This window comes from Crotalus tigris, unplaced genomic scaffold (assembly GCF_016545835.1).
Source record: "Crotalus tigris isolate CLP2741 ecotype Arizona unplaced genomic scaffold, ASM1654583v1 scf7180000019844.519500, whole genome shotgun sequence".
NCBI lineage: Eukaryota > Metazoa > Chordata > Lepidosauria > Squamata > Viperidae > Crotalus > Crotalus tigris.
The window spans coordinates 306778-377161 of record NW_024097737.1 but is presented as its reverse complement, the minus strand read 5'-3'; the positions used below and the strand labels follow the sequence as shown (position 1 = coordinate 377161).

Sequence of the window (70384 nt, the reverse complement as noted above, 5' to 3'; positions counted from 1 at the left end):
CAAGCGTGGAAAGTCAACAAAATTGGATCGAGTCGCAAATGAAGGGGGAAAACACCAGGAAATCCCACAGTTGTGGCCCAGTTTGGGAAATTTAAATTTTTTTTAAAAAAAAAAAATACACATGGATAAATTGCCATCGATGGAAACTCATCAAGGAGACAAGAACTAGAACTAAGGAGAAATTTCCTGAGAGTGAGGACCATTAATCAGGGGAATAACCTACCTCCAGAATCTGTGAATGCTCCAACACTGGAAGTTTTTAAGAAGAGACTGGAAAGTAATTTGTCCGAAATGGTATAGGGTTTCCTGCCTGAGCAGGGGGTTGGACTAGATGACCTCCGAGGTCCCTTCCAACTCTGTTATTCTGCATGGACGTGGGCAGGAATGGAGACTTCCCTTTTTGTTCTGTTTTTTACTGGGTTTAATATTATTTCGTCGTTGTTGTTGTTGTTGATTCTGTATTTGGGTTTTTTCATTTCAGTTTGTTAAATCACTGTTGCATCGTTGCACTTAACTTCAATATTTATTAGCTGTAACAGCCACGTTGCAGTTGGTTAATCTACTAGGCCTGGGGTAGGCAACCTTGGCTCTTTTATGACTTGTGGACTTCAACTCCCAGAATTCCTGAGCCAGCATGGGGGAACTATGCCCCCCTCATGACTGGTGGACTTCAACTCCCAGAATTCCTCAGCCAGCATGGGGGAACTATGGCCCCCTCATGACTTCAACTCCCAGAATTCCTCAGCCAGCATGGGGGAACTATGGCCCCTTCATGATTCGTGGACTTCAACTCCCAGAATTCCTGAGCCAGCATGGCTCAGCTTGGAAACCTCTCCCTTTCCCCTCAGCGTGGATGGCTCAGGAATTCTGGGAGTTGAAGTCCACAAGTCCTAAAAGAGCCAAGGTTGCCTACCCCTGTACTAGGCCTTTACACGATAGGCTGGTCAATCTGCATTTTAATTTTGTAAGCCCTGTTAATAAGATCTGCCAATAAGGTGGTGTCAACCTCTAATTATTTTAATTGTAAAAGCTTTGAACCCAAAACTCTTCTCTCTCGCCACCCCTTCTATAGTTTATCTTCAGTGGATGGAGTGGCCTGTATCTTTGCTGAAAAATTATTATTATTATTATTAAAAAAAATTGGAAGGGACCTTGGAGATCATCTAGTCCAACCCCCTGCTCAGGCAGGAAACCCTATACCATTTCGGATAAATGGCTGTCCAGTCTTTTCTTAAAAACCTCCAGTGTTGGAGCATTCACCGCTTCTGGAGGCAGGTAGTTCCACTGGCTAATTGTTCTAACTGTCAGGAAGTTTCTCCTTAGTTCTAGGTTGCTTCTCATTTCATTTACAGGTAGTGCTAAATTTACACGCACAAGTGAGAAATTTCGGCCGCCGAGGGAGACGATCGTTAAGTACGTTTTGCCCCATTTTATGACCTTAACTGCCACAGCTGCTAAGCGAATCACTGCAATCAGAGCTGAAGAAGCTTCCTTGGGTGAGAAGCGAAACGTCTTCAAAGACAAAAAAGGACAGTCCAGTTGCCTCCTGCAAAAAAGAAGCACCTCTGGGATAAAAATAATCAAGATTCAGAAAAAAATGGCATTTTCCCACCCATCCTTGGCAGAGATGTCCGCTATCTTCGCACGCCGCAATAAAATACAGGCGGTCCTCGACTTACGACCGCAACTGAATCCCAAATTTCTGTGGCTCTGGGAGTCAATGTGTGAAGTGAGCTTTGCCCCGTTTTACGACCTGTTAAGCGGATTGCTGCAGTCGTTAAATTAGCCACACGGTCGTTAAGCGGATCTGGCTTCCCCCACTGGCTTTGCTCGTCAGAAAGTCGCAAAAGGGGGTCACGTGACACACACACACACACACACACACACACACACACGGGACGCTGTGACCATCGAAAATACGAATCGGTTGCCGTGCGTCTGCATTTTGATCACGTGACCTTGGGAGATGCCGCAACGGTCGTTAAACGTGAAAAACAGTCCTAAGTCCCTTTTGACCTTGTCGTGGCAGCTTCAAACAGTCAGTAAGTGAACTGTTGTAAGTTGAGAACTTATCTTTACTTGCTAACTCCGGGTTCTGTCGCTTAAACAGGGACATTTGGGGTTATCCAGGATGCTTCTTCTCTGACCCGGTTCCTGCCTTCTGGAATGTCATAAACCTTGATTCACGATCGTCCGTGATCCCCGAGCATTTAATAAGATCTTGGAAAACTGGATGTTCCCTACAGTGTGGGTTTTGGAAGTTAAATCTGCTCCTTGATGAGATGTTGGGCTATTTGTTAATGGAGCTGGAATGATCCCAGGGACATAATTAATCCTTGTTTTATTCCTGCCTCTAGCATCCAGAGTTGCCATTAGGAGATAGGCGGCTGAATAAACTGATAAATAAATGAGGGCTGTTTATCTTCTCCACGCTAGTGCAAGGTTCACAGTCCTTGCTATTGTTAGTTGAGAAGTCGTGTCCGACCCATCGTGACCCCACGGACCACGTTCCTCCAGGCCTTCCTGTCCTCCACCATCTTCTGGAGTCCATTGAAGCTCACGCCTCCTGCTTCAGTGACTCCATCCAGCCACCTCCTTCTCTGTCGTCCCCTTCTTCTCTTGCCCTCCATCTTTCCCAGCATCAGGCTCTTCTCCAGGGAGTCCTTCCTTCTCATTAGGGGGCCAAAGTACTTGAGTTTCCACTTCAGGATCTGGCCTTCTAAAGAGCAGTCGGGTTGATCTCTTCTAGGACTGACCGGTTTGAACGCCTTGCAGTCCAAGGGACTCGCAGGAGTCTTCTCCAGCACCAGAGTTCAAAGGCCTCCATTCTTTGGCACTCAGCCTTTCTTATGGTCCAACTTTCACAGCCACACATTGCAACTGGGAAAACCATGGCCTTGACTATACGCACTTTTGTTGGCAGGGTGATGTCTCTGCTTTTTAGTATGCTGTCTGGATTTGCCATAGCTTTCCTCCCCAGGAGCAAGCGTCTTCTAATTTCTTGGCTGCAGTCCCCATCTGCGGTGTTCTTGGAGCCCAGGAAGATAAAATCTGTCACTACCTCCATTTCTTCCCCATCTATTTGCCAGGAATTGAGAGGGCCGGATGCCGTGATCTTGGTTTTCTTAATGTCACGGTCCTGGGACCTGCAAATGCACCAAGAACTTGTTTGGTCTAGCTGTGAAGGAAGGAGAGAGGGAGGGAGGGAGGGAGGGAAGGAGGGAAGGAAGGAAGGAAGGAAGGAAGGAAGGAAGGAAGGAAGGAAGGAAGGAAGGAAGGAAGGAAGGAAAAGGAAGAAGGGAGGGAGGGAGAGAAAAGGATGGAAGGGAGGGAGGGAGGGAATTAAATAAGTTGTTTCAAATCAGCATGAATTCTTTTCTTGTTTTCTTTCTGCAGCTAAGTCAAGAATGCCAGTTGCTTGACGAATGATGGGGTTTAATTTGCACAAACTATAAAAAAAAAAGTGGCTTGGAGTTACAACACAAGGGAAGACCTAAATTTGTCAGCAACAGGAATAACCAAAGGAAAATTCCATGTTAAGAATGATTGAGCAAGTAATTGACATTAAGGCAAGCTTGTAGCCAAATCTGCTTTTCAGAGCAAACTCACCCCATGTCACAGCGATGTCCCTTCCAAAGGATGGAAAGACTGAGGTTTTTTAAAAAAAAACATTGGCAGGGTGATTTCAGAATGACAGATTCGGGAGGGACCTTGGAGGTCATCTAGTGCAACCCCCTGCTCAGGCAGGAAACCCTGTATCAATTCAGACAAAGGGCTGTCCAGTCTCTTCTCAAAAGCCTCCAGTGATGGAGCACCCACAACTTTTAGTGGCAAGTAGTTCCACTGATTAATTGTTCTCACTGTCAGGAAATTTCTCCTTAGATCCAGGTTGCTTCTCTCCTTGGCTAGTTTCCATCTGTTGCTTCTTGTCCTGCCTTTAGGTTCTTTAGAGAACAGGTAGACACACACACACAGACACACACACACACACATACACGCACGCAGACTTCTTTGTGGCAGCCCCTCAAATATTGGAAAACTGCTATCATGTCACCCGTTTCTTCTTTTCACTAAAATAGACACATCCAATTCCAGCAACCGTTCTTTGGATGTTTTAGCCTCCAGCCTCTTAATTGTCTTTGTTGCTCTTCTCTGCACTCTTTCTAGAGTCTCAACATAATATAATAATAATAATAATAATAACCATCAAACATCCACATCTGCCTATCCAGGTCCTGGGTAAGGACTCGATAGGTAGACAAAATGCCAAATCCAGTCTGAACATCTGGCTGACTGTGCGATGATCCATAATAATAATAATAATAAAGTTGGAAGGGACCTTGGAGGTCATCTAGTCCAACCCCCTGCTCAGGCAGGAAACCCTATACCATTTCGGACCAATGGCTGTCCAGTCTCTTCTTAAAAACTTCCAGTGTTGGAGCATTCACCGCTTCTGGAGGCAGGTAGTTCCACTGGTTTAATTGTTCTGACTGTCAGGAAGTTTCTCCTCAGTTCTAGGTCTTTTTTTATCTTGTGATGCCCAAGACCGGTCACCACAAACATTCTTTTATCTGGACCAGGTGAGATTTCCATAAGGATTCTTTCTCAACCATTTCCTGAAGGCATCTTTTAAACAAATATATATATATATATATATATTTGCCTCCAGACCTTTTACCCTCTTTGTTACTCTCCTTTGGAACCTTTCCAGTTTTGCATCCCAAAACTCTTCATAAAACGGATGATGACTTGCAGAGGGAATCCAGCCCACCCCTTTCTCCCATAGGGAACAGATGACATTCATTAAAGCAGCCACTTCCTACTTGGTGAGTCAGTCTCACACCGAGGGCAACGTAACCCGGTGCCCTTCAGAGGAACACCGTCTGGGGAGCCGACGGGACATTTGCAACAAATTTGCACGCCAGATAATTCGAGGTTTGCAAACCGTGCCCTCTCTTGTCTCAGCCCGTGGCATTCTCCTCCCTTTTTTTCTCTTCCCTTTCTTTCTTTCTTTCTTTCGACATCCTTCTTTTGATCAAGAAAGCCTCCTTGGGAGATCAAAGAGCTCCTGCAGTCTTTTGTTGAGGAGGTTCAAACCCAGGACAAAACAGGGTGGAGGCCACGCCTGGCTCCCCATAAATGTGAGCAGGCCTTTTGAAGGAGTTATAAAAAGGGGCGGAAAGAGTTCCAGGAGAACTGTAAAAATCCAGCTTTGGTTTCACACCAGCCGTAACCGAAATTCCAGCGGGTTCTTTCGATTATGAATCATCCCGGGTCTTTTTCCAAGTTTTGAAGGAAAGCTGATCTCAGTCTAGCCTTCGTGGATCGCTCGGAGGGCTGTCCGATGGGAGGAGAGGTCAAAAAAGTCAAGATGGCGACCGTCGCCCTTCACATAAGCCCTGCCCCTTCGTCAGGTGCGATAAAACAGGGTGGGGCTAAATTGCGTGGACAGATGTGGCCGCCATTTTGATTTTGTTTTTTCCACCCTTGCGCTGATGACGTTCCCTAGTTAGGTCATAAAATGTCTGCCAAGCTCAGGGAGCAGCAAGGACTCTGTACAGTCTTTGACTTACAACTGTTCGTTTAGTGATTGTTCAGAGTTACAACATGATTGAAAAGAAGCGACGTAGGACGACAGTTTCCACAGTTACGACCGATGCAGCATCCTCATGTGCTCACGTGATTGACTGGCATGTACTTATGACAGTGGCAGCCTCCCAGGGTGACGGGATCCCCTTTGCCAATCTTTCCAATTGGCTTCCAACAAACAGAATCAATGGAGGAAGCCTGATTCCCTTCACAACAGCAGCAAAAAAAAAATATTGTAAAATGGAGCACAGCTGACTTCACAACCGTCCTGCTTAGCGACGGAAATTTTGGGCCGAGTTGCAGTTGTTAAGTCCAACGCTGCCTGTAATTAGGCTCGGGTGCACAACTGATAATAATAATAATAATAATAATAATAATAATAATAATAATAATAATAATAATAATAATAATAGACAAGCACCTGCAACATAACACCCCAGACTTAACAATTGTCGATAAGAAAGACAAAAAAGTCTGGATAGTGGACGTGGCAGTGCCTGGAGATAGCAGAATAGAAGAGAAAGAACTGGAGAAGATAACAAAATACAAAGACCTACAAATAGAAATAGAAAGACTGTGCAAAAGCAAGCAAGGGTAGTACCAATAGTCATAGGCTCCTTGGGTGCAATCCCAAAACAACTGGAGCACCACTTGAACACCATTGGCATTGACAAATTCGCTATTAGTCAATTGCAAAAGGCAGCCTTATTAGGACCTGCTTCCATCCTGCGACGATCTCTGTAATACCATCAAACATCCACATCTGCCTATCCCAGGTCCTGGGTAAGGACTCGATAGGTAGACAAAATGCCAAATCCAGTCTGAACATCTGGCTGACTGTGCGATGATCCATAATAATAAAGTTGGAAGGGACCTTGGAGGTCATCTAGTCCAACCCCCTCTTCTTAAAAACCTCCAGTGTTGGAGCATTCATAGCGTTGGAGGCAGGTTGTTCCACTGGTTAATTGTTCTCACTGTCAGGAAATTTCTCCTTAGTTCTAGGTTGCTTCTCTCCTTGATGAGTTTCCATCCATTGCTTCTTATCCTTCCTTCAGGCACTTTGGAGAACAGCTTGACTCCCTCTTCTTTGGGGCAGCCCCTGAGATATTGGAAGACTGCTATCCTGTCCCCCCTCGTCCTTCCCTTCATTAAACTAGACATTCCCAATTCCAGCAATCGTTCCTTATATGTTTTAGCCTCCAGTCTCCTGATCCTCTTTGTTGCTCTTCTCTGCACTCTTTCCGGAGTCTCAACATCTTTTTTACATGGTACAAAGTAGGCCGAGGATTCGGATAATAAATCAGGCGGGCCGATGGGATCAAAAGAGGTTCCTGGAATAACTTTGGAAGAATTGCAAATTAATCCTGGAGACAGTCCCAGAGGGCAAGCACTTATCCGTGCAGTCCCCCAAAATCCGGCGGGACTTGGTGGCACCAAGCTAACGAAATAATGTATAATATTTTGGTATGCAACTCCCTCTAACTTATGAATTTTTTACAAGCTTTGTAGCTTCTCCTAATGGGAAGCGTTTGAGGGTGAGGTGCATTCCTTCTTTGCAAAGGCGTGATCTGGGACAGATACTGGGAAATCGGAGTTTTGTTCCGTACAGTATTAACCTTGTGAACTCTCAAGCTTCCTCCTTCTGTTATGTGTTCGAGGTGGACAGTAATTGATATCAATATGCATTTAGAATAATAATAGGGCTGGAAGGGACCTTGGAGGTCATCTAGTCCAGTGGTTCTTAACCTTTCTAATGCCGCGACCCCATAATACAATTCCCCATGTTGTGGTGACCCCCAACCACTTATACATCACCGGGTGCCAGGGGCGTGGCCAAAGGGGGAAAAAATGGCGGACAGCCTTGTTTGGCGACCCCCGTGAAATGGTCGTTCGACCCCAAATGGGGTCCCGACTCAAAGGTTGAGAACCACTGATCTAGTCCAACCCCCTGTTCAAGCAGGAGACTCTTACACAGGGGTCTTCAAACTTGGCCCTTTTATGACCTGGGGACTTCAACTCCCAGAATTCCGAGCTGAAGTCCACAACTCATAAAAGGGCCACGTTTGAAGACCCCTGCCTTTTCAGAATAACAAGAGCTGGAAGGGACCTTGGAGGTCTTCTAGTCCAACCCCCAGCTCAAGCAGGAAACCCTATAGCATTTCAGACAAGTGGCTGTCCAGTCTTTTCTTAAAAGCCTTCAGTGATGGAGCATTCACCGCTTCTGAAGCCACTGATTGATTGTTCTCATTGTTAGGAAGTTTCTCCTTTTAAGAAACGGAAAAGACGTGCAGAGTTGTAGGATGATTAACAAATCGCTGTAGAAAAATTATATTATTGTCTATTCATTGCATACATCTAATACTTTGTGTGTATCATTTTTAGCCTACTTTTTTTTCCTGGTGAGATTTTATTTTCTGTTCAGAGTAGAATATATCTAACGTTTCACAAATCTACCTGTATACAAATAGAAATAGAAATAGAAATAGAAATAGAAAGGGATGGAATGGGATGGGATGGGATGGGATAGAATAAAATAGAATAGCATAGAATTACAGAATAGAATAGAATAGAATTACAGAATAGAGTAGAGTAGAGTAGAGTAGAGTAGAGTAGAGCAGAACAGAACAGAGTAGAATAGAATAGAATAGAATAGAACAGAACAGAACAGAGTAGAATAGGATAGAATAGAATAGAATAGAATAGAATAGAATAGAATAGAATAGAATAGAATAGAATTACAGAATAGAATAGAATAGAATAGAATTACAGAATAGAGTAGAATAGAATAGAACAGAACAGAACAGAACAGAATAGAATAGAATAGAATAGAATAGAATAAGGGATAGAATAAAGAAGAATAAGGGATAGAATAGAAATAAGGAATAAATAGAATAGAATAGAAAATATGGAATGGAATGGAATAGAACAGAATAGAACAGAACAGAGTAGAATGGAATGGAATGGAATGGAATGGAATGGAATGGAATAGAATAGAATAGAATAGAATAGAATAGAATAGAATAGAATAGAATAGAATAGAATAGAATAGAATAGAATAGAATTACAGAATAGAGTAGAGTAGAGTAGAGTAGAATAGAATAGAACAGAACAGAACAGAACAGAACAGAACAGAATAGAATAGAATAAGGGATAGAATAAAGAAGAATAAGGGATAGAATAGAAATAAGGAATAAATAGAATAGAATAGAAAATATGGAATGGAATAGAACAGAATAGAACAGAACAGAGTAGAATAGAATGGAATGGAATGGAATGGAATGGAATAGAATAGAATAGAATAGAATAGAATAGAATAGAATAGAATAGAATAAGGGATAGAATAAAGAAGAATAAGGGATAGAATAGAAATAAGGAATAAATAGAATAGAATAGAAAATATGGAATGGAATAGAACAGAATAGAACAGAACAGAGTAGAATAGAATGGAATGGAATGGAATGGAATAGAATAGAATAGAATAGAATAGAATAGAATAGAATAGAATAGAATAGAATAGAATAGAATAGAATAAGGGATAGTATAGAGAAGAATAAGGGATAGAATAGAAATAAGGAATAAATAGAATAGAATAGAAAATATGGAATGGAATGGAATAGAACAGAATAGAACAGAACAGAGTAGAATGGAATGGAATGGAATGGAATGGAATGGAATAGAATAGAATAGAATAGAATAGAATAGAATAGAATAGAACAGTGATGGTGAACCTTTTAGAGACCGAGTGCCCAAAAACTGGCCCTGCCCCCACTCCACCCCCTTCCCCGCCCCCACTCTGCCCCCCCATCCCCCACCCCACCTTCCCACAGGACCACTCACCGCCTCCAGGGACCGCCGCAGATCGCCCAGGCAGCCCACCAGTGCTATGGCGGCCACACCCTCTGCCCACACCCCGCAGCATCAACTATGCGTGATGGGGCGTGAGGACAGAATCTTGTCTACACTGCCTGGCTGCCATATCCTTGGCTGTGCTGCTCCGTGTGGGCTACGCTCGGGGGGCGACTCTCCTTCAGGGGGGCTGTTGGAGAGGAGGGGGTCACAGGGGGAGGCAAGTCTGGGGCAACGGCACGTGTGCCCACAGAGAGGACTCCGAGTGCCACCTCTGGCACCCATGCCATAGGTTCGCCACCACTGGAATAAACAGAGTTGAAAGGGACCTTGGAGGTCATCTAGTCCAACCCCCTGCCCAAGTAGGAGACCCTACACCATCTCTGACAGATGGCAGTGCGGTCTCTTCTTGAAAGCCTCCAGGGATGAAGCTCCCACACCTTCTGAAGACAACTTCTGTTCCACTGGTGGATTGTTCTCACTGTCAGAAAATCTCTTTATTTCTAGCTTGAATCTCTCCTTGATCGGTTTCCATCCGTTATTCATTGTCTGGCCTTCAGGTACTTTGGCAAATAGCTTGACCCCTCCCCCTCTCTGGGACAGCCCCTCAGATATTGGAAGATTGCTGTTATGCCTCCCTTGGTCCTTCTCTTCATTAGACTAGCCATGCCCAGTTCTTGTAACCGTTCTTCATATGTTTCAGCCTCCGGTCCCCTGATCATCTTTGTTGCTCTTCTCTGCACTTTCTCTAGAGCCTTAACATCTTTTTTGTAGTGTGGGGAGCAAAATCCATTGCACTACTCTAGGTGTGGCCTTACTAAGGCTTTATAGAGCGGTATTAGTGTCCTGTGTGATCAAAAATCTATGCTACAGAGTGTAAATCAGGTGTGGTTGCAGCAGCCTCTGTCTTGCATCCAACATAAATTTGGGGGGGGGGGTGTCCTGAAAAAGAAAAACTCCCCTTAAAAGCTACTTGTTGTTGTTGTTAGTTGCAAAGTCATGTCCGACCCATCGTGACCCCGTGGACCACGTTCCTCCAGGCCTTCCTGTCCTCCACCATCTTCTGGAGTCCATTGAAGCTTATGCCTGCTGCTTCAGGGACTCCATCCAGCCACCTCCTTCTCTGACATCCCCTTCTTCTCTTGCCCTCCATCTTTCCCAGCATCAGGCTCTTCTCCAGGGAGACCTTCCTTCTCATTAGGTGGCCAAAGTCCTTGAGTTTCTATTTCAGGATCTGGCCTTCTAAAGAGCAGTCGGGGTTGATCTCCTCTATGACTGACCGGTTGGATCGCCTTGCAGTCCAGGGGACTCGCAGGAGTCTTCTCCAGCACCATAGTTCAAAGGCCTCCATTCTTTGGCGCTCAGCCTTTCTTATGGTCCAACTTTCACAGCCATACATTGCAACTGGGAAAACCACGGCCTGGATGATACGCACTTTTGTTGGCAGGGTGATGTCTCTGCTTTTTAGTATGCTGTCTGGATTTGCCATAGCTTTCCTCCCCAGGAGCAAGAGTCTTCTAATTTCTTGGCTGCAGTCCCCCCAGCTACTTTTGTTGTTGTTAGTTGGGAAATTGTGTCTAACCCATCGCAACCCCATGGACAACGTTCCTCCAGGTCTTCCTGTCCTCTAACCATCATCTGCAAGGCTATTTAGAAAGGAGAGGGCGACCTCTAGTGGACGTTCTGAGAACACAAAGCCAACGGCCTTTTGGAAAATCGGAAGCGGATACGAGGAAGCATCTGGGGTCAAAAAAGTCAAGATGGCAGCTGTAATCTCCTTAACCCCCCCCCCCCATGGTAGAAGGTCTGTGGCTTTTTTATAGGAATACTATGCTATATGAGATATGACCGCTGGGACATGACCACTGAAGTGAAGACGAGGATAGAGAAAGATCGAACAGCATTCTTCAAAATGGAAAAGGTCTTCTGCAGTCACGACATAAGCCTAAGACTGAAAATCAGGCTTGTCAGAGGCTCTATTTTTTCTATCCTGCTGTATGGAGTAGAGAGCTGGTCTCTGACAGAAGGCCACCTGAAGAGACTAGAAGCATTTGAAATGGGGATTTACAGGCGGCTGTTACGTAGAAGCTGGGTTGACAAGATCGGAAATGAGGAGGTGATCAGCCGCCTGGGAAAGGCCAGGGAAATCATCAACACAATTTAAAAAACCCAAAATTAGAATATTTCAGACATGTGATGCGACACCCAGAAAAATACAGCATACTCCATTTAATCTTCCAGGGTAAGGATAGGCAACTTTGGCTCTTTTATGATTCATGGACTTCAACTCCCAGAATTCCTCAGCCAGTGTGGAGGAACTATGGCCCCCTCATGACTGGTGGACTTCAACTCCCAGAATTCCTGAGCCAGCATGGGGGAACTATGGCCCCCTCATGACTCGTGGATTTCAGCTCCCAGAATTCCTGAGCCAGCATGGGGGAACTATGGCCCCCTCATGACTGGTGGACTTCAACTCCCAGAATTCCTGAGCCAGCATGGGGGAACTATGGCCCCCTCATGACTCGTGGATTTCAGCTCCCAGAATTCCTGAGCCAGCCTGGCTCAGCTTGGAAACCTCTCCCTTTCCCTTCAGCATGGCTGGCTCAGGAATTCTGGGAGTTGAAGTCCACACGTCTTAAAGTTGCTGAGGTGGAGAAACAATGGACTAGGCCAGGGGTCGGCAACCTTGGCTCTTTTATGACTGGTGGACTTCAACTCCCAGAATTCCTGAGCCAGCATGGCTCAGCTTGGAAACCTCTCCTTCAGGAATTCTGGGAGTTGAAGTCCACGAGTCATGAGGGGACCATAGTTCCCCCGTGCTGGCTCAGGAATTCTGGGAGTTGAAGTCCACCAGTCATAAAAGAGCCAAGGTTGCCTACCCCTGCTCCAGGGAAAGATTGAAAGGCAAACGAGGTCCAGGCAGAAGAAGAACATCGTGGCTTCAAAATCTAAAGAACTGGTTTGGACAAAACTCAGCAGCACTTTTTCGTGCAGCTGCTGATAAAAACAGGGTCGCCAACATGATCGCCAACGTCCAATAACGGATATGGCACAAATAGAAGATATGAGACCATTGGCAAAATATCATGTGTTTGCCTAAATAGGCCAAGTGTAAACAAAAAGTTTGTTTTTTTTGTTTATTCATTATTTATTTATAGCCACCCCACCCTTTTATTATTTTTTACAAATCAATCAAGTTGGTGAACATATCCAACACGCTTTTCTCCTCTTATTTTCCCCACAAAAACAAGCCTGCAGGGGCCAAGAGAGAGGGATCGGCCAAAAGTCACCCAGCTGGTTTCCATGCCTAAATCGGGACTAAAACTCACCGTCTCCTGGTGATTGGCCGAAAGTCACCCAGCTGGCTTCCATGCCTAAATCGGGACTAGAACTCACCGTCTCCTGGTGATTGGCCGAAAGTCACCCAGCTGGCTTCCATGCCTAAATCGGGACTAGAACTCACCGTCTCCTGGTGACTGGCCGAAAGTCACCCAGCTGGCTTCCATGCCTAAATCGGGACTAGAACTCACCACCTCCTGGTGATTGGCCGAAAGTCACCCAGCTGGCTTCCATGTCTAAATCGGGACTAGAACTCACCACCTCCTGGTGATTGGCCGAAAGTCACCCAGCTGGCTTCCATGTCTAAATCGGGACTAGAACTCACCATCTCCTGGTGACTGGTCGAAAGTCACCCAGCTAGCTTCCATGTCTAAATCAGAACTAGAACTCACCGTCTCCTGGTGACTGGCCGAAAGTCACCCAGCTGGCTTCCATGCCTAAATCGGGACTAGAACTCACCGTCTCCTGGTGATTGGCCAAAAGTCACCCAGCTGGCTTCCGTGCCTAAATCGGGACTAGAATTCACCATCTCCTGGTGATTGGCCAAAAGTCACCCAGCTGGCTTCCATGCCTAAATCGGGACTAGAACTCATCGTCTCCTGGTGATTGGTCGAAAGTCACCCAGCTGGCTTCCATGCCTAAATCGGGACTAGAACTCACCGTCTCCTGGTGATTGGCCGAAAGTCACCCAGCTGGCTTCCATGCCTAAATCGGAACTAGAATTCACCGTCTCCTGGTGATTGGCCTAAAGTCTCCCAGCTGCCTTCCATGCCTAAGGCAGGACCAGAACTATTCTTTGATTAAAGTGGTTAAAGAGCACTGCTGATTTGAGAGTGGCGGGGTTCAAACAACACACAGAAGAAGACCCTAGGCACAACATCAGCTGGGTGACTTTGGGCCAGCCACTTTTTCTCAGCCCTAAGAAGAAGGCAGTGGCAAACCACTTCTGAAAAACCTTACCAAGAAAACTCCAGGGAGTTATCCAGGCAATCTCCAAGAATTAGACACGACGTATTGGAAGAAAAAAGAAACCAAATTACTGTAACTACGTTTTCTGAATGCATGAAGTCCCTCTCTCTCAAATAAAATCCATCTATGTTTGGATAAAAGGTAGAAAGAAAGAATGAATGAATGAGTCAATCAACAAACCACTCGTTCATTCACTTACTCACTTGCCCACCTAACTCCGTTTGTTCGTTGATTCGTTCATTCATTCACTTTTCACCCACCTAACTTCTCATTCATTTATTCGTTCATTCACTCACCCGCCCACCTAACTCATCATTCATTCATTCGTTCACTCACCCACCCAATTTCATTCATTTATTCGTTCATTCACTCACTCAGCCACCTAACTCTTCATTCATTCATTCATTCATTTGTTCATTTGTTCACTCACTCACTCACCCCCCCTTACTCCATTCATTCATTCGTTCATTCACTCACTCACCTGCCCACCGAACTCCATTCATTCGTTCGTTCATTTGTTCACTCTCTCACCCGCCCACCTTAGTCCATTCATTCATTCATTCGTTCGTTCACTCACTCACCCGCCCACCTTAATCCATCCATTCATTCATTCATTCATTCATTCACTTACTCACCTACCCACCTAACTCCATGCATTCATTCACTCACTCATTCATTCATTCATTCATTTTCTCACCTACCCACCTAACTCCATTCATTCATTCACTCATTCATTCATTCATTCATTCGCCCACCTAACTCATTCATTCATTCAATATGGCTGCCCCTTCGCCATGCAATCTGTTCTCCCCCAAAGCTTGATTTTCAAATGAAAATTCCCCCTTGATGCGGCAGAAATGTGCGTGGACATATGCCAAGCTATGCCACATTCTGCATCTCTCGGAGTTATGGCCAATTCCAGGATGTGGAACATGGAATTCTGGAGTTTCTGTTGCTTGGCAACTAGAAAAGCCGGTGCAGTGAAGCAGAGCGGAGACTGACGTAGACCCCTGGATGCCCGGGCATCCACTTGGCACGATGGGAAGCGGGTTGCGTTCGTCCTAATGGAGCGCCCTCGGAGAGCCCATGGTCAGTTGCTGGTGCCTTTGTTTAACTCCTGCCTTTATGGTTTCTATAAGGAACTGGTGGACATATCTGATGGTCCTTCCTCCTTCTATTTTCCCCACAGCCATAAGAACACCCGCTGGGGCCAACTGGATCGGGCCCCTGCCCTGTCTAGTCCAGCTGGGTCTTCCCACAGGGCTGTTGGGGAGACACTGTCTGGGTGGAGGGATCAAGGGGGGGATCTCTGTCTGTCTGTCTATCAACTATCTATCAATCTATCTAGCATCTATCACCTATCATCTATCTATCTATCTATCTATCTTCTCTATCTATCTAACAATCTATCACCTATCTATCACCTATCTCCTCTATCACCTATTTATCAATCTATCTAGCATCTACCACCTATCTATCTATCTATCTATCTATCTATCTATCTATCTATCTATCTATCTATCTACCAACCTACCTACCTACTATCTCATCTATCACCTATCAATCTAACCTATCACCTATCTTATCTTATCTATCTATCTATCTATCTATCTATCTATCTATCTATCTATCTATCTACCTTTCTCTTATCATCTATCTATCTATCTATCTATCTACCTTTCTCTTATCATCTATCTATCTATCTATCTATCTATCTATCTACTTTTCTCTCTTATCATCTATCTATCTACTTTCTCTCTTATCATCTATCTATCTATCTATCTATCTATCTATCTTATCTATCACCTATCTATCAATCTAACATCTATCATCTATCTATCTATCTATCTATCTATCTATCTATCTTCTCTATCTATCTATCTATCTATCTATCTATCTATCTATCTATCTACCTTTCTCTCTTATCTATCTACCTTTCTCTCCTATCTATCTATCTATCTATCTATCTATCTATCTATCTATCTTATCTATCACCTATCTATCAATCTATCTAACATCTATCATCTATCTATCTATCTATCTATCTTCTCTATCTATCTATCTATCTATCTATCTACCTTTCTCTCTTATCTATCTACCTTTCTCTCCTATCTATCTATCTATCTATCTATCTATCTATCTATCATCTATCATTTGGTGCTTTCTGAGCTTGGTGGTTTCCTTGCAGACATGGGAGGAGGAGGAGGAGGAGGAGGAGGATTGTGGAGTCCTTGGTGTTCACTGAACTGACCCAATTAGGTAGCACTCAATGCACTGGAGAACATCATCAGTGCACTGAGCAATGAAACCCCTGCAAGAAAACCACAAAGTTCAGAGAGCAACAAGGACCCCGCAGCCCCCCCCTCCTCCTCTCCCCAAACCCCCCTCCCTTCTCGCACTGATGATATTACCTACAGTTGTGGCCAAAATTGTGGAAACCTTTTGGGAAAAGTGTACACTAGAAATACCTTTGGTTAAGTTTCCACTATTTTTTCTTCTAATTTCTTTGTAGCCTCGTTCACTTAATAATACTATTTTACATCGCTTTCTGAATGACCAGTCAACTCTTTGCACCATTCCTTTAATTTTACTACGTTTTACAAGTTCACTCAAGGAAAGAACACAAAAAAAACCACAACCAACTTGATAGCCATCACATAACACACTGACCAATGTCCTCCTCTCAGCTTCAATATAGTACATCAATCACTGGATCCTACTGTGATCTGATTGGCTCATGGCCAAAACAAGATGACACCCGATTGGCTCTCTAAACACGCTCATTGGCTACAATCGGATGAAGGAAAGCTCCCTGAGATCAACTTTTAAGCAAGTTGTGCTTCCTTTTTCTGCTTATTTGGCTATACCTTTTCATAGAACACAGTACAGATCATGGAACAAACTATGTTGCATTACATTCTTGATTAAATGATCTTTCCATTGGTATACAATTTTATGGCACTACTCCCCCCCCCAAAAAAGTGGCGTTATTAGCCATCCAACCTCAAAAATACACTTTTCCCAAAAGGTTTCCACCATTTTGTCCACGACTGTTGTTGGGTTATGAAACATATGCAAGAAAACCACCCAGCTCAGAGAGCACCAAGGACCCCACAGTCCTCCTCCTCCTCTCCACACCCCCCACTCCCTCCTAGCCCTGATGACGTTCCCTAGTTGGGTCACGAAACGTCTGCAAGAAAGCCCTCCCAGCTCAGAGAGCCCCAAGTGCCCCCCATAGTTCAACCTGGGCTACAAACCTTAATAATAATAATAATAATAATAATAATAATAATAATAATAATAATAATAGAAGAGAAAGAACTGGAGAAGATAACAAAATACAAAGACCTACAAATAGAAATAGAAAGGCTGTGGCAAAAGCAAGCAAGGGTAGTACCAATAGTAATAGGCTCCTTGGGTGCAATCCCAAAACAACTGGAGCACCACTTGAACACCATTGGCATTGACAAATTCGCTATAGTCAATTGCAAAAGGCAGCCTTATTAGGAACTGCTTCCATCCTGCGACGATATCTGTAATACCATCAAACATCCACATCTGCCTATCCCAGGTCCTGGGTAAGGACTCGATAGGTAGACAAAATGCCAAATCCAGTCTGAACATCTCGCTGACTGTAATGATCCATAATAATAATGATGATGATGATGATGATGTTGGAAGGGACCTTGGAGGTCATCAAGTCCAACCCCCTGCTCAGGCAGGAAACCCTATACCATTTCAGACAAATGGCTGTCCAGTCTCTTCTTAAAAACTTTCAGTGTTGGAGCATTTACTGCTCCTGGAGGCAGGCAGTTCCACTGATTAATTGCTCTCACTGTCAGGAAGTTTCTCCGTAGTTCTAGGTTGCTTCCCTTCCCCTTTATGAATCCCCCCCCCCCGATGCTCCAGGCTGCAACCTCCATCCCATCCTCCCCATCCACCCACCCACCCCGTACCCCCGGCCGGGCTGCGGAGCATGGGCGCTGCAGTCTCAGCCGGGGCGGGGGCGGGGAGGAGACTCCTCGCACCAGCCCAGCTGATGGCTCTGCTGCGCGCCGGGGAAGGCGGAGCGGCGGGGCGGGGCGGGGGCGCTTCCCCGTCGGCTACTTTCGCTTTCCCGGACGAGGAGGCGGGTCTGAGCCGGGCCTTCGTCTCCTTCCCGAGCCCTTGTTTTGCAGGCGGCGGCGGCGGAGGAGGAGGAGGCACCATGGCCGGCTTGGAGCTGCTCTACACCTCGGTGGCGCCCGAGCTGGGCTGCGCGCAGGACGCCTTGCTCTGCTTCGTGCATTGGAAGCTGATCACGCGCGACTACCGCTGCCTCGGGCCCGGGGACCAGGTGAGACCCCCCCCACTCACACACACACACACACGCCCCCTCCCACTCTCTAAGCCCACGCGCAGGCCGAGATCCGTCCGGGGCAGCGCGCGGAAAGGGCTGCTGCAAGGAGGCCGCCGCGCGCGGGCGCCCGTTTGCAACTCCTGCCTTGCCCTCTCTCCCCCCCCTTTCCCCCCCTTGCATTCCGGGGAGGGTGGGGGGTGGCGTGGAAGGTGTTGGAGAGGGGTGGGATAATGGAGTGCATTCTTTTGGACTTTTTTTTTAAGAAAAACGAAACGGAAACGGTGTCTTCATTTTTAATTCATTTTATTTTATTTTATGTTTTGATGAAATTCAGTGGTCAACCAGGGGTCCCTGGGGACTCTCTGAGCTTGCTGGTTTTCTTGCAGACGTTTCGGGACCCAACTAGGGAACACCATCAGTGCTAGAAGGGAGGAGGAGGGGGAGGAAGAAGGACTGTGGGGTCCTGGGTGCTCTCTGAGCTTGCTGGTTTTCTTGCAGACGTTTCGGGACCCAACTAAGGAACAGCGTCAGTGCCACAAGTGAGGGGGGTTGCTGGGAGGAGGACTGTGGGGTCCTTGTTGCTCTCTGAGCTTGCTGGTTTTCTTGCGGACGTTTTTGGGACCCAACTAAGGAACAGCGTCAGTGCTACAAGTGAGGGGGGTTGCTGGGAGGAGGAGGAGAAGGACTGTGGGGTCCTTGTTGCTCTGTGGGCTGGGTGGTTTTCTTGCAGACGTTTCATGACCCAACTAGGGAACGTCATCCGTGCTAGCCATCCTCACTCCGGTGGCACTGGTGATGTTGCCTAGTTGGGTCGTGAAACGTCTGCAAGAAAATAGCCAACTCAGAGAGCAACGAGGACCCCGTAGTTTTTTTTCCTCCTCCTCCTCCCTGTCCCCCTCTCCACAGATACCACTCCCTTCTAACACTGATCACGTTACCTAGTTTGGGTCACGAAACGTCTGCAAGAAAACAAGCTCAGAGTTCACCAAGGACCCCTCATGTCAGCCCTGAGCTAAGAATATTCTCCTTCATTGATTAATTTGTCGATTATTAATAAAGGCATCCGTCTACCTACTATCCGGTAATTGCCCTATGGAGAAGATGGGCAGTACATAAAATAATAATAATAATAGTAGTAGTAGCAGCAAAGTTGGAAGGGACCTTGGAGGTCATCTAGTCCAACCCCCTGCTCGGGCAGGAAACCCTACATCATTTCGGACAAATGGCTGTCCAGTCTCTTCTTAAAAACTTCCAGTGTTGGAGCATTCACCGCTTCTGGAGGCAGGTGGTTCCACTGGTTAATTGTTCTCACTGTCGGGAAGTTTCTCCTTAGTTCTAGGTTGCTTCTCGCCTTGATTAGTTTCCACCCGTTGCTTCTTGTCCTGCCTTCAGGCACCTTGGAGAATAGCTTGACTTCCTCTTCTTTGGGGCAGCCCCTGAGATATTAATTAATTAATTAATTTAAGCAATCCATCCAGTTCTCAAGACTTCAGGTGATAGATAAGGTTTAAGAGTGGAAACTATGAAGGAACTCAAGGATCTGGGTTGTTGTTTCTCAACCTTAGCACACTTCAGCTCCCAGAATGCATTGCTGGCTGAGGAATTCTGGGAGTTGAAGTCCACAATCATCAAAGGGCCAAGTTTGAGGACCCCTGATCTATAGAATATATAAGGCAGGTATGAGTATTTTTAGGAAATCTTGAAGGAACATTCTGGAAGAAAAGAGTAGATAGAGGCCTAGTTCAGATTTTTGTTGGCGACTTTGTGGCTCCGTGGCTGGAAGAGAGGTAATTATCATTAAATGTAGAACAAGGATAGGATTTCTGCTTTTTTCCCCCTCATAAAGAATGTAATACAGGTATGTAGTCCTAAACCAGGGGTCTTCAAACTTGGCCCTTTGATGACTTGTGGACTTCAACTCACAGAATTCCTCAGCCAGGCATGCTACATTTAGTGATAATTATCTATCTGGCTGAGGAATTCAGGGAGTTGAAATCCACAAGTCATAAAAGGGCCAAGTTTGAAGAGCCCTGATCTAAAAGCTTTTCGATCTGAGCTGCTTTTAACTTGTCTGGACTTCAGCTCCCAGAATGCATTTCTGGCTGAGGGATTCTGGGAGTTGAAGTCCAGATATTTTAAAGTGACACACTGCTAGAGATTTGAAATATGAAAACCACAGCCCTGTCCACATAAAATCCATATTGCACAAAATGGCCCAGTTTTCCAAACTGCAAACTAACCACCTGAAATATGAAAATAATCTTTACAGCTCTGCAAAAAATCCCATAATAAGAAGGTGCCGGTTCTGAGAAGGGAGCCCATATTTCAGGGGTCACCACTAAGCAGGACTGCCTTGATGGGGGGGAGGGGGTGTGACAAAACCTTAAGGAATGTTTCCAGCCAATGCTTCAGAAATTCATTTTATTTATTTTTTTATTTTACTTTATTTTTATTATTTTTATTTTTTGTTTTGTTCTATATTTTATTTTATATTTTATTTTATTATTTTATTTCTTTTATTTTATTTTTCATATAAACTGTTATTTACTGGTGTTCATATAAACAAAGCAAGCCCCACTCCCTTCTAAGACTGATGATATTTATTTATTTATTTTATTTTATTTATTTATTTATTTATATTTTTTATTTTATTTCATTTTTGTTTTATTTTTATTTTATATTTTGTTTTGTTTTATATTTTATATTATTTTTATTTTGTATTTTGTTTTGTTTTATATTTTATTTTATTTTTTATTTTATTTTTTTAATTTTATTTTATTTTTCATATAAACTGTTATTTACTGTTGTTCATATAAACAAAGCGAACCCCACTCCCTTCTAAGACTGATGATATTTATTTATTTATTTATTTATTTATTTATATTTTTTATTTTATTTCATTTTTGTTTTATTTTTATTTTATATTTTGTTTTGTTTTATATTTTATATTATTTTTATTTTGTATTTTTTTTTGTTTTATATTTTATTTTATTTTTTATTTTATTTTTTTAATTTTATTTTATTTTTCATATAAACTGTTATTTACTGTTGTTCATATAAACAAAGCGAACCCCACTCCCTTCTAAGACTGATGATATTTATTTTATTTATTTATTTATTTATTTATTTTATTTCATTTTTGTTTTATTTTTATTTTATATTTTGTTTTGTTTTATATTTTATATTTTTTTATTTTGTATTTTGTTTTGTTTTATATTTTATTTTATTTTTTTAATTTTATTTTTCATATAAACTGTTATTTACTGGTGTTCATATAAACAAAGCGAACCCCACTCCCTTCTAAGACTGATGATATTTATTTTATTTATTTATTTATTTATTTATTTATTTATTTATTTATTATTTTTATTTTATTTTATATTTTGTTTTGTTTTATATTTTATTTTATTTTATTTTTTATTTTTTTAATTTTATTTTTCATATAAACTGTTATTTACTGGTGTTCATATAAACAAAGCAAACCCCACTCCCTTCTAAGACTGGTGATATTTATTTTTATTTATTTTATTTATTTTTTATTTTATATTTTGTTTTATATTTTATTTTATTTCATTTTATATTTTATTTTTTATTTTTTTTCATATAAACTGTTATTCACTGGTGTTCATATAAACACAGCAAATCCCACTCCTTTCTAAGGCTGATGATGTTCCCTAGTTGGGTCATGAAATGTCTGCCAGAAAACCACCAAGTTCAGAGAGCACCAAGGAGTGCCCCCCCATCATAGTAGCCCTCCTCCTCCTCCTCCTCCTCCTCCTCCTCCTCCTCTCTACAAACATCCCTCCCTTCTAGCACTGATGATGTTACCTAGCCAGGTCATGAAATGTCTGCAAGAAAACCGCCGAGCTCAGAGAGCACCAAGGACCCTACAGTTCTCCTCCTCCTCCCTCCTAGCACTGATTCCGTTATCTAGTAGGGTCATGAAATGTCTGCAAGAAAACAAGCTCAGAGAGCACCAAGGGCCCCCCATCTAACGGGGCCCTCTGCCTGGGGTTTTCTTGCAGCCGGGCGCCAACGAGAGGAAGTCGGAAATGCTTCCCGCCGGCTGGAATGCTGACAAGGAACTCTACACTCTGCGCTACCGGCTGAAGGACGATTCTCACGACCTGCTGGTGAAAGCCATTTTGATGGACAACAGCATCATTCTCAACGTCATGGTGAGGCTGCTTTGGGGGGGGGGGGCACTGATCCGTGCTCCCCTAAAGGGGCAGAAGCCACCGTACCTAACTCTTCTCCTGATGGAGATATAAACCCAAAGCAATCAACCTCTTATGGACTGGTCACTGGCTGCCATAAAGGTTTTGGTCTCTTTTGAACCCGGAGCAGAAGCCGGAAGGGAGTGACCCATAGGTCTGGGAGTGCCACCTGCCAGGTCACCCCATGGTTCTCCCAATGCCTTTTAGGACACTCTACGTGGCGTTCAGCTTCCTGCTTCCCTGTTCTTTCTGTCCCTCTCCATCCAGGATCCCAAAACACAGAAAGTGGCGGATCTCACCTTGAAAGTGACCGACTACGTTGACCCAGAACATCTGGCCGATTTTGACAGGTGATTGAAGTTCTTTTCGCACATCTAACGAGGGGCTCTGAAAAATGTTGGGTTGGCCTAAAATGGTGCCTTTTCACACACCGCTGCATGGCTCGCTGGGATCCGTGCAGTCTAAGCCTGGACTTTGTTTTGATTTATATGCCGCCTTTATTATTTTTACAAATAACTCAAAGCAGCGAACATACCGAATACTGCTTCCTCCTCCTATTTGGCCAAGGGTTATACCCAGCCGGCGTTCGTGTCTATGGTAGGACTAGAACTCATTGTCTCCTAATGATGGACCTCAATTCAGCCAGCTGGCTTTCATGGCCGAGGCAGAATTTGAATTCATGGTCTCCTGGGGATTGGCCCAAAGTCACCCAGATAGCTTTTATGTTTATGTCAGGACTAGAACTCTCTGTCTCCTGGGGATTGGCCCAAAGTCATCCAGGTGGCTTTTATGTTTATGCCAGAACTAGAATTCACTGTCTCCTGGTGATTGGCCCAAAGTCATCCAGGTGGCTTTTATGTTTATGCCAGAACTAGAATTCACTGTCTCCTGGTGATTGGCTCAAAGTCACCCAGATGGCTTTCATGTTTATGCCAGGACTAGAACTCCCTGTCTCCTGGTGATTGACCCAAGGTCACCCAGACGGCTTTCATATTTATGCCAGGACTAGAATTCACTGTCTCCTGGTGATTGACTCAGAGTCACCCAGATGGCTTTCATATTTATGCCAGGACTAGAATTCACTGTCTCCTGGTGATTGGCCCAAAGTCACCCAGATGGCTTTCATATTTATGCCAGGACTAGAATTCACTGTCTCCTGGTGATTGACTCAAAGCCACCCAAATGACTTTCATGTTTATGCCAGAAGTAGAATTCGCTTTTTCCTGGTGATTGGCTCAAAGTCAGGATTAGAACTCATCATCTCAGTCACCCAGCCGGCTATTTTGCTAAGGTGGAACTGTTTGAGGCTATGCTAGAAAACCCCTGATTTTGCAGGGTTGTGTGAATTAAAGTTGTGATGTTGTCACCCGGCGTATCACTTTGAGGATGGCATGCTTCTTTAACACTGCAATTGTGTTTGGTTAACATGCATGTAGGGTTATCATGTTAGGTCAGTCCAATCAACAAACCCCCTGCAGACCTAGGATGTAGGGCTCCCGTTGGCAAAAATCAGGTGGATTCAAAGTTACGGGTAATCCTCCATTTACAACCGTCATTAAGACTGGAATTTCTGTCCTAAATCAGCACCATCGTAAAGCAAGTCATCCAGTGACCAAAATCAAATTGATGGCCGTGTTTATCAGGGTCAAATCCCCATAGACCAGTGGTTCTCAACCTGTGGGTCGGGACCCCATTTGGGGTCGAACGACCATTTCACGGGGGTCGCCAAACAACGCAGTCCGCCATTTTTTCCCCCCTTTTCCTTAGCTGTGCTACTCCCTTTTATTCTATTGGCTTTTGAAAGCCAATAGAAGAGACTCTCTTGAATATAGTCTAATTCTATTGGCTTTCAAAAGCCAATAGGAATTGTCCAGGCTGTCTCTGCCCTGCTGAGCCCGCCAAAAGTCCCATTCTGCAAACGGTGCTGCACCAGTTGAGTAGTCCTCGACTTACGACCGGTTGAGTAGTCCTCGATTTACGACCGGTTGGGGGGTCACGACATTAAAAAGGTTGAGAACCACTGCCATAGACGTTAATCAAATCAGGTGATTGTTCACTGAATCCAATTGTTGTTTATGGTGGGGAACCAACTGGGAAGGTGATTACGTGACTGCAGGATGCGGCAACTGGTCGTAAATGTGAACCAACTGCCAAGCATCCACCCTGCCACCCTGTCACTGCAGTGGTAGAATAGAATAGAGCTGGAAGGGACCTTGGAGGTCTTCTAGTCCGGCCCCCTCCTCAAACAGGAGAAGCTACGCCGTCTCAGACAGGTGGTTGTCTAGTCTCTTCTTGAAAATGTCCAGTGATGGAGCACCCACAATTTCTGGTGGCAAGTTGTTCCACTGGTTAATTGTCCTCACTGTCAGGAAGTTTCTCCTTAATTGCAGGTTGCTTCTCTCTTTGGTCAGTTTCCAACCGTTGTTTCTCGTCCTTCCCTCTGGTGCTCTGGAGAATAACATGACCCCCTCCGCCTTGTGGCAGCCCCTCAAATACTGAAACACTGCTATTATGTCTCCCCTATTTCTTCTTTTCTTTAGACTAGCCAAACCCAAGTCCTGCAGCCGTTCTTTGTATGTTTTGGTCTCCAGGCCTTGGATCATCTTAATTGCTCTTCTCTGAACTTTTTCCAAACTCTCAACATCTTTTTGGGGATAGGATGACCAAAATTGGCTGCAGTGTTCCAGGTGTGGCCTCACTAGGTTTTTATAAAGCGGTGCTAATACTTTTCTTGATTCTATGCCTCTGTTTATGCAACCCAGGATTGCATTAGCTTTTTTTGATACAGTAGAGTAGAGTAGAATAGAATAGAATAGAATAGAATAGAATAGAATAGAATAGAATAGAATAGAATAGAATAGAATAGATAGAATAGAATAGAATAGAATAGAATAGAATAGAATAGAATAGAATAGAATAGAATTAAAAAAGAATATAGAAAAATAGAATAGTAGAATAGAATAGAATAGAATAGAATAGAATAGAAATATGGAATAGAATAGAATAGAATAGAATACGAATTAAACAAAAAAGAATATAGAAAAATAGAATAGAATAGAATAGAATAGATTGTAGAATCGAATGGAATAGAATAGAATAAAAAATATGGAATGGAAATAGAAATAGAAAAGAATAGAATAGAATAGGATAGGATAGGATAGAATAGGATAGAATAGGATAGAATAGAATAGAAATATGGAATAGAATAGAATATGAATTAAACAAAAAAGAATATAGAAAAATAGAATAGAATAGAAAAAGGAAGAGAAAAGAGAACAGAAGAGAGAAGAGAGGAATAGAATAGAATAGAATAGAATAGAATAGAATAGAATAGAATAGAATAGAATAGAATAGAATAGAGCTGGAAGGGACCTTGGAGGTCTTCTAGTCCAGCCCCCTGCTCAAGCAGGAGAACCTATACCATCTCAGACAAGTGACCATCTAGGATTTGATAAAGCGGTAATAGTACTTTGTGTGATCTTGATTCTATGCCTCTGTTTATGCAACCCAGGATTGTATTAGCTTTTTTGGCTGCTGCTGCACACGGCCGGCTCAGGGTCAAGTGATCGTCCACTAGGACTCCAAGGTCCCTCTCACAGTGGCTGTTTTTTGAGCCGGGTCTCGCCCAATCTATATTGTGACAGTTGTTTAAGTTTGAGGACAGGTCACAAATCCTGTTTTTTCCCCAAGGCTGTCGTAATTTGGAACCGGCGTTAAACGGATGGTCGTTAAGTCGAGGACTGTGTGTTTCCGGGCGTTCCGGTGACTCTTTTTCTTTCTTGCCCCTTTTGACAGGGTGTATCGGAACGTGGAGGAGTTGCAGACCCAGATTGTGCATCACATCATCTCCCCGTTTGAAACCTCGAAGCGGCAAAGCCACGCTAAGGAGGAAGAGCCGAAACGGGAGAGGAACCCCTCCCCACCCAACCCTCCTGACCACGACCCTCTCTGGATCCCACCTCGACATCCTCACGGCAGCCGGCAGCCCAACTGGTGAGTGCCTTGTGCTTCTGGTGGGCTGACCACACCTGATTTGTGCATCGGTGGCCCTCACTGAGGACTAGAATGATGAGAGGCACGCTATGTGAATGGAATGGAATGGAAGGATAGAATAGAATAGAATAGAATAGAATAGAATAGAATAGAATAGAATAGAATAGAATAGAAAATATGGAATGGAATAGAATAGAATAGAATAGAATAGAATAGAATAGAATAGAATAGAATAGAATAGAATAGAATAGAATAGAATAGAATAGTTGGAAGGGACCTTGGAAGTCTTCTAGTCCAGCCCCCTGCTCAAGCAGGAGAACCTATATACCATCTCAGACAGGTGACTGTCCAGTCTCTTCTTAAAAATCTCCGGTGACAGAGTGCCAACAATTTCTGGTGGCAAGCCGTTCCACTGGTTAATTGTCCTCACTATCAGGAAGTCTCTCCTTAATTCCAGGTTGCTTCTCTCTTTGGTCAGTTTCCATCCATTGTTTCTTGTCCTTCCCTCTGGTGCTTTGGAGAATAACGTGACCCCCCACCCCTCTTCTTTGTGGCAGCCCCTCAGATACTGGAATGCTGCTATCCTGTCTCCCCTATTTCTTCTTTAAACCCGCCAAACCCAAGTCCCATAGCCGTTCTTCGTATGTTTTAGTCTCCAGGCCTTGGATCATCTTCTCTGATTTTTTTCCAAACTCTCAACATCTTTTTTGTGATATGGTGACCAAAATTGGCTGCAGTATTCCAGGAGTGGCCTCGCTAGGGCTTTATAACGCCAAGGAGGGTCTCCATTTCACCCTATTGAAGGGTTCTGACGTCTGATGAGCTAATGAAATTGGGTTCTGTTTTAGGCCAGATCCACTCAGCCCGTTTGATATCGGCAGACAAGATCTGGATCCTTTGGGGTAAGTCGGTGCCTCACGTGGAGGGTTGCCTTTTTTTACAGTTCTTCCACGTTTCTCAACCTTAGCGACTTACAGATGGGTGGACTTCTGTTCCCAGAATTCCTCAGGTAGCTAGAAGCTTCTTTGGGCAGATGGTCAAGCAACCCATCGCTCGCTTTGATTACTTTAAAAAAATGCCTCAAAATGATGACTCTAATTTTCTTTCTTTTATTTTCCCCAAAACAACCTTGTGAGGTGGGAGAACGATTGGCCCAAAGTCACGCAGACAGTGTTTGTGCCTAAGCCAGGACTAGAACTCACCGTCTCCTAGTGATTGGCCCAAAGTCACCCAGCTGGTTTTTATGTCTAAGACAGGACTACAATTTACTGTCTCCTGGCGACTGGCCCAAAGTTACCCACTTGGCATACCTGAATAAGGCAGGACTAGAACTCTCCATCTCCTAGTGATCGGCTCAAAGTCATTCAGCCAGCTTTCATGTCTAAGATAGGACTAGAACTCCCAATCTTCTGTGATTGGTCCAAAGTCACCCAGCCAGGTTTTGTGCCTAAGGAAGGACTAGAACTCCCAGTCTTCCAGTGATTGGCCCAAAGTCACCCAGCCCTCTTTCATGCCTAAGGAAGAACTAGAACTCCCAGTTTCCCAGTGATTGGCCCAAACGTACCCAGACAGCTTTCATGCATAAGGAAAGACTAGAACTCCCAGTCTCCTGGTGATTGACCCAAAGTCACCCAGCGGGCTTTCATGCCTAAGATGGGACTAGAACTCCCAGTCTCCTGGTGATTGGCCCAAACTCACCCAGCCAACTTTCATGCCTAAGGACGAACTAGAACTCCCAGTCTCCCAGTGATTGGCCCAAACGTACCCAGACAGCTTTCATGCATAAGGAAGGACTAGAACTCCCAGTCTCCTGGTGATTGACCCAAAGTCACCCAGATGGCTTTTCTGCCTAACAGGCAGGACTAGATCTCACCATCTCCCGGTTTCTAACCTGCTGCTTTAACCACTGCCTAACAGGCAGACTAGAATTCACTGTCTCCTGGTGATTGGCCCAAAGTCACCCAGCCAGCTTTGATGCCTAAGGAAGGACTAAAACTCCCAGTCTCCCGGTGATTGGCCCAAAGTCACCCAGCCGGCTTTCATGCCTAAGATGGGACTAGAACTCCCAGTCTCCTGGTGATTCCCCAAAGTCACCCAGTTGGCTTTCCTGCCTAACGGGCAGGACTAGAACTCACCATCTCCCGGTTTCTAACCTGCTGCTTTAACCACTAGACCCAACTGCCTCTAATTCACTCTCGATTCTCTTGCTCAGCGGCCGAGGCGGAGGAGGAATGATCTTTGATCCGCTTCGGTCAGGATTTCGGAATCCTGTTCTGGACCCCTCTTCTGGGCTCCCCAGCAGACTCCCCCCTGGTTCCGTTCCCCCCGGGGCCAGGTTTGACCCGTTTGGACCCCCGGGGGCCGGCCGGAGCGAGTAAGTATGGCGGAAATTCCGTTGCCTCGAATTGGAGAAAAATTGGATTTTCAAAATGTCTTCCTTCCTTTTGAGAATCTTCAAACACACATGGATGCTAAACTTTTACAAATAGTTGTAAGTTAAGTCTAGAACTTCCTGCACCTTCTTCTTTGGTCAGTCGTCACTTCAAACGGTCACTAATCCGACCGGTTGTAAGTTGAGGACAACTTAAATCTAAATTCTGCCTTAAAATTTAGGAATGTGCCTACGGGAATGAAAAGAAAAATACGGGTAGTCCTCAAATTACGACAGTTCGTTTAGTGACCGTTTGAAGATACGACGGCACTGGGGGAAAAAACTGACTTAGGTCCGCTTTTCACACTTAACGACCGTTGCAGGCTCCCAGTGGTCACGGGATCAAAATTCAGCCCCTTGGCAACTAACTCATATTTACGACGGTCGCAGTGTCTCGGGATCGTGTTTCACTTAACAAACTGTGGCAAGAAAGGTTGTAAAATCGGGGAAAACACACTTAACAATGGCCTCGCTTAGCGACAGAAATTCTGGGCTCGGTTGCAGTCGTAAGTCAAGGACTACCTTGGCATTTGACCTCAGATGCCATAATTTATGTGCATACCTGCCTTCAGGGTGCCACAATTAATCTTGGCCTCGGTTAATTTTGATCGGTTCTATTAGTTTTGTGGCTTAGCGTGTTTTAACCCAGCTTATCCAGATGGCCTGGGATTGCTGGCTACCGATTAGCTCCCTATCTGAGTTAAGCATCTGACGTAAACACAACTGCAGGATTTATCCTAAGATTATGTATTTATTAGACAGCATTTTCCCTCTTGCTTCAATCAACCATCTCAGTGCTAAACCATCAATTAAAAAACAGCAACAACCCAAAATGTCCTTAAACCACATTGAAGACCATAATCCCCTTGAGTTTGCAAGGACTGGGGAAAAACGTAGAAATTGCAATAAAATCATAAAGACCGTATTGGTCAGAGGTCCCTTGGCTGTATTTTGGAAAGCCGACCCCCCCCCCCAAAAAAAATATTTGAAAAACTTTTAAAAGTAGAAAGAAGCCAAAAAGGTTAAGTAAAGCAAAACCGAAACGTAAAGTAAAACCTTTTATTTATTTGATTTGTTTAATCCCATTTTAGCTGTCCGTCTCATCAAAATAAAGTACGCAAACCCCCCCCCCCCCAAAATTGTAAAAATAAGCAAAATGAAAAATATTTTGAAGACAAAAGTACATCTTTCTGAGAATCGATTACTGAGATGGGTGGCTATAGAAATCAAATAAATAAATAAACTAACTGGGGGGGGGGGTCCTTGGTGCTCTCTGAGCTGGGTGGTTTTCTTACAGACCTTTCGTTACCAAACTAGGTAACGTCATCAGTGCTAGAAGGGAATGGAGTTTGCAGAGAAGACTCTGGCTCTTTAGTGCTCTTTGAGCCTGGTGGTTTTCTTGCAGACATTTCATTACCAAACTAGGTAACATCATCAGTGCTGGAAGGGGGTCAGGTTTGTGGAGAGGAAGAGGAGGACTGTTGGGTCCTTGGTGCTCTCTGAGCTTGGTGGTTTTCGTGCAGATCTTTCATGACCCAACTAGATAACAACATCAGTGCTAGAAGAGAGTGAATTGTCCACTGTTTATATAAACAGCACTGATGATGTTACCTAGTCGGGTCATGAAACATCTGCAAGAAAACCACCAAGCTCAGAGAGCACCGAGGACCCCACAGTCGTCCTCCTCCTCCTCCTCCTCCTCCTCCTCCTCCTCCTCCTCCTCTCCACACATCCCACTCCCTTCCAGCACTGATGATGTTACCTAGTCCGAGCCATGAAACGTCTGCAAGAAAAGCACCCAGCTCCGAGAGCACCAAGGACTCCATTGTTCAACCTTGAGCAACACATATTCACTTCTAAAGCACAATGTTTATTGTCTTCTGGAATCGCCATACATGATGAATCACGGTTACCTTTGGGGGAGGCAGCCTGTTCCATGTTGTGGGGACCACCACAGAGAAGGTCTGCTTCCTGATCCATATTTCTGCATGGCTGGCTGGGGAATTCTGGGAGTTGAAGGCCACATTTGGAGAGCCCTTGACCCTAAAGCATTCTTCATTGTCAAGGCACTGATGTAAAAGCTAACTGGCTTATGTAATGTAAGATGTAATGATGTGAATGACTCAGCAGGCTCTGTGTCCCTTTAAGAGCCAGCTGGGTCTGTGTCCCTTTAAGAGCTTTGTATAAAAGGGAAGGCTCTGCTGATGTGTTCTCTCCTGTTTCCTGCTGTAACTGTGGTGTGTTGGATCCTGCTGCATTAGCATGTGTATGTATTTTATTCCTGGTGCATAACATTGTAGATAGTGTAAGATAAACCACCATTTAATATAAGACCACTGTTTACTGGGTTTACTTCTGGGTTATCTCGCGCAATAAGACTGTGCATGCTCTGACATTCATTCCTCTTTCAGGCCTAATCCCGACCATCTTCGTCCTCCGGACTACGACGATATGTTCATGTGACAACGGCAGAGATTCAGCGTCTCTTTCCCAGCAGATTGACGCCTGACGTTTATCCAGACGTGGGACAGAGTTGGCCTGTTATGCAGTGATTTTCTCTCCTGGCCCACCAGTTTTGGTCCTCTTCCTATAAACCCAAAGAGAAACAGCACAGTGATCCTTTCAGTCTCTGCCTTTCTCCCTTTTTTTTCCTTTCCAGCATTTTACATTCGCTCCATCCGGGATGTAAATTTGGTGATCCACCGTTGTGTGCCCCAAGATCAGCTGTGTTTAAAAATCTAGAACCCTTTTCGAAAGCTGTGAGCCATGTAGCCCCTCCGGGGAAGATTCTGTATATCAGGACTGTTAACCTGATTTTAATCTCAAACCAATTTGAAATGAAACATGGTAGGGCTACAAAAGGGTAGTAGGTCCCGTCACCAACATCTTCCTGTCTCCTGTTTACGGCTCCTTCCAATTTATCGTGGAAAGGAATGGTCCTTCCGTACAGGGAGTTTTGTTAACGTGCTGCCAAAACTTTGGTGGGGATGTAGACCAGCAAACTGGGCCCCGTCTTCTTCACTTCCAGCCCCCTCAATTCCCCCCCCCCTTGCCACAACTTCATGGAGTGTGGAGAAACTCAAACGAGAGCTTGAAGGTGGCCAAATACCTTGATCTGGAGATTGAACAGCTAATGGACAATATTTGGCCCAAGGCTTCCAGCTGCTGACTTGCTTTGGGGAGTTGACATGGAAGTTGGGTGAAAGAGTTGCGTTAGCGAGGCTAAATTTTCAAGCCTACCCTCCATCTTCAAGCACAACACAACCACATAAGTATACAACCTCCCCCCCCCCCCGCCAAAGCTGGCTCAAGCGAATTGATTTTGCTGGTAGGTAACGCTCCACCTTGGTGCCCAATTCTACCTGGAAAAGCTTCCTGTCACCGCGCCAATGTCTCCATTACAGGTTGCAATTCATTGTTGCCTTTAAAAAAAAGCTAATAAAATGAACAACGAACCTCGATCTGCAGCCTCTCAAAGCAAATTTATTTATGAAATGTATTTGCTGCCCGGCTCTTATCCAACACCAACACCAAATGTACAGGTATGGTATAGGGGGTACCTTGCTCAATAGTAGTAACTGTGAGAGGGATCTCGGAGTCCTAGTGGACGATCCCTTAAATAGGAGCCAGCTGTGTGCTGCAGCTGCCAAAAAGGCCAACAGTGCTGGGCTGCCTTAACAGAGGGATAGAATCAAGATCAGGTGAAGTGTTAATACCATTTTACAAGGCCTTGGTAAGGCCACACTTGGAATCCCGCATCCAGTTTTGGTCACCGTGGTGTAAAAAATGTTGAGACTAGAAAGAGTGCAGAGAAGAGCAACAAAGATGATCAGGGGACTGGAGGCTGAAACATATAAGGAACAGTTGCTGGAATTGGGTATGTCTAATTTGATGAAGAGAAGGACAAGGGGGGACATGATAGCAGTGTTTCCAATATCTCAGGGACTGCCCCAAAGAAGAGGGAGTCAAGCTATTCTCCAAAAGCACCAAAAGGCAGGACAAGAAGCAACGGATGGAAACTCATCAAGGAGAGAAGCAACCTGGAACTAAGGAGAAACTTCCTGACAGAACAATTAACCAGTGGAACAAGCTGCCTCCAGAAGCTGTGAATGCTTCAACACTGGAGGTTTCTTAAGAAGAGACTGGACAGCCATTTGTCTGAAATGGTACAGGGTTTCCTGCCTGAGCAGGGGGTTGGACTAGATGACCGCTAAGGTCCCCTCCAACTTTTTTATTATTATTGCCTATGGGTGGCTTATAACATCAAAGCATTAAAGCAGTGGTTCTCAACCTTTTTAATGCCGCAACCCCCAACGGGTCGTAAGTCGAGGACTACCCAGCGGGTTGTAAGTTGAGGACTTTCCCTGCCCAGGAGTGCCGCACATGCGTGGTGCCGCCCCCTGTGCCAGCCGAGGCGTAGCTGGCAAGCGGCAGCAATGGCGCAGGCCGACCACTGGCTGGGCCACCAGCTGGCCCAGCCCAAAGGAAGTAAGGCACCCGCCGGGCCCCACATGCGCCAGCAACCCTCCCTGTGCCCGCCCACCTCCCACCCCCGGCCCTCTTTTACTTACATTTTTAGTAGTTGCTCAGCAGGGAGGGGTGGAAGCTTCCAGACAGCTCGCCTTCGCTGCAGACAACTTGCAGCACCGTTTGCAGAATGGGACTTGTGGCGGGCTCAGCAGGGCAGAGACAGCCTGGACAATTCCTATTGGCTTTTGAAAGCCAATAGAATTAGACTCTATTCAAGAGAGTCTATTCTATTGGCTTTCAAAAGCCAATAGAATAAAAGGGAGTAGCACAGCTAAGGAAAAGGGGGGGGGGGAATGGCGGACTGCGTTGTTTGGCGATCCCCGTGAAATGGTCGTTCGACCCCAAATGGGGTCCCGACCCACAGGTTGAGAACCGCTGCATTAAAGGATTAAAAAACAAACATTAAAATCATCCATCATAGAAACACAGCAGATCAAAATCATGAAATAAAACCAGTACAGGTAAGCCTTGTGACTTACTTCATTGAGTGACCGAGGTTACGACAAAGGGGCTTAATGACCATTTTCACACTTAATGACCGTTGCAGCCTCCCGGTGGTCACTTGATCAAAATTCAGACACTTGACTCGTAGTTACAACGATCGCACTGCCTTGGGGTCACGTGACCACCTTTTGCCACCTTCGGACCAGCAAAGTCCATGTTACCGGCTTAAGAACTGCAGTGATTCATTTAACAACTGTGGCAAGAAGAGTCGTAAAATTGGCAAAACTCGCTGAACAACTTGTTTCGCTTAGAGACTGAAATCTTGGGCCCAGTTGTCGTAAGTCGAGGATTACCTATAATCCCAGATGGCAAAGGAGGGAACTGGACAGATTGGTGGGCAGGTGTCAGGAGGTGGGATTAAGTTTTAATTAGCCAACCCCCTCCAGTATGAAGCTGCCTCACTGGGTGTCGCAAATTCTCCATCGTTCTTGCCAGAGTCCTTTTGATGCAAAAGCAGCTAACTCCCGTTTCCTAGCAACCGTTTGCAGCATCCCTGGGGAAGGTCTCTTATTTCTGCTAATTGCTTGCCCACCGTTCAGGAGTTGTCTCCTGTTTCCTAGTGGAGTGACGCACGCTGAGTGCCAGGGCAGGTCTCAACAACTACAGCTGAGCCCAGAATTTACCGTTGGTTGCTAAGGGAGACGTTGGTTACCTGAGTTTTACAGTTTTTCTAGCCCCCCGTTGACTGAATCCCTGCCGTGTTAAAATTAGTGACATGGTTGTGAAGCAATAATAATCATCATCATCATCATCAGTGCCAGCCAATTTGAATGTTCAGTTGACTGAGGTTCATGTTTAATGAATAAAAGATAATAATAATAATAATAATAATAATAATAATAATAATAATAATAATAATAATAACTGCTTCCATCCTGCAACGATATCTGTAATACCATCAAACATCCACATCTGCCTATCCCAGGTAGACAAAATGCCAAATCCAGTCTGAACATCTGGCTGACTGTGCGATGATCAATAATAATAATAATAAAATACAACAACACCCCAGATTTAACAATTGTGATAAGAAAGACAAAAAAGTCTGGATAGTGGATGTGGCAGTGCCTGGAGACAGCAGAATAGAAGAGAAAGAACTGGAGAAGATAACAAAATACAAAGACCTACAAATAGAAATAGAAAGACTGTGGCAAAAGCAAGCAAGGGTAGTACCAATAGTCATAGGCTCCTTGGGTGCAATCCCAAAACAACTGGAGCACCACTTGAACACCATTGGCATTGACAAATTCCCTATTAGTCAATTGCAAAAGGCGGCCTTACTAGGAACTGCTTCCATCCTGCGACGATATCTGTAATACCATCAAACATCCACATCTGCCTATCCCAGGTCCTGGGTAAGGACTCGATAGGTAGACAAAATGCCAAATCCAGTCTGAACATCTGGCTGACTGTGCGATGATCCATAATAATAATAATTAATAAATGAATAAATAAATAATAAAGTTGGAAGAAGAAGAAGAGGACAACAGAGAAGGAGGTGGCTGGATGGAGTCACTGAAGCAGGAGACGTGAGCTTCAATGGACTCCAGAAGATGGTAGAGGACAGGAAGGCCTGGAGGAACGTGGTCCATGGGGTTGCAATGGGTCGGACACGACTTCGCAACTAACACCAACCTTGGAAGGGACTTTAGAGGTCACCTAGTCCAACCCCCTGCTCAGGCAGGAAACCCTATACCATTTCAGACAAATGGCTGTCCAGTCTCTTCTTAACAACTTTCAGTGTTGGAGCATTTACCGCTTCTGGAGGCAGGTGGTTCCACTGGTTAATTGTTCTAACTCTCAAGAAGTTTCTCCTAGGTTGCTTCTCTCCTTGATTAGTTTCCATCCGTTGCTTCTTGTCCTGCCTTCAGGCGCTTTGGAGAATAGCTTGACTCCCTCTTCTTTGGGGCAGCCCTTGAGATATTGAAAGACTGCTATCATGTCCCCCCTCGTCCTTCTCTTCATTAAACTAGACCTACCCAATTCCAGCAACCGAGGTGGCGCAGCAGTTAGGGTGCAGTACTGCAGGCCACTTTAGCTGACTGTGTTCAGCAGGTCAGAGGTTCAAATCTCACCGGCTCAAGGTTGACTCAGCCTTCCATCCTTCCAGGGTAGGTATTGTTGGGGATATATATATATATACACATTGCTTACTGGTGTACACCGCTTAGAGAGTGCTTGCACTTAAAGTGGTATATAAGTCTCATAAATAAATAAATAAAATAAATAAGTGATTGTCCACTAGGACTCCCAGATCCCTCTCACAGTGACTGTAGTTTCCCCCACGATTTTGTCTATCACAGTGGTTCTCAACCTGTGGGTCAGGACCCCATTTGGGGCCGAACGATCATTTCACGGGGGTCGCCAAACAACGCAGTCCACCATTTTTTCCCCCTTTTCCTTAGCTGTGCTACTCCCTTTTATTCTATTGGCTTTTGAAAGCCAATAGAATAGACTCTCTTGAATAGAGTCTAATTCTATTGGCTTTCAAAAGCCAATAGGAATTGTCCAGGCTGTCTCTGCCCTGCTGAGCCCGCCAAAAGTCCCAGTCTGCAAACGGTGCTGCACCAGTTGAGTAGTCCTCGACTTATGACCGGTTGGGGGTCGCAGCATTAAAAAGGTTGAGAACCACTGGTCTATCAGAAGGTCGCAAAAGGGGAAATACTGCAAACGTCGTAAACATGAGCCACTTGCCAAGTGTCTGGGTTTTGTATGTGACAAATGGGGATGCTGCAAAATGGTCATAAGTCGATTTTTCAGCACCATCATAATTTCGAACGGCCACTAAGCAAACTGCTTTAAGTTGAGGACTATCTATAGTTGGTGAGGAGTTTTGTTCTTGTCCAGGACTATTCTATTTTCTATTTCTATTTCTTTTCTATTTCTATATATTTCTATTTCTATTCCATTCCATGCCATGCCATGCCATGCCATATTTTCTATTCTATTCTATTCTATTCTATTCTATTCTATTCTATTCTATTCTATTCTATTCCATTCCATTCCATTCCTTATTTCTATTCTATCCCTCATTCTTCTCTATTCTATCCCTTATTCTATTCTATTCTATTCTGTTCTGTTCTGTCCTGTCCTGTCCTGTCCTGTCCTGTCCTATCCTATCCTATTCTATTCTATTCTATTCCATTCCATTCCATTCCTTATTTCTATTCTATCCCTCATTCTGCTCTATTCTATCCCTTATTCTATTCTATTCTATTCTATTCTATTCTTCTCTATTCTATTCTATTCTATTCTATTCTTCTCTATTCTATTCTATTCTATTCTATTCTATTCTATTCTATTCTATTCTAATTCTATTCTATATTTTCTATTCTATTCTATTCTATTCTATTCTATTCTATTCTATTCTATTCAGTATCCTTCAAATACTTGAGCAATCAGCTTTCATGGCTAAGGAGGAACTAGAACTCACTGTCTCCTGGAGATTGACCCAAAGTCACCAGGTCGGCTTTCACGGCTGTGGTGGAATTGGAACTCATCATCTCCACAGTCAAGTAAACTCTGATTCACTTAAGAACTGCAGTGATTTGCTTAACAACCGCTTCAAAAGAAAGGCCCTAAAACTGGGCGCAGCTTAACAATGAAAATATTTAGTCTCCGTTGTGGTGGTAAATTGAGGACTACCGCAATAATCCTTGGGGCCTCCTTTAGGGATAATATGGAAAAATTTGGTATAGCCCTAATACCAGACTCCCATTAAAATCTGCTGTAAAAAAAATTCCCCTTTTTGATACAGAGCTGAGCCGGGCACTGGATCAATAAAAGGAGCTTTTTCGCACTGTGTCTCTTCCCTCTAATAGCCGAGTCTTCAAAGAGCTTTTAATCTTACTCGCAGTGAAAGCAATTCATGTGCTTGATGTGCGCTCCACAGGGGACAGCCTGCCGCATTTGCCAAAGATGACACACAGCAGTCAGCGGGCAGATACAGAGAGGGGGTGAAACTGGAAGTTTCAAGGCCAGCGCTGGAAGGGACCTTGGAGGTCTTCTAGTCCAGCCCCCCTGCTCAAGCAGGAGAACCTACACTGTCTCAGTCAAGTGACTGTCCAGTCTCTTCTTGAAAACCTCCAGTGATGGAGCACCCACGATTTCTGGAGGCCAGCTGTTCCACGGGTTGATTGTCCTCACTGTTAGGAAGTTTCTCCTTAATTAGTTTCCAGCTTCTCTCCTTGATTAGTTTCCAACCATTGTTTCTTGTCCTGCCCTCTGGTGCATTGGAGAATAACTTAACCCCCTCTTCTTTGTTGTAGCCCCTCAAATACTGGAATACTGCTATCATGTGAATAGAATAGAATAGAATAGAATAGAATAGAATAGAATAGAATAGAATAGAATAGAATAGAATAGAATTACAGAATCGAATAGAATAGAATAGAATAAGAGATAGAATAGAATAGAATAGAATAGAATAGAATAGAATAGAATAGAATTACAGAATAGAATAGAATAGAATAGAATTACAGAATAGAATAGAATAGAATAGAATAGAATAAGAGATAGAATAGAATAGAATAGAATAGAATAGAATAGAATAGAATAGAATAGAATAGAATAGAATAGAATAGAATATTCACCAGTCCCCTGATGATCATTTTGTTTGTAATCATAAATGTGGTTATTTCCAGCTATGAAAATTCTGAAGTTTTCCACAATGCTCTGTTGTTTTTCCTGGAGGGTACCAATCTTGCTATCCTAGTGGGGTGATAGCCCTCCCAGGTAAACCACACAGGAAACAGGCCTAGAAGAGCTAATTTACTTTAGTGTAAGGCTACATTTAAAGAATCAGAACAGAACGGAATAGAATAGAATAGAATAGAATAGAATAGAATAGAATAGAATAGAATAGAATAGAATAGAATAGAATAAGGGGACCTTGGAGGTCTTCTAGTCGAACCCGCTGCTCAAGCAGGAGACCCTGTACCATTTCAGATAGATGGCTGTCCAGTCTCTTCTTAAAAACCTCCAGTGATGGAGTGCCCAAAACTTCTGAAGTTCTGTTCCATTGGTTAATTGTTCTAACTGTCAGGAAGTTTCTCCTTAGTTCCAGGTTGCTTCTCTCCTTGATTAGTTTTTATCCTTTGCTTCTTGTCCTGCCTTCAGGTACTTTGGAGAATAGTTTGACTCCCTCTTATTTGGGGCAGCTCCTGAGATATTGAAAGACTGCTATCATGTCACCCCTCGTCCTTCTTTTTTCTAGACTAGCTGAACCCAAAGCCTGCAGCCGCTCTTCATAGTTGGCAAACGGCTCACATTAATGACAATTGCAGTGTCCCAGAGGGTCATGTGATCCCCTTTTGGAACCTTCCGACAAGCAAAGTCCGAATGAGGACGCCAGATTCACTTAACAACCGTGTGCTGCTAACTTAGCAACGGCAGTGGTCATGAAATGGGGCAAAGCTCACTTAGGGCGCTCCTGTAACAGAAATTCTGGGCCCAGTGGTGGTCGTGAGTTGAGGGCTACCTTATAAACCCTACAGGACGTAGAATTAGAATAACAGATTGGGAAGGGACCTCGGAGGTCATCTAGCCCAACCCCCCGCCCAACCAGGAGACCCTACGCCATTTCTGACAGATGGCAGTCCAGTCTCTTCTTGAAAGCTTCCAGTGATGGAGCACCCACAACTTCTGAAGGCAATCTGTTCCATTGATTAATTGTTCTCGCTGTCAGGAAATTTCTCCTTATTTCTAGGCTGAATCTCTCCTTGATCAGTTTCCATCCGTTATCCCTTGTCTGGCCTTCAGGTGGCGCTGTTGGTGGGACCGTCTACCTCAGTGGTTCTCAACCTGTGGGTCGGGACCCCATTTGGGATCGAACGACCATTTCACGGGGGTCGCCAAACAACGCAGTCTGCCATTTTTTTCCCCTTTTCCTTAGCTGTGCTACTCCCTTTTATTCTATTGGCTTTTGAAAGCCAATAGGAATTGTCCAGGCTGTTTCTGCCCTGCTGAGCCCGCCAAAAGTCCCATTCTGCAAACGGTGCTGCACCAGTTGAGCAGTCCTCGACTTACGACCGGTTCAGTAGTCCTCAACTTACGACCGGTCGGGGGTCGCAGCATTAAAAGGGTTGAGAACCACTGGTCTATCTGCTGTTGTCTCTGCTCACCTCATCAAAGGTAGCTACAGTCGTGGCCCAAATTGTGGAAACCTTTTGGGAAAAGTGTACAGTAGAAATACCACCTTTGGTTAAGTTTCCACCCATTTTTATTCTCATTTTTTTATAACTGTAGCCTTGTTCACTTAATAATACTATTTTACATCGCTTTCTGGGTGACTGGTCAACTCTTTGCACCGTGACTTTTATTTTATTACGTTTTACAAGCTCACTAAAGGAAAGAACACAAAAAAACCCAACCAACTTGATAGCCATCACATAACACACTGACAAATGTCCTCCTCTCAGCTTCAATACAGGATGTCAATAACTGGATGCTACTGTGATCTGATTGGCTCATAGTCAAAACAAGATGACACTCGATTGGCTCTCTAAATGCTCACACTCATAGGAAGGAAGGAAGGAAGGAAGGAAGGAAGGAAGGAAGGAAGGAAGGAAGGAAATGTGAAGGGAGGGCGGGAGGGAGGGAGGGAGGAAGGAAGGAAGGAAGGAAGGAAGGAAGGAAATGTGAAGGGAGGGCGGGAGGGAGGGAGGGAGGGAGGGAAGAAGGAAGGAAGGAAGGAGAAATAGAGAGATGAAAGATGAAGGAAGGAAAGGAGTACGGAAGGAAAAAGAAAAGAAAATGAGAAGGAAGGAAGGAAGGAAGGAAGGAAGGAAGGAAGGAGAAATGGAGAGATGGAAGAGGGAAGGAAGAAGGAAATGAATAAAGAAGGAAAAAGAAGAAAATGGGAAGGAAGCAAGCAAGGAAGGAAGGAAGGAAAATGAAAATGGGAAGGAAGGAAGGAAGGAAAAAGAAAGGAAATGGGGAGGGAGGGAGGGAGGGAGGAAGGAAGGAAGGAAGGAAGGAAGGAAGGAAGGAAGGAAGGAAGGAAGGAAGGAAGGAGGAAGGAAGGAAAATATTTCAATAGCCCTTAGACTTATATACCACTCCACAGTGCTTTACTGCCCTCTCTAAGCGGTTTACAGCCTATTTGCCCCCAACAATCTGGGTCCTCATTTTACCAGCCTCAGAAGGCTGGAAGGCTGAATCGACCTTGAGCTGGTCAGCATCGAACTGCTGACAGTGGGCAGAGTTAGCCTGCAATATTCACTCTGACCACTACACCACCACGGTTAGGTGGTACTGAGAGAGGGAGAACGGCTGGCCCAAAGTCCCCCATGGAGCTTCTGGGGTCGAAGGTGGACTTGACTTGCTTCCTAGCCCAAAGCCGTCATTGCTTCGTCCTTCTGCCTGATCGTGCTTTGGTAACAAGGTCATCTGTAAAATCAGCTTCCGTGTGTCATGGAAACTATCTGTTACGTTCATGGGGATTAGTTTCACCTGGCAGGTATGAAGGACAGGGACAGAGTGGCCCAAAAGATCAGGGCCAGCTCTTTCTTCTCAATCCTTCTCAATCTTATCAACCCAATCATGGCTGGCACCATAATTATAGAAATTGACTACAGATACTTACAACCATTCATTTAGTGGGACTAGAACTCACCGTCTCTTGGTGATTGGCCCAAAGTCACCCAGCCAGCTTTCAGGCCTACGGCAGGACTAGAACTCAGCGTCTCCTGGTGATTGGCCCAAAGCCACCCAGCCAGCTTTCAGGCCTAAGGCAGGACTAGAACTCAGCATCTCCTGGTGATTGGCCCAAAGCCACCTAGTCAGTTTCATGCCTAAGGCGGGACTAGAACTCCCAGTCTCCTGGTGATTGGCCCAAAGTCACCCAGTCAGTTTCATGCCTAAGGCAGGACTAGAACTCACCATCTCCCAGTGATTGGCCCAAAGTCACCCAGCCAGCTTTCGTGCCTAAGGCAGGACTAGAACTCACCGTCTGCTGGTGACTGGCCCAAAGTCAACTAGCCAGCTTTCATGGCTAAGGCGAGACTAGAACTCACCGTCTCCTGGTCACCATATCACAAAAAAGATGTTGAGAGCTTGGAAAAAATTCAGAGAAGAGCAATTAAGTTGATCCACGGCCTGGAGGCTAAAACATACAAAGGACGGCTACGGGACTTGGGTTTGGCTAGTCTAAAGAAAAGAAATAGGGATGACACGATAGCAGTGTTCCAGTATCTGAGGGGCTGCCACAAGGCAGAGGGGGTCAAATTATTCTGCAAAACAGCAGAGGGAAGGACAAGAAACAACAAGTTGAAAACCGATCAAGGAAAGAAGCAACCTGGAATTAAGGAGAATCTTCCTGACAGTGAGGACAATCAACCAGTGGAACAGCTTGCCACCAGAAATCGTGGGCGCTCTATCACTGGAGATCTTTAAGAAAAGACTAGACAATCCCCTGTCCGAGATGGTGTAGGTTCTCCTGCTTCAGCAGGGGGCTGGACTAGAAGACCTCCAAGGTCCCTTCCAGCTTCTATTCTATATTTTCTAAGTGAATTGAGCGGTCGTTAATTGAATTCGGCTTCCTGCAATGAAGCCAGCCCAAAAAGCCACCAAATGGCAGCCACGTGACCGCGGGACAACGCTTGAATTTTGATTCCTTGACTGTGATGCTGCTGCGACGGTAGCAAGCGTGAGAATCGGTCACACGTCTCTGTTTTCAGCGCCACTGCAACTGTGAACGGTCACCAAATGAATCGTTATAAGTCGAGGCTTCTCCCTCTGTTGAATAAACTAACATTTTCCGCCTTTGCTTTACAAACGACAAACCGAAAGGGCAAAGAATGCAGCAAACCAAACGGTGCGATTGAGCCCAACGAAGGTACCAGATTCTTGCACAAAGAGTTTATTATTTTCTTACGCTTTATTTTTAAAACGACACTTTTTTCCCTCTCCTTTTTTGTCAATATAAACAAGAGGCATTTGTGGGACGGGGTGATGCAACGGGGAGGTATCCTATCAAAAGAAACGGGCAAGGCAGCTGCTCGATTTCCCTTCCCTCTTGGAAATCCTGAATATCAAAGAATTCCTGTTTTTTTCTGGACTGTGGCGGCTTGTCTGTAAATTCAGAGGTCACCTTTCAATTCCACCTCTGCACGAGTTCCATTTTTAAACTTTCTGCTGACACATCCCCGACTAGGGTGAGCCGCGCGCGGGTGAGCATTCACGTTTCATAGGTTGCACCCGAGAGGTAATTTTATCCAGAGAATAAAATTTCCAAAATCAGGAGAGCGGGCAAAGAGGAAGGGCAAAGCGGCTGGGGCAAAAAAAAAAATGGTTTGAAAACCAGGATTGTGTGTTTGTCGGTCACCAAAGAGGCGGTCAAGTCATGGAAATGTGATGTGGTGGGTTTTTCTTTTTTCTTTTTCTTTTTTTTGCTGGTGTGGATTGTGTGTTTGTGTGCTTATGAGTTTTATGGGTGAGGTTGTGTTTCACAAGGCTCGGCATTCACAAACAGGGAACACCACTTAGGGAAATGCAGTGGAGCTGTAGAAACCCGCTCACACTGGCAAGGGTTGTGAGAGGTGCGGTTGTGAGGGTCGGTGGCCGATACGCAAAGTGGCACAGAGGTTGCTATTGCTCAAGATTGCAGGAAAAGAGAGAAGGGGGGAGAGGAAGGGGGAGACAGAGGTAGAGAGAGATAGAGAGACAGAGGAGGAGAGAGGGAGAGGGGGAGAGAGGGGGTGGGAGAGAGGGAGGGAGGAAAAAGAGGGAGAAAGAGGGAGGGAGACACAGGAAAGAGGGGAGAAAGGGAGGGAGAGGGGAAGGGAGGGAGACACAGGGGAGAGAGGGGAGAAAGGGAGGGAGGGAGGGGGAGGGAGAGGGAGGAGAAAGGGGGAGAGAGACACAGGGAAGAGAGGGGAGAAAGGGAGGGAGAGAGGGGGAGGGAGAGGGAGGAGAAAGAGGGGGAAGAGACAGAGGAGAGGGGAGAGAGGGAGGGAGGGGGAGAGAAAGGGAGGAAGAGGGAGGGAGAGAGGGAGAGAGACAGAAAGGAGAGAGGGAAGAAAGGGAGGGAGAGGGAGGGAGAAGGAGGGAGGGAGGGAGAGAGAGGTGGGAGGGAGAGAGGGAGGGAGGAGAAAAAGGGGGAAAGAGGGGAGAAAGGGAGGGAGTGGGGGAGAGAGGGAGAGAGACACGGGAGAGAGGGAAGAAAGGGAGAGGGAGGGAGGAGGGAGGGAGAAAGGGAGAGAGAGGTGGGAGGGGGGGAGAGAAAGAGAGATGGGGAGGGAGAGAGGGAGGGAGGAGAAAGGGGGGAGAGAGGGAAGAAAGGGAGGGAGTGGGGAGAGAGGGAGAGAGACACGGGAGAGAGGGGAGAAAGGGAGAGGGAGGGAGGAGGGAGGGAGAAAGGGAGAGAGAGGTGGGAGGGAGGGAGAGAAAGAGAGATGGGGAGGGAGAGAGGGAGGGAGGAGAAAGGGGGGAGAGAGGGAAGAAAGGGAGGGAGTGGAGGAGAGAAGGAGAGAGACACGGGAGAGAGGGGAGAAAGGGAGGGAGGGAGGGGGAGAGGGAGGAGAAAAGGGGGAGAGAGACACAGGGGAGAGAGGGGAGAGAGATGGAGGAAGAGGGAGGGAGGGAGAGAGACACAAAGGAGAAAGGGAAGAAAGGGAGAGGGAGGGAGGTGAGAGAGAGGGAGAGAGAGAGGAGAGAGGGAGGGAGAAGGAGGGAGAGGGGGAAAGAGAGAATGGGAGAGAGAAAAAGAGAGAGAGAGGAAGAAAGAGAGAGAGGGAGAGAGAGAGAGAATCACGTAGTTCAGAAAATCAAACCAACTTTAACTGTACTTGGTGGTCGGTCATTCAAATCACAGCCAATCTCCAGAGAGGGATTGTGGGGGTCTATTTTTCCAGTCTAGGCATTTTGGTAGTAGAACAGTCGAACAGTTGAAACGTGTGTGTGCATCCGGCTTATAACATCGAAAACGTTAGGGGAGACTCCAACGGTTCTCTCACTGCTTCAAAGAGAAGTCCCGATTCCCTTTGGAGGTAAACATTAAATATTGGGTTCCCTAACAGTGTTTCCAGAACAGGCTTTTTTTAAAATAAATATTAAAAAAACAAACAAACCTGTGAGTGTTAGCCAGAGAGGCATCACTGGACTGAAACCGCTTCTGTGCACATGTTTTGTTTTAGGAAAGAAAAATTCCCCCAGTTTTGAACTACACAAAACCATCCCATAATAAGGAAAGTTGTTGTGCATCGTTGTCCTTCCAGTTACTTCTTCAAAAGGACCGTAGTGACAGAAGGGATGAAATGAGCTGGGGCTGTGTCCTTGCAGATGTTTCATAACCTGACTACATAGCATCATCAGTGCTAGAAGGGAGGAGGAGGAGGAGGAGGAGGAGGAGGAGGAGGAGGAGGAGGAGGAGGAGGAGGAGGAAGAGGAGGAGGAGGTGATAATGATCCTTGGTGCTCTTTGAGCTCAATTGTTTTCTTCCAGAGGTTTCATTCAGAGGTCATCCCCAATTCCTTCTAGCACTGATGATGTTCCCCAGTTGGGTCATGAAATATCTGCAAGAAAATGACCAAGCTCAGAAAGCACCAAGGACTCCACAGTTCTCCTCCTCCTCCTCCTCTCCTCCTCCTCCTCCTCCTCCTCCTCCTCCTCCCTCCTCCTCCTCCTCCTCCTCCTCCTCCTCCTCCTGCACCTCCCACTCCATTCCCTTCTAGCACTGTTGATGTCACCTAGTTGGGTCACGAAATGTCTGCAAGAAAACCACCAAGCTCAGAGAGCACCAAGGACCCAGAGTCGTCGTTCCTCCTCCTCCTCCTCCTCCTCCTCCTCCTCCTCCTCCTCCTCCTCCTCCACCTCCGCACTCCATTCCCTTCTAGCACTGTTGATGTCACCTAGTTGGGTCACGAAATGTCTGCAAGAAAACCACCAAGCTCAGAGAGCACCAAGGACCTCAGAGTCGTCGTCGTCCTCCTCCTCCTCCTCCTCTTCCTCTACAGCACTGATGATGTTCCCTAGTTGGGTCATGAAATGTCTGCAAGAAAACCACCAAGCTCAGAGAGCACCAAGGACCCCATAGAGAGGACTGTATCCAATCCCTCAAATCGGAGCGCTATCAGCAGCTCTGCGTGGCGTTGGTCATTTCGGTCATCTGAAGGACCTCGTTCTCCACTAAAGTCTGTCCTCCTTCTCCGTTGAGCTGCCTCATCCTCAGGTTGATTGACCCATAGGTCTTCCGGGGCCCTCTGGACACTGGGAATGTCCTCCTCCGATACAGCTCCCCTTTACACATGGAGACCATCAAGAGCACGGAGAGGAGCATCCCGCCCAAAGTCAACATGACCAAGCCGGCGATGATGCACTTGTCCAAATGGGAGCTGAGGTGGGCATAGTACATCTCCAGTCTCTCCATCTCCCGGGCAGACACCGTGTCTGGGTTCACCCGAGCCTCACGCGGGATGCTGTAAGCCACGATCACCAGCAAAATCCCGCCCACCAGGAACACCAGGGCCAAAATGAAGCCGTAGTCCACCGAGTTCCCGGTTGGGTCTGACAATGGGGTATCCTCCGACCTCGGAGAAAGGTCATCGGCGGGAGGGGCTGGATGTTCCTTGGCGTTCCCCGGTCCTTTCTGGAAAGACGTTTCCTCTTCCTCTTCCTCTTCCTCCCTCTGGTAAGAGGCATTCTCAATGCCTGGCCCGGCAGCTGTCCGTGGTGCTGAAGGCTTCCCTGGCCTCGCTCTCTGGCTGGACCCCAGATGACTCTCCAAGACCGTCAATTCCAGAGGACTAGTGGACGCCATTGGGATGAGGTCTCCTTGGTCATCCCCCTTAGTACTTCACCTGCAGGTACATAAAAAAAAACACAGGCATCAAACGGATGAGGACACGGGACCTCGTGCGGACGTGAACTCTTTCAACTTCTTCCTTCAAGATGACTCTTATAGGGCATGGCATGCAAAAAAACAACTAGACCCAAGGACAATTTTTTCCCCATGTCATCCCTCTGCTAAGCAACTAAATGCCACTACATTTTTATGCCCTGGGATGTCAAACCACCTATTGCAGGACTGTATCTGGACAGCCATTTGTCTGAAATGGTGTAGGGTTCCTGCCTGAGCAGGGGGTTGGACTCGATGACCTCCAAGGTCCCTTCCAACTTCTTCTTCTTCTTCTTCTTCTTCTTCTTCTTCTTCTTCTTCTTCTTCTTCTTCTTCTTCTTCTTCTTCTTCTTCTTCTTCTTCTTCTTCTTCTTCTTCTTCTTCTTCTTCTTCTTCTTCTTCTTCTTCTTCTTTTCTTCTTTTTCTTCTTCTTCCCCTTCCCCTTCCCCTTCCCCTTCCCCTTCTTCTTCTTCTTCTTATTATTATTATTATTATTATTATTATTATTATTATTATTATTATCTTTCCTATTACCTATTCCTTTAACATCTTATGACTTTAACTTATTTGTATCTTATGAATGGAATGGAATGGAATAGAATAGAATAGAATAGAATAGAATAGAATAGAATAGAATAGAATAGAATAGAATAGAGCTGGAAGGGAACCTTGGAGGTCTTCTAGTCCAACCCCCTGTTCAAGCAGGAGATTCTATACCATTTCATATAGGTGATAGTCTCTTAAAAACTTCCAGTGATGCAGCACCCACAACTTCTGGAAGCAGGTAGTTCCACTGGTTAATTGTTCTAACTGTCAGGAAATTTCTCCAGGAATTTCTCCTTAGGCTTCTCTCCTTGACCAGTTTCCATCCATTGCTTCTTGTCTTCCCTTCAGGGGCTTTGGAGAATAGCTTGACTCCCTCTTCTTTGGGGCAGCCCCTGAGATACTGGAATTCTGCTATCATGTCCCCCCTTGTCCTTCTCTTCATTAAACTAGACATACCCAATTCCAGCCACCGTTCCTTATATGCTTTATCGTCCAGTCCCCTGATCATCTTTGTTGCTCTTCTCTGCACTCTTTTTAGAGTCTCAGCATTTTTTATACATCGTGGTGACCAAAACTGGATGCAGAATTCCAGGTGTGGCCTTACCAAGGCCTTGTAAATTGGTATTAACACTTGGCGTGATCTTGATTCTATCCCTCTGTTGATGCAGCCTAGCTTTGCCCTATTTTACGAACTTTCTTGCCGTATTGTTGTTCAGTGAATCACAGTTACAGCTGTTGAGCTGGGTACCACCTATACCGGTGATGGCGAACCTTTTAGCGACCGAGTGCCCAAACTGCAACCCAAAACCCACATGTATCATCAGGTGCCGGGTGGGCGTGGCCCATTGGGTGGGCATGGCTGATTGGGTGGGCATGGCTGCGGTGGTAACGGCAGACTGGGTGGGGCTAAAAAGTTCAATCAATCAATTCCAACTTTGCAAGATCTTTTTCCCCGTGAGAAGTTGAAATTGATTGATTGATTGAAACTTTTTTTTTTTTTTGCACACGGTGGCGGAGGCCTCAAGCGAAAAGGTTTTATACAACCCAGCTGAAGGCCTAGGAGTGAGGCGACGGCACGCGTGCCTACAGAGAGGGCTCTGAGTGCCGCCTCTGGCACCCGTGCCATAGGTTCGCCACCATGGACCTACGCTGTACCTGTGCATTTGATTTTTCATACGCCGTAACACCTTACCAATGACCTGGGTTTGCCCAGCCTATTCCCCTTGGCTGCTGAATCAACCCATTTTCTTGCTTTACACCAAATTCTGAAATTTTGAACCATCCAAATGGCATAAGCTATAAACAGCTGAAAGTAAGGATAAATAAAACCCTTTCTAAATGCTTAAGGGCTCTGGTGAAGCATCGTCTGCCAACATACCCAGGGATACAGAGAAAGCCCCATAAATGTAATTTTATTTTATTTTATATTATTTATTTATTTATTTCCATCCTACCCTTATTATTTTTATAAATAACTCAAGGTGGTGAACGTATCCAACACACTTTCCTCCTCCTCTTTTCCCAACAACAACTCTGTGAGGTAGGTTGGGCTGAGAGAGAGGGATTGGCCTATGGTCACTCAGCCGGCTTTCATGCCTAAGGCAGGACTAGAACTCACCGTCTCCTAGTGACTGGCCCAAAGTCACCCAGCTGACTTTCACACCTAAGGCGGAACTAGAACTCACCATCTCCTGGGGATTGGCCTATGGTCACTCAGCCGGCTTTCATGCCTAAGGCAGGACTAGAACTCACCGTCTCCTAGTGACTGGCCCAAAGTCACCCAGCTGACTTTCACACCTAAGGCGGAACTAGAACTCACCATCTCCTGGGGATTGGCCTATGGTCACTCAGCCAGCTTTCATGCCTAAGGCAGGACTAGAACTTGCTGTCTCCTAGTGACTGGCCCAAAGTCACCCAGCTGACTTTCAAACTTAAGGTGGAACTAGAACTCACCATCTCCTGGAGATTGGCCCAAAGTCACTCAGCCAGCTTTCATGCCTAAGGCAGGACTAGAACTCACCATCTCCTGGGGATTGGCCCAAAGTCACTCAGCCAGCTTTCATGCCTAAGGCAGGACTAGAACTCACCATCTCCTGGTGATTGGCCCAAAGTCACCCAGACGGCTTTCATGCCTAAGGCAGGACTAGAACCCACCGTCTCCTAGTGACTGGCCCAAAGTCACCCAGCTGACTTTCAAACTTAAAGTGGGACTAGAACTCACCATCTCCTGGGGATTGGCCCAAAGTCACCCAGCCAGCTTTCATGCCTAAGGCAGGACTAGAACTCACCATCTCCTGGGGATTGGCCCAAAGTCACCCAGCTGACTTTCAATCTCACCTGGTAATTATCCCTCACTTTCTAGCCTGCTGCCATAACTACTAGTCCAGACTGCTTCTAAATACTTAGAGGGAATTTGAAATCACGATGAAATCTGCCATCCATACAGAAGTGTGCCTCTCTCTTCCCCTCTCTCTCTGCTCTGCTGGAATCCTATATTAACCAACTAATCTAGGATTAGGCGCCAATCCCATAAGGAGGAGCCTGATCAGCTTTGGCTTGCACTGGACCCGGCTTAAATTGGTCGGAGAAGCTAGCTAAACCATCAAAACGACTAAAGGCGGATCTCCTTAACCAGCCTAGCCTGTTGTGTGAATGCAGCTCTTTTGGGCTGGCAAGTCTCTGGGATTGAGGACAGCCCTTGCCTGCCTTGGACCTGCTCGTCCCCCCTTTCTCAAACCCACCAAACGCCCCCCCCCAGCCACCACCATTCCCCCCCCCCCAGCCAGCCCAACAAGCCTTCCCTCCGAGCCCCTCCGGGAAGCGCCTATCTCTGCCTTGGCTCTCTGGGACAGGGAAGGGACAGCTCCGACCTTCTGCAGCAGCAGCAGCAGCAGCCGGGAAGGCGCGGCGGAGGACCTGCCCGAAGGGAACGCTTTCAAACGACGCGGTTTTCCCGAGGGTCGATAGGCGGGAAGTGGGAGGGGGGGGGCTCCACCGGCACAGTCCGAGCGCTTTCCCTTCTCCGCAGTGGAACCGTTCCGGTGCTCCTTGCTGTAGACCCCACCCCACCTCCCCCACCCCGCTAACCTAGCCCGTCTAGATGGATGGTGCCGGCTGGGAACGATGGGGAAGAGAGTCCCTTTCCCCCCCCCCTGCAGAATTCCAGCCCGGCCTGTCTTCCCGAACATCCCAACCGACTGGGGGGGGGGGTCGTCGCCTTTCCACCGCCCAGGCTGCTGCCTTCCTACGTGCCCTCCAGCAACTAGCTCTCGGCTCCCCTCCTACCTGTCCTTGCCCGGCCCGCCTGCCCACCTGCCTCGGGGCGCATGCTGCCTGGCCGGGCTCCTCCAGCGGGGTCTTCTCCTCCCGGCTGGCGAAGCTCGCTTGGGCGCACGACCATGGAGGCGAGAGTCTGCCGGGAGGATCGAGGCCGAGCCGGGCAGCGACGAGACGGGCTGCTGCTTCGGGGAGAGGGATTGTTGAGGGGCGGGGGGGGGGAAGCTGGCGAGGCCGGGCTCACCGCAGTCCCCGCGGCGCCCCCCGGCGGCGGCTGGCGGCGCTGCGGGTCGCGCAAGGCGGGGCTGGCGGTCGCTGTCCGTTCAGCACCACGGCGCTGCCCGCTTTCCCCCACTCCGTCGTTCGTCCCGCGAGCCTCCTGCCTGTTTTCTCTCCCCCCCCCCCACGCCGACCCCCCCCCACGTGCGATGGAGATCCAGATCCTGCGTCAGGCCCGGCGGGAAGAGGGAAAGGGCGGCGTGGGGCTGCTAGGAAACGCAGCCAAAGCACCTGCTGCTCCGACTGACAGCTGCGTCTTCCTATCTCCCCCCACCCATCCCAGGAGCCCTCGGGGGGGGGGAGTCTCTCTTCCTGGCAGGAGAGGGGAGGGAGGAGTTGCTTGTTGCGGCGGCCTGAGCCGGCCTTCCGGGAATCGCCTGGCAAGGAAAGAAGGGAGGGAGGGAGGGAGGGAGGGAAGGGGCACCCCTTACCTCCGCCGGGGTGAGGGTTGGCGCAGGCGAAGGCGGATCGCCTCCGATCCCCACCACCACCACCTCCGTCCCCACTCCCCAACCAAGCAGAAGGAAGGGAAAGGGATCGCTAACCCACCCAACCCCCCAAACATCAGCTACCGTCTGGCTGGACGCCAGCCCATGATGGAGAAGAGATAGCTGGGAAGACCCCGGAGGGTCCTCGTAACCCGTGGCGGACAAGGAGGGCGGGAGGGGGGTGGGCTTATCAAAGTGTGACAATTGTCGGGCCTCTTTAGAGGGATGGCGGGGGGGGGGGAATGGTGTGATGGCGGCTACAGCTGGTTCAGAGTGCAATCTCTCTCCCATGGGGTCAACAGCATCCGAGTCTTCCTTCTTCGGCGGAACCCAACACAAATGCAACCAACCAACCAGCCAATAAATAAATACATTCTCCGTCTTGTTTATTGGCTGGCCGGCGGGTTGGTTACTTTCTTGTATGGTGTTGGTATAAGGTTTGTTTGTTATATTTTAATTTTACCTGTTTCTTTTGATTTAGATCAGGGGTGTCAAACTCAATTTCATTGAGGGTCGCATCAGCATTGTGGTTGCCCTGGGGGGGGGTGGCCAGGGTGGGTGCAGCCTACTGGGTGGGCATGGATGAAGTGGGTGTGGTCTACTGGGTGGGCATGGCCAGCTCTACATCGTTCGCGTCAAGGGTGCCTGTGGGGGCCTGGGCAGGAGTGGGACAGATCTGAGGGTCTCCGGCAGAAGGGGGGGGGGACCAAGGCAAGCGCCAAGGCATGGTCCATTTCTTCATTCCTCACAAAGGGTGACACCTCCCCAGCATGCACCCAGGGCACGGGGCCAACACGGCAGGGGCTGGTTTCTCGCTGTTTCCGGACGGCTTTGTGGAATTAAGACTGAATGCGTTTCAGCATAGATGGCCACCACAAAATTGTACATTGGCTCCCGGCCGGTCTGGGCCAGGGCCAAGGCAGTGGAGGCCGTTCCCTCACTGTTTCCAGGATGGATTCATGGGCCACATGAAACTACATCGCGGGCCGCATCCGGCCTCCAGGCCTTGTGTTTGACATGTCTGTTATAGGCAATCAATGTCCTAATTAGTTTTCCCCAATTTCTAGTTTCCCCCGGGCCTTGTGTTTGACTTTACATTGTAAGTCACTCAAGGTAGCGAAGATACTTTGCACTCCATCCTCCCCTTCTTGTCCCCATAACAACAACCCTATTTGATGGGTTGGGCCAGGGTTTCGGCCGGACTTCAACTCCTAGGATTCCGCAGCCAGCATGGTCAAGGTTACAAATGCTGGGCTGGGCTGAGGAAGAAGGACTGGCCCAAAGACACCCATCCCATTTTTGTGCCTAAGGTGGGACTAGAACTCACCGTCTCCTGGTGATTGTCCCAAAGTCACCCAGCTATCTTGATGATGATGAATAGAATAGAGCTGGAAGGGACCTTGGAGGTCTTCTAGTCCAGCCCCTCCTCCCCCCACTCAAGCAGGAGAACCTATGCCATTTCAGAGAAGTGGCTGTCCAGTCTTTTCTTAAAAACTTCCTGTGATGGAGCGCCCGCAATTTCTGGTGGCAAGCTGTTCCACTGATTGATTGTCCTCACTGTTAGGAAGTTTCTCCTTAATTCCAGGTTGCTTCTCTCCTTGATCAGTTTCCATCCATTGTTTCTCCTCCTTCCCTCTGGTATTTTGGTGAACAACCTGACCCCCTGTGTCTTTTGGCAGCGCCTCAGATACTGGAATACTGCTATCATGTTGCGCCTGTTTCTTCTTTTCTTTAGACTAGCGTAACCCAAATCTTGCATACGTTTTTTAATGCCTACGGCAGGACAAGAACTCACCATCTCCTGATGATTGGCCAGAGACACCCAGCAGGCCTTCATTCCTCAGGCAGGACTAGAACTCACCGTCTCCTGGTGATTGGCTCAAAGTCACCCAGCCAGCTTTCGTGCCTAAGGCAGGACTAGAACTCACAGTCTCCTGATGATTGGTCCAAAGTCACCCAGCCAGCTTTCATGCCTAAGGCAGGTCTAGAACTCACCACCTCCTGGGGATTGGCCCAAGGTCACAAGTCAGTTTTCATGCCCGAGGCGGGACTAGAACTCACTGTCTCCTGGTGATTGGCCCAAAGTCACTCAACTGGCTTTCATGCACAAGGCAGGACTAGAACTCACAGTCTCCTGATGATTGGTCCAAAGTCACCCAGCCGGCTTTCATGGTTAAGGTGGGACTAGAACTCACCATCTCCTGGCGATTGGCCCAAGGTCACTTAGCCAGCTTCCATGCCTAAAGCAGGACTAGAACTTACCATCTTCTGGTGTTTGGTCCATCTTAGACGTGAAAGCCAACTGAATGACTTTGAGCCAATCTCACCTCATAGGGTTGTTGCTGGGAAAACTGGAGGAGGAAGGACTATTAGATATGCTACTGAAGCAGGATAAAGTAATCTAAAACTAATGCAAATAAATAGGTAAGAAATAAAACAAAACAAATAGGCGAAGAGATATTAGTAGTAATGGAGCCACCTCACCAGTTCAACTGTCCCCTAGTGCAGGGGGTAGGCAACCTCGGCTCTTTTATGACTCGTGGACTTCAACTCCCAGCTATGCTGGCTCAGGAATTCTGGGAGTTGAAGTCCACAAGTCATAAAAGAGCTGAGGTTGCCTACCCCTGCCCTAGTGTCTGTAGATCTGCTGGTATAACCATGTCTGAAGGGGTTGTTGGGTCCTTTCCTGAGAGAATGCTTGAAACACCCAGGACTGTTCTGTGCTCTCCAAGGTCCTGAACACTCTTTGCATTGCCCCCCCCCCAAATCCCTTTTCAACTTGACTCCATCTGGTTTGACATGGGATATGAAAGACAAACATTAGAGTCCAATTCCTCCAGGCTGGTAGCCAAGACCAGAAGGCTATAGCATAGCTTGACAGGTCAAATGTAATTATAATTACAACCATTATTATGAAGGCAACCAGCCAGTCTCTTACCTTCAGTATATCCTAGGGGAAAATAGTTTTGCACAACCTTGCTGTTCTTCAGTGAATCGGAGACATAGAGTAGCCACTCCCTAGAATCTCCTAGGCCAGGGGTGGGGAACCTTGGCTCTTTTATGACTCGTGGACTTCAACTCCCAGAATTCCTGGGCCAGCATGGGGGAACTATGGCCCCTTCGTGGCTTATGGACTTCAACTCCCAGAATTCCTGAGCCAGCATGGAGGATCTATGGCCCCCTCATGACTCGGGGACTTCAACTCCCAGAATTCCTGAGCCAGCATGAGGTACTATGGCACCCCCATAACTCGTGGACTTCAATTCCCAGAATTCCTGAGCCAGCATGGGGGAACTATGACTCCTTTGTGGCTTGTGGACTTCAACTCCCAGAATTCCTGGGCTAGCTCAGGAATTCTGGGTGTTGAAGTCCACAAGACATAAAAGAGCCAAGGTTCCCCACCCCGGGCCTAGGCTATATCTCTTAGTATTGGAAAGGCATAGAAGGGAATGGTATTTGCAGGGAGGAGGAGGAGGAGGAGGAGGAGGAGGAGGAGGAGGAGGAGGAGGAGGAGGAGGACGAGGAGGAGGACGAGGAGGAGGACGAGGAGGAGGAGAAGAAGAAGAAGAAGAAGAAGAAGAAGAAGAAGAAGAAGAAGAAGAAGAAGAAGAAGAAGAAGAAGAAGAAGAAGAAGAAGAAGAAGAAGAAGAAGAAGAAGAAGAAGAAGAATTGTGGAGTCCCTGGTGCTCTTTCTGCTTGGTGGTTTGCTTGCAGACATTTCACTACCCAGCTAGGGAACATCATCAGTTCTAGAAAGGAGTGGGATTTGTAGAGAGGAGGAGAAGGACGACGACGACAACGATTGTGGGGGTCCTTGGTGCTAATAAGAGGATCTTATTAGCTTTCTCCAAGAAACCATGAGTGGATTCCAGAGAGTTCTGGGAAATTTTCTGGCTGGAACAGGTGACTCTCCTGTTAAAGATTTAGCAGCCTTGTGAGAGTCAGAGAAGATCAGAGACATTGACATGATCCCTCTTGAATGTTTCCTCCTAAGTGCAGAGCTCATAAAGGCTTTGGTCCATTTCTCAGCTCAGGTCATTGGAACATGGTGGAAAACGTTTAGGAAAAGGGAAGATGAAAACTCATCTCGCTTATTACTGAAGCTACCTCGCAGCAGAGACAGATGAATCAACACATCCTCCGCCATTATGTTCTTGATATTATATTATATAATATATTATTATATTCGGTGTATGCATAATTTTATTTATTTATTTATTTGTCATGTTTAAGCAGTGTGTATTGGATGTGATTACCTTTTGAGAGCTGAATGCAAAGAAATCTCATTTTAATATATGCTGATTAGCGTACATTTAGACAATAAAGATATTATTGTATTGTATTGTATTGTGTTGTGTTCTATTCTATTCTATTCTTCTCTGCTCTATTCTATATTCTTCTACTCTACTCTATTCTATTCTTCTATTCTACTCTATTCTATTCTTCTACTCTATTCTATTCTATTCTTCTACTCTACTATATTCTTCTACTCTACTGTATTCTATTCTATTCTTCTACTCTACTCTACTCTATTCTTCTACTCTATTCTATTCTATTCTTCTACTCTACTCTACTCTACTCTATATTCTTCTACTCTATTCTATTCTATTCTTCTACTCTACTCTACTCTACTCTACTCTGCTCTGCTCTATTTTATTCTTCTACTCTACTCTTCTCTACTCTATGGCAACGCAGTAGAAACTGGAAGAGAAGTAGAAGAGACTGGACAGCCATTTGTCCAGACTGATGTAGGGTGTATGCTTGAGCAGAGGGTTGGGCTAGAAGACCTCCAAGGTCCCTTCCATCTCTGTGGTTCTGTTATTCCCGGTGTCTTACCCTGGCGAGGAGGGAGCAGCAGCTACAGCTTCACCCAACTCCAAGCAAAGACCCTCTCTTTTGTGGAGACCGGGCTGAAGGGGCTGAGGAGAGGGAGAAGGGGAGAGAGAGAGAGCTACCCACAGCGACCCTCCCACCCAGCCTGGCACAGAGGCAAAGGCAGATGCCCAGCGGCGTGCCTTCTGCTGCCTCTACACGGCGGCAGCCTGCGGGAGGGAAGGGTTGCGTAGCTGCTTGCACAGGGTTCGGATCAAGAGGAGGAGGAGGAGGAGGAGGAGGGAGCTGTGGTGGAAGACAGGCATCAGCTGGCACATCTCCAAGGCCTATCTGACACGCACACAGCTGGAGGGATGCTCCCCAAGGGCGGTGCGCAGCTGGCTGGAGAGCCCGAACTGAGGATTGAAAGCGCCCTGGCATGGCTGCGGAGCGAGCTGGTAAGTCCATCCTCCTCTCCTTTTCACGCTGGGTCTTCCCAGGTACACGGAGATGGGGGGGGGGAACCCTTGTCCTTCCCACCCAGCAGGGCCGCTGCCCCTGGCGCCGCCCCTGGCGCTCCCCAGGCCACAGGCAGGGATGGGCAGGCGCAGCTGCTCCACAGGTGGCAGGATGGGAAACGCCTCACCTGGGGAAGGTCTGGCCCTCTGGGGTCGGCTGGCTGGCGGGGTTCAAGGAGGGCATGGTCACACGCAAGGGGTGAATCCATCCCCCCCCTCTTCTTTTTTCCAGGGCCCTTGGTTGCTCCTGGCAACAGGGGTTTTCTCTCAAAGGGATGGATCCCTGATCTAGCACTGTAATGAAGGGATCAAGTTATCATAAGGATTTCCTCCCTCCCTTCCTTCTCTTCTTCTTTCCTTCCTTCCTTCCTGCTTCCCTTCCTTCCTTCCTTTTCTTTCCTTCCTTCCGTCCTTCCTCCCTTCTTCCTTCTCTTCTTCTTTCCTTCCTTCCTTCCTTCCTGCCTGCCTCCCTCCCTTCCTTTCCTTTCCTTTCCTTTCCTTCCTTCCTTCCCTTCTTCCTTTTCTTCTTTCCTTCCTTCCTTCCTGCTTCCCTTCCTTCCTTCCTTTTCTTTCCTTCCTTCCTTCCGTCCTTCCTCCCTTCTTCCTTCTCTTCTTCTTTCCTTCCTTCCTTCCTGCCTGCCTCCCTCCCTCCCTTCCTTTCCTTTCCTTTCCTTTCCTTCCTTCCTTCCCTTCTTCCTTTTCTTCTTTCCTTCCTTCCTTCCTTCCTGCCTTCCTCCCTCCCTTCCTTTCCTTTCCTTTCCTTCCTTCCTTCCCTTCTTCCTTTTCTTCTTTCCTTCCTTCCTTCCTTCCTGCCTTCCTCCCTCCCTTCCTTTCCTTTCCTTTCCTTCCTTTCTTCCTTCCTTCCGTCCTCCCTCCCTTCTTCCTTGTCTTCTTCTTTCCTTCCTTCCTTCCTTCCTTCCTTCCTTCCTTCCTTCCTTCCTGCCTCCCTCCCTCCCTTCCTTTCCTTTCCTTTCCTTCCTTTCTTCCGTCCGTCCTTCCTTCCTTCCTTCCTTTTCTTCCTTCCGTCCTCCCTCCCTCCCTCTCTTCCTGCCTTTCCTTCCTTCCCTTCCTCTTTTCCTTCCTTCCTTGCTTCCCTCCTTCCCTCCCTCCCTCCCTTTCTTTTCCTTCCTTCCTTTCCCTCTCTATCCCTTCCTTTCCTTCCTCCCTGCCACAAAAAAGACGTTGAGAGTTTGGAAAAAATCCAGAGAAGAGCAACTAAGATGGTCAAAGGCCCGGAGGCTAAAACATACGAAGAACGGCTGCAGGACTTGGGTTTGGCTGGTCTAAAGAAAAGAAGAAATAGGGGAGACAGGATAGCAGCATTCCAGTATCTGAGGGGCTGCCCCAAAGAAGAGGGGGTCACATTATTCTCCAAAGCACCAGAGGGAAGGACGAGAAACAACGGTTGGAAACTGATCAAGGAGAGAAACAACCTGGAATTAAGGAGAAACTTCCTGACAGCGAGGACAATTAACCAGTGGAACAGCTTGCCACCAGACATTGTAGGTGCTTCATCAGTGGAGATTTTAAAGAAGAGACTGGACAGTTACCTGTCTGAGATGGTATAGGTTCTCCTGCTTCAGCAGGAGGCTGGACTGGAAGACCTTCAAGATCCCTTCCAGCTCTATTTCTATATTCTATTCTATTCTATTCTATTCTATTCTATTCTATTCTATTCTATTCTATTCTATTCTATTCTATTCTATTCTATTAAAAGGAAGTTATTCCTGAGTCCCCCAAAAGTGACTTCCTTTTATCCATCCATCCAATTTCTCCTTCCTACCTTCCCCATTCTCCTTCCTTCCTTCCTTCTCCATTCTCCTTCCTTCCATCCAATTTCTCCTCCCTCCCTCCCTCCTTCCCTCCCTTTCTTTTTTTCCTTCCTTCCTTCCTTCCTTCCTTCCTTCCTTCCTTCCTTCCTTCCTTCCTTTCCCATTCTCTTTCTTTCTATCCATCCATCCAATTTCTCCTCCCTCCCTCCCGCCCACTCACCTCCTTCCTTCCTTCCTTCCTTCCTTCCTTCCTTCCTTCCTTCCTTCCTTCCTCCTTCCTTCCCCATTCTCCTTCTTTCTATCCATCCATCCAATTTCTCCTCCCTCCCTCCCGCCCTCCCACCTCCTTTCTTCCTTTCTTCCTTCCTTCCTTCCTTCCTCCCTCCCTCCCTCCCTCCCTCCCTCCTTCCATTTTAACCTGCTCTGAAAATTGTTTGAACATGCATGAGTTTTTTTCGTGCTGTAACCCCCCCATCACCACCACCTTTCCTTTCCTTTCCCTTTTCCTCCTAGTCAGTGGCATGGCAACATCAGCACCGCAGAGCTAATTGCTGTGGTTTCTCTTCTGAGAGGGCTGGGCGGTTTTCAGGATCACTCAGCTGCATGGGGGCTTTGAAGAGGGGGGGGGGAGAGTCTCCTTGTACAGAGACGCAACCTGCGGGGATCCTGCTGCGTGGACCCCCCTGCCTGATGTAGCTCTCATTCCTCTTGGAAGCTCAGGCAGCATCCAGCCAGGAAAGGGATCCAATGAAGCTGCTTGATCTATTTGCAAGCCAATATAATGGCAATGTACGGCTGTGAAAGCTGGACCATAAGAAAGGCTGAGTGCCAAAGAATGGAGGCCTTTGAACTCTGGTGCTGGAGAAGACTCCTGCGAGTCCCCTGGACTGCAAGGCGATCCAACCGGTCAGTCCTAGAAGAGATCAACCCCGACTGCTCTTTAGAAGGCCAGATCCTGAAGTGGAAACTCATGTACTTTGGCCACCTAATGAGAAGGAAGGACTCACTGGAGAAGAGCCTGATGCTGGGAAAGATTGAGGGCAAGAGAAGAAGGGGACGACAGAGAAGGAGGTGGCTGGATGGAGTCACTGAAGCAGCAGGTGTGAGCTTAAAGGGACTCCAGAAGATGGTAGAGGACAGGAAGGCCTGGAGGAACGTGGTCCAGGGGGTGGTGATGGGTTGGACACGACTTCGCAATTAACAACAACAATCCATATCTATCTATCTATCTATCTATCTATCTATCTATCTATCTATCTATCCATCCATCCATCCATCCATCCATCCATCCATCCATCCATCCACCTAATGAGAAGGAAGGACTCACTGGAGAAGAGCCTGATGCTGGGGAAGATGGAGGGCAAGAGAAGAAGGGGACGACAGAGAAGGAGGTGGCTGGATGGAGTCACTGAAGCAGGAGGCGTGAGCTTCAATGGACTCCAGAAGATGGTAGAGGACAGGAAGGCCTGGAGGAACGTTGTCCATGGGGTCGCGATGGGTCGGACACGACTTCGCAATTAACAACAACAACAACCATTTTTCACACTTACAGTTGTGGCCCAAACTGTGGAACCCTTTTGGGGAAAAGTGTATTTTTGAGGTTGGATGGCTAATAACGCCACTTTTTTGGGGGGGAGTATTACCACAAAATTGTATATCAATGGAAAAATAATTTAATCGAGCATGTAATGCAACATAGTTTGTTCCATTATCTGTACTGTATTCTATGAAACGTTATAGCCGAATAACAGGAAAAAGGAAGCACCACTTGCTCAGGTTGATCTCAGGGAGCTTTCCTTCATCCGATGGTAGCCAATGAGCCTGAGTATTTAGAGAGCTAATCAGATGTCATCTTGCTTTGGCCATAAGCCAATCAGATCACAGTAGGATCCTGATATTGAGGTCCTGTATTGAAGCTGAGAGGAGGACATTTGTCAGTGTGTTATGTGATCGCTATCGAGTGTGTTGGTTTTTTTTGTGTTCTTTCCTTTAGTGAGCTTGTAAAACGTAATAAAGTTAAAGTCACGGTGCAAAGAGTTGACTGGTCGTCCAGAAAGCGATGTAAAATAGAATTATTAAGTGAACGAGGCTACAGTTATAAAGAAATTAGAAGAAAAATGGGTGAAAACATAACCAAAGGGTGTTGTACTAGATGACTTCCAAGGTCCCTTCCAACTATTATTATTATTATTATTATTATTATTATTATTATTATTATTATTATTATTATTATTATTATTATTATGGCTCATCGCACAGTCAGCCAGATGTTCAGACTGGATTTGGCATTTTGTCTATCTATCGAGTCCTTACCCAGGACCTGGGATAGTCAGATGTGGATGTTTGATGATATTACAGATATCGTCGCAGGATGGAAGCAGTTCCTAGTAAGGCCGCCTTTTGCAATTGACTAATAGCTTATGGCAGAAAGTGAAGAGGAACTAAAGAGCCTCTTGATGCGGGTGAAGAAGGAGAGTGCAAAAGTTGGCTTGAAACTCAACATCAAGAAAACCAAAATCATGGCATCCGGCCCTCTCAATTCCTGGCAAATAGATGGGGAAGAAATGGAGGTAGTGACAGATTTTATTTTTCTGGGTTCAAAGATCACCTCAGATGGGGACTGCAGCCAAGAAATTAAAAGACGCTTGCTCCTGGGGAGGAAAGCTATGGCAAATCTAGACAGCATTCTAAAAAGCAGAGACATCACCCTGCCAACAAAAGTGCGTATAGTCCAGGCCATGGTTTTCCCAGTTGCAATGTATGGCTGTGAAAGTTGGACCATAAGAAAGGCTGAGCGCCAAAGAATTGAGGCCTTTGAACTATGGTGCTGGAGAAGACTCCTGCGAGTCCCTTGGACTGCAAGGCGTTCAAACCGGTCAGTCCTAGAAGAGATCAACCCCGACTGCTCTTTAGAAGGCCAGATCCTGAAGTTGAAACTCAAGTACTTTGGCCACCTAATGAGAAGGAAGGACTCACTGGAGAAGGGCCTAATACTGGGAAAGATTGAGGGCAATAGAAGAAGGGGACGACAGAGAATGAGATGGCTGGATGGAGTCACTGAAGCAGTATGCGTGAATTTAAATGGACTCCAGAAGATGGCAGAGGACAGGAAGACCTGGAGGAACGTTGTCCATGGGGTCGCGATGGGTCGGACACGACTTCGCAATTAACAACAACAACAATAGCTTATTATTATTATTATGGATCATCGCACAATCAGCCAGATGTTCAGACTGGATTTGGCATTTTATCTACCTATCGAGTCCTTTCCCAGGACCTGTGGATGTTTGATGGTATTGCAGATATCGTCACAGGATGCAAGCAGTTCCTAGTAAGGCCACCTTTTGCAATTGACTAATAGCGAATTTGTCAATGCCAATGGTGTTCAAGTGGTGCTCCAGTTGTTTTGGGATTGACTATTGGTACTACCCTTGCTTGCTTTTGCCACAGTCTTTCTATTTCTATTTGTAGGTCTTTGTATTTTGTTATCTTCTCCAGTTCTTTCTCGTCTATTCTGCTGTCTCCAGGCATTTTTATTATTATATTTATTATTATATATTATTATTATTATTATTATTTCTACTGTACACTTTCCCCAAAAGGTTTCCACCATTTTGGCCACTGCTCTACAACCTTTGCAGCATCCCCCCAGGGTCACGTGATCAAAATTCAGTCGCTCGGCCACTGACTCATATTTATGACAGTCGCAGTGTCCTGGGGCGACGCGATCCCCTTTTGCGACCTTCTGACAAGCAAAGTCAAGGGGGAAGCCCAGATTCATTTAACAACCCATGTTACTAACTCCCGGGACTTGCTGAACAATTGGGCCAAGAAAGGTTGTAAAATGGAGCCAAGCTTGCTTAAACAACCGCCTCACTTAGCAACAAAATTTTGGGTGCTCTCACGGTCGTAAGTCGAGGACTGCCTGTATAGAAGCCCACCTATTCTGTAGCCAAACAAAGGCTATTCCTAACATTCTTTAGCTCAGGGGTCTTCAGACTTGGCCCTTTTCTGACTGGTGGACTTCAACACCCAGAATTCCTCAGCCAGGCATGCCTGGCTGAGGAATTCTGGGAATTGAAATCCACCAGTCCTAAAAGGGCCCACTTTGAAGACCCCTGGTTTAGGACTACATACCTGTATTACATTCTTTATGGGGGGGAAAAAAGCAGAAATCTTATCCTTGTTCTACGTTTAGTGATAATTACCTCTCTTCCAGCTGCAGAGCCACAAAACAGCCCACAAAAATCTGAACCAGGCCTCTATCTGCTCTTTTTTTCCAGAATGTTCCTTCAAGATTTCCTCAAAATACTCATACCTGCCTTATATATTCTATAGAACAGGGGTCTTCCAACTTGGCCCTTTTATGACTGGTGGACTTCAGCTCCCAGAATTCCTCAGCCAGCATGACTCAGCTTGGAAATCTCTCCCTTTCCCCTCAGCATGGCTGGCTGAGGAATTCTGGGAGTTGAAGTCCACGAGTCATGAGGGGGTCCATCGTTCCCCCATGCTGGCTCAGGAATTCTGGGAGTTGAAGTTCATGGGTCATGAGGGGGCCATAGTTCCCCCATGCTGGCTCAGGAATTCTGGGAGTTGAAGTCCACAAGTCATGAGGGGCCATAATTCCCCCATGCTGGCTGAGGAATTCTGGGAGTTGAAGTCCACGAGTCATGAGGGGGGCCATCGTTCCCCCTTCTGGCTCAGGAATTCTGGGAGTTGAAGTCCACGAGTCATGAGGGGCCATAGTTCCCCCATGGTGGCTCAGGAATTCTGGGAGTTGAAGTCCATGGGTCATGAGGGGGCCATAGTTCCCCCATGCTGGCTCAGGAATTCTGGGAGTTGAAGTCCATGGGTCATGAGGGGGCCATAATTCCCCCATGCTGGCTCAGGAATTCTGGGAGTTGAAGTCCACAAGCCATGAAAGGGCCAAGTTTGAACACCTGCTGCTTTATCTGCCTTCACACATGCTGAACTAGTTCGTTTACAGGGCTGCCAGAGGCATCAAGAGTTAACAGAGCGATAATCTTGGTTGAAGACAATCCATTTCATTGATTTACGGATCCATATATTATGTGCACCAAGATAATAGACAGATTGCTGTGTGAATGCGCCCACTCTCTCCTTTGCTCCCTTTTTCAGCAGGAAATGCAGCTGCAGGACCAGCAACTCCTGGAGAAGCTGAAGAAACTGCACACCACGCTGTGGGAGCTGAAACTGGTCTGTGCAGACTGGGAGAGTGCCAATCCCAGCAGGAACGGGTTCGGGGCCAGAGCCCGCTCGAGTTCAGAAGACATGGGGGACGCCCTTCCACCTAGAAGGTCCCACAAAAGACGGGCAAGCCGGAGAAATTCTCTCCCGTGATCGGTATGGAACTCCTTGGCCTCTTAGGATGAATTTCAATTTCAACCAGACAAAGATCTGTTCCCGTTTTTCTCGCCCTCAGGAGCTCAAAGAAGGGTGGACTTCAACTCCCAGAATTCCTCAGCCAGCTATGCTCTGTGCCCCCTTGAAGATGGGTGGACTTCAACTCCCAGAATTCCTCAGTCAGCTAAGTCCACCCTTGAAGATGAATGGGCTTCAGCTCCCAGAATTCCTCAGTCAGCTATGCTCTGTGCCCCCTTGAAGATGGCTGGCCTTAAACTCCCAGAATTCCCCAGCCAGCCATGCATTGTGGCTACTTGAAGATGGGTGGACTTCAACTCCCAGAATTCCCCAGCCAGCCATGCATTGTGGCTACTTGAAGATGGGTGGACTTCAACTCCCAGAATTCCTCAGTCAGCTAAGTCCACCCTTGAAGATGAATGGGCTTCAGCTCCCAGAATTCCTCAGTCAGCTATGTTCTGTGCCCCCTTGAAGATGGCTGGCCTTAAACTCCCAGAATTCCCCAGCCAGCCATGCATTGTGGCTACTTGAAGATGGGTGGACTTCAACTCCCAGAATTCCCAAGCCAGCCATGCATTGTGGCTACTTGAAGATGGGTGGACTTCAACTCCCAGAATTCCCAAGCCAGCCATGCATTGTGGCTACTTGAAGATGAATGGGCTTCAGCTCCCAGAATTCCCCAGCCAGCCATGCATTGTGGCTACTTGAAGATGGGTGGACTTCAACTCCCAGAATTCCCCAGCCAACCAGTTATGGTTCCACACATCAGCAAATTCCCAAGGGAAAGAAACATGTTGTGCCTGCAAAGAAAAAAGAAACGTCAGATCCTGTGAGAAGGAATGAGCAGACTGGATGCAAAGGAAGAGTTTACACATTAGTAGTTTCTGCCGTCAGGATTCATTTGTTCGGCAAGTTGCCCTTCATTTTCCAAACAAAAGGCAGAAGAATTGGTTTTTCTCTTATATGTATGTATATGCATATGGACACATATCAGCACTAGCATCCCAGTATTTTATTTACAAAATAAACTTACTTGCCAATTTGATCTAGGCAAACTGCAATTTTAAACGTGTGAACCTGCAAATACCAAAGGGTGTGTGTGTATGTGTGTGTGTGTTTGTCTGTGTCTGTATGTCCTAACACAATTCCTAACACACAAGCTCCAATGTTTTTAAAAGATGGTTGTAATTCAAAAAAGGCGAAGGAAGGAAGGAAGGAAGGAAGGAAGGAAGGAAGGAAGGAAGGAAGGAAGGAAGGAAGGAAGGAAGAAAGGAAGATTGGAAGGTTGGAAAGAAAAGGAAAGGAAAGGAAGAAAAAAACATGACAAAGCAATAGAGAAAAGGGGAAGGGAAGGAAAGGAAAGGGAAGAAAAGGTTTATCTAATTCAAAATAAAGAGGCCCTCAATAAAAAAATATCTAAGTCTCACAGGCTGGCCAATTTCTGTTCAGCATCTCTGTTTTATTTCATCTAATTAATATCTTGCACCGGTGTAGGGAATCTATCCAAACTACATTCAGTTGATTTGAAGAGATGACTCAGCACACCTTAAGCCTTCGCAATTAACTAGAAGATGTTTGCCAGACTCACTCTAGATGTGCTGCATTACACAGCCCATCATTCTCAACCATCTTGGCTAATTCAGCCTGGGTATTTTAGGAAATGTTTAATCTGGTGCCAGTAAAAGTGTGTCATCCAGACTTATATGGCACAAAGGGGGGATTGTGGGAAGTCAGTCCCCCTCCAGAGAAGGAAATATTTTTTTTATTTTTTTTTTATTTTTTAAACCAACAAAACACACATACACACACAGTGTATACTCCTCCCTTTTCTTAACAGCGATTTCATAACAGTAATCTTCTATTATTTACATTTCCCCCCTTATTCTTCTTTAGAATATTTATCCTTGTTGCCCCATTGTTTCTTATTTGCATTTTTCTTCCTTCACACTATACTTCATACGAAGAATAATATATATTATTATTATTACTATACATTATTATACACACATTTTCCACTTTTGACCTTTCCACATTTATTCTCCTCTATTAGTTCTAGTCTCCAACCAGTCATACCACTTGTTCCATATTAGATAGTACTCTGTGTCTTCCTTTTCTTTTATCTCTTTTGTTAATTTATCCATAGAGAAGGATATATTAAAAGAGCAGAATATTATATTTACTCAAAGGATCTTAAAAAGGCAGAAAAGCATGCCCAGTTTTTCTTAATAGCCCCAAGTCTCCCTCCCCCAAGCAGAAACCAGCTCTGTAGAAATGCAGATGTGATAATCCTTACAGAAAGACTGGCACCTGGAAGCTTAGAGCTGACGGGATTAGAAAGACAAAGATCCCTAGAATCAACAATCCCTCACACCCAAAAATCCAACACAGGACATAGTCATCAGCCACAGCCCCAGGGAAGCAGGATATGACCTTTGGGACATAATAGGATTAACCCACCACCATCAGGATACCAGAAAGGCAGACTCAGACTCAGGTCAAAGTTCATGCCACAGGAACAGCTCCAAACAAAAGCCCAAGAAGGTATAAAAACCCACCACTCCCCACTATATGTGTTCAGCTTTCCCAGAGCCATGCTTCTATCTGGCTCTCCTCTTCCATAAACTACAGCCTTCTTTCTAAAACAGTCTCCATTTTATTTATTCCCAGCTTAGACTGGACCCTGATGAAGATTTTTCTTTCAATAGAAGCAATCTTGAAAGGAATCTTGAAAGGAGGCTTTCTTGGAATCTCGGATGGAATCTTGAAAGGATGCTTTCTTGGAATAACAACAACAACAATAACAACAATAATAATAAAATTGGAAGGGACCTTGGAGGTCATCGAGTCCAGCCCCCTGCTCAGGCAGGAAACCCTGCACCATTTCGGACAAATGGGTGTCCAGTCTCTTCTTAAAAACTTCCAGTGTTGGAGCATTTACCGCTTCTGGAGGCAGGTTGTTACACTGGTTAATTGTTCTAATTGTCAGGAAGTTTCTCCTTGGTTCTAGGTTGCTTCTCTCCTTGGTTAGCTTCCATCCGTTGCTTCTCGTCCTGCCTTCAGGCGCTTTGGAAAATAGCTTGACTCCCTCTTCTTTGGGGCAGCCCCTGAGATACTGGAACACTGCTATCATGTCCCCTCTGGTCCTTCTCTTCATTAAACTAGACATACCCAATTCTAGCAGCCGTTCCTTATTTGTTTTAGCTTCCAGTCCCCTGATCCTCTTTGTTGCTCTTCTCTGCACTCTTTCTAGAGTCTCAGCATCTTTTTTACATTGTGGTGTGTTTCTGAGTGCAATTCGGGCTGCTGCTTGCCCTTTTTAAAGACCTTTGTGGTTTGGGACTGGGCTGCCTGAGGGACCAGCTTCTCTCAGTCATTTCTATCCATCCAATCTGGTCCAGCATGCTTCCCAGACTCTCCCTGCTACTGCTGCTCCTTTTCCCTCTCTAAAAAAAAAAAAAAAAAACCCAGCCAAGGAGCTCCTGGCAGGGCTGACCAAGTTGAGATAACTCAGAGCTGGCGGCTCAGTCAGTCCCCTTACTGCCCTCTAGCCAGCATCTGGATTCTGCACACTGATAATTATAGTCCTAGACCAGTGGTTCTCAACCTTTTTAATGCCGTGACCCCCAACCGGTTGTAAGTCGAGGACTACTCAACTGGTCGTAAGTCGAGGACTACTCAACTGGTGCAGCACCGTTTGCAGAATGGGACTTTTGGCAGGCTCAGCAGGGCAGAGACAGCCTGGGCAATTCCTATTGACTTTGGAAAGCCAATAGAATTAGACTCTATTCAAGAGAGTCTATTCTATTGGCTTTCAAAAGCCAATAGAATAAAAGGGAGTAGCACACCTAAGGAAAAGGGGGAAAAAATGGCGGACTGCGTTGTTTGGTGACTCCCGTGAAATGGTCGTTCGACCCCAAATGGGGTCCCGACCCACAGGTTGAGAACCACTGTCCTAGAGCATCATCCGGGCGATGTCAGTCCTCCACGTCTGCCAGGAAAACGTCATCCAGCATTGAGCATCTGACTTTCCTGGTGGAGGCACCCAGCTGCTGCAGGCTTTCTCTTCTCGTCTGCTTGATACAGCTTCAAAACCGCTGCCTTTCCCCTCGGCTGAACTGCCCTGACCTCGTTCCCGTCTGCAGAATGTAATAATCCAGACTGCCACGTCTGATGTCCAGCAGGGAGATTTCCATGAGTCAATTGAACACAACCTTCAGAAACAGCAATAAAATAACAGGGAAGAATGAGGAACCAGGTCAGGGATGGGCCGTCTGCCTGGCTGGATAAGGAAGCCTTGGCTGGTGTCAGGTGAGAATAGCAATAGCCCTTAGAGCAGTGGTTCTCAACCTGTGGGTCAGGACCCCATTTGGGGTCAAACGACCATTTCACGGGGGTTGCCAAACAACGCAGTCCGCCATTTTTTTCCCCCTTTTCCTTAACTGTGCTACTCCCTTTTATTCTATTGGCTTTTGAAAGCCAATAGAAGAGACTCTCTTGAATAGAGTCTAATTCTATTGGCTTTCAAAAGCCAATAGGAATTGTCCAGGCTGTCTCTGCCCTGCTGAGCCCGCCAAAAGTCCCATTCTGTAAACGGTGCTGCACCAGTTGAGTAGTCCTCCACTTATGACCGGTTGAGTAGTCCTCCACTTACGACCGGTTGGGGGTCGCGGCATTAAAAAGGTTGAGAACCACTGCCTTAGACTTATATACCACTTCACAGGGCTTTACAGCCCTCTCTAAGCAGTTTACAGAGTCAGCCTCTTGCCCCCAACAATCTGGGTCCTCATTTTACCGACCTTGGGAGGATGGAAAGAGAGAGAGCAATAGCCCTTAGACCAGTGGTTCTCAACCTTTTTAATGCCACGACCCCCAACCAGTTGTATGTCGAGGACTATTCAATCGGTCGTAAGTCGAGGACTACTCAACTGGTGCAGCACCGTTTGCAGAATGGGACTTTTGGCAGGCTCAGCAGGGCAGAGACAGCCTGGACAATTCCTATTGGCTTTGGAAAGCCAATAGAATTAGACTCTATTCAAGAGAGTCTATTCTATTGGCTTTCAAAAGCCAATAGAATGAAAGGGAGTAGCACAGCTAAGGAAAAGGGGGGAAAAATGGCGGACTGCGTTGTTTGGCGACCCCTGTGAAATGGTCGTTCGACCCCCAAATGGGATCCCGACCCACAGGTTGAGAACCGCTGCCTTAGACTTATATATAACTTCACAGGGCTTTACAGCCCTCTCTAAGCAGTTTACAGAGTCAGCCTCTTGCCCCCAACCGACCTTGGAAGGATGGAAGGATGAGTCAACCGTGAGCTGGTCAGGATTGAACTGCCAAACTATTGGCAGCTACCAGTCAGCAGAAGTAGCCCTGCAGTACTGCATTCTAACCACTGCACCACCACGGCTCATAATTCTGTTTTTCAGGATAAATAGCATGAGAATCAAGGTTATTGAGCCCAGAGCTGATAAAGAATTGGTGGGCTGGAGAGCTGGAGAGGAAGCCCACGCTTCAAGCTATTTGGGGAATGTGATTTATGACTGTTAATTGGAGGAGGGAATTGTGCTTTGATACTATGTGCTCAGGGAAGGGGAATTCAGTTTTTGGCTTCGATTATGTAATGAACGATATTATGCTACTCGAATAAAAGATCCTTTAAGGTAAACCATGCCTCGAAGTTCTTTTGAAGAGTTTCCTCTGTCGGAACCACGACACTATGGTTAGATGTCTTTGTATTTTAGAGTTAGTTTTCCTTCGCCAATACCATGTCATGGATTCAATAAACCAGTCAGATTTTTCAGAAATGAAAGAAATCCTGGACTTTGTTTGGATATTTGAGCTGGAGGTAGACACTCGGCATCTTAAATTGCCTTTTATTCTTGCATAGGTTAGCAGCAGGAGCACCAAGCCGCCATGCCAAATGCAGTTTCTGAACTCAAGAGAATATTTGTCGCTCAGGGTTGAACTTTGGAGTCGTTTTTTGTTCTCTGAGCTGGGTGGTTTTCTTGCAGACATTTCATGACCCAACAAGGTAACATCATCAGAGCTAGAAGGGAGTGGGGTGTGTGGAGAGGAGGAGGAGGAGGAGGAGGAAGGGGAAAAGGAGGAGGAGGAGGATATGGAAGAGATGGAGTTGGAGGAGGAGGGAGGAGGGGGAGGAGGAGAAGGGATGAGGAGGAGATGGAGATGGAGGAGGAGGAGGAGATGGAGGTGATGGAGATGGAGGAGAAGGAAAAGGACGACTGTAGGGTCCTTTGTAGTCTCTGAGTTTAGTTGTTTTCTTGGCAGGAGGAAGAGGAGGAGGGGGAGAAGGAGGAGAACTATGAAATCCTTGGATGTCTCTGAGCTTGGTGATTTTCTTGCAGATGTTTCGTGACCCAACTAGGTAACATTATCAGTGCTAGAAGGAAGTGGGGTGTATGGAGAGGAGGGGGAGGGGGAGGGGGACTGTGGGGTCCTTGGTGCTCTGTGAACTTGGTGCTTTTCTTGCAGACATTTCATGACCCAACTAGATAACATCATCAGGGCTGGGAAAGGAGTAGGGTTTGCACAGTGGAGGTGGAGGAAGAGGAGGAGGAGGAGGACTGTGGAGTCCTTGATGCTTGCTGAGCTTGGTTATTTTCTTGCAGACATTTCATCACCCAACTAGGTAACATCATCAGGGCTAGAAGGGAGTGGGGTTTCAAGCACTGATGATGAAACATCAGCAAGAAAACCACACC

At 46.4% G+C, this 70384-nt stretch overlaps 3 protein-coding genes across 5 annotated transcripts; 2 read left to right on the top strand and 1 right to left on the bottom strand.

Moving 5' to 3' along the window:
* The first annotated feature begins 17843 nt into the window (after positions 1 to 17843).
* Positions 17844 to 32184, top strand: PSMF1 (proteasome inhibitor subunit 1). Its single transcript, XM_039364769.1, has 7 exons — positions 17844 to 18079; positions 22108 to 22260; positions 22567 to 22649; positions 26095 to 26292; positions 27141 to 27194; positions 28505 to 28666; positions 31135 to 32184. Exons 1-7 carry the CDS (start codon positions 17951 to 17953, stop codon positions 31184 to 31186), a joined length of 831 nt encoding a protein of 276 aa, XP_039220703.1. The 5' UTR covers positions 17844 to 17950; the 3' UTR covers positions 31187 to 32184.
* A 13493-nt stretch (positions 32185 to 45677) lies between these two features.
* TMEM74B (transmembrane protein 74B) lies at positions 45678 to 50807 on the bottom strand. Of its 2 annotated transcripts, none has more exons than XM_039364762.1 (2): positions 50424 to 50807; positions 45678 to 46554 (listed from the first exon to the last, which is right to left on the bottom strand). In XM_039364762.1, exon 2 carries the CDS (start codon positions 46512 to 46514, stop codon positions 45828 to 45830), a length of 687 nt encoding a protein of 228 aa, XP_039220696.1. In that variant the 5' UTR covers positions 46515 to 46554; positions 50424 to 50807; the 3' UTR covers positions 45678 to 45827. The 2 variants fall into 2 exon arrangements, with proteins under 2 accessions (XP_039220696.1, XP_039220698.1); XM_039364764.1 differs by having other exon boundaries at positions 50451 to 50807.
* Positions 50808 to 56028: 5221 nt separating this feature from the next.
* On the top strand, positions 56029 to 64479 carry CUNH20orf202 (chromosome unknown C20orf202 homolog). 2 transcript variants are annotated; one of them, XR_005559317.1, is made up of 2 exons: positions 56029 to 56451; positions 56744 to 56938. XR_005559317.1 is itself a non-coding variant. In XM_039364761.1 (2 exons), exons 1-2 carry the CDS (start codon positions 56368 to 56370, stop codon positions 63642 to 63644), a joined length of 306 nt encoding a protein of 101 aa, XP_039220695.1. In that variant the 5' UTR covers positions 56029 to 56367; the 3' UTR covers positions 63645 to 64479. The 2 variants fall into 2 exon arrangements, 1 of the variants encoding a protein (XP_039220695.1); XM_039364761.1 differs by lacking the exon at positions 56744 to 56938 and adding an exon at positions 63423 to 64479.
* Positions 64480 to 70384: the final 5905 nt, after the last annotated feature.

Excerpts from the sequence above, each read along its gene's own strand:
- CUNH20orf202 (XM_039364761.1), top strand. The coding sequence starts at position 56,368 with ATGCTCCCCAAGGGCGGTGCGCAGCTGGCTGGAGAGCCCGAACTGAGG. Across the intron at positions 56,452-63,422 it reads CATGGCTGCGGAGCGAGCTG|CAGGAAATGCAGCTGCAGGA; the intron begins GTAAGTCCATCC and ends TCCCTTTTTCAG.
- TMEM74B (XM_039364762.1), bottom strand. The coding sequence starts at position 46,514 with ATGGCGTCCACTAGTCCTCTGGAATTGACGGTCTTGGAGAGTCATCTG.
- PSMF1 (XM_039364769.1), top strand. The coding sequence starts at position 17,951 with ATGGCCGGCTTGGAGCTGCTCTACACCTCGGTGGCGCCCGAGCTGGGC. Across the intron at positions 26,293-27,140 it reads GGCAGCCGGCAGCCCAACTG|GCCAGATCCACTCAGCCCGT; the intron begins GTGAGTGCCTTG and ends GTTCTGTTTTAG. Across the intron at positions 27,195-28,504 it reads CAAGATCTGGATCCTTTGGG|CGGCCGAGGCGGAGGAGGAA; the intron begins GTAAGTCGGTGC and ends TCTCTTGCTCAG.